At 48.8% G+C, this 71,298-nt stretch overlaps 1 protein-coding gene across 2 annotated transcripts; it reads right to left on the bottom strand.

Annotated features, from left to right (window-relative positions):
* Positions 1 to 27,438: 27,438 nt before the first annotated feature.
* Srl (sarcalumenin) lies at positions 27,439 to 70,882 on the bottom strand. Of its 2 annotated transcripts, XM_051167566.1 has the most exons (7): positions 70,821 to 70,881; positions 42,340 to 43,662; positions 39,729 to 39,830; positions 38,863 to 38,958; positions 33,913 to 34,029; positions 32,112 to 32,345; positions 27,439 to 29,132 (listed from the first exon to the last, which is right to left on the bottom strand). In XM_051167566.1, exons 1-7 carry the CDS (start codon positions 70,879 to 70,881, stop codon positions 28,321 to 28,323), a joined length of 2,745 nt encoding a protein of 914 aa, XP_051023523.1. In that variant the 3' UTR covers positions 27,439 to 28,320. The 2 variants fall into 2 exon arrangements, with proteins under 2 accessions (XP_051023523.1, XP_051023524.1); XM_051167567.1 differs by lacking the exon at positions 42,340 to 43,662 and having other exon boundaries at positions 70,821 to 70,882.
* Positions 70,883 to 71,298: the final 416 nt, after the last annotated feature.

Here is a 71,298-nt window from a genome sequence, read left to right as displayed (position 1 = left end):
AAATGCATCAGGTTTTTACATTATATTTGACTATTCTGTGTATGAATGCTTTGCTTGCTTATATGTGTGCGTACCACATACATGTCTGATGCCCTCAGGACTTAGAAGAGGGTGTCATATCCCCTGGGGCTGGAGTTACAGATGGTTGTGAGCTTCCATGTGGGTGATGAGCACTCGGGCCTTCTGCAGGAACAGCATGTGCTGCTCTTAACCACAGACCCCTCTCTCCAGCGATTTTTAGAACATTCAGTTATACAGTTATCGTCACTATTTAATTCCAGAAAAATTAGTCCCCTTAGCACTCAGCTTGCATTGAAGAATGCTCAAGCAGTTGTTGCAATTAGAGGGAAGACACTAGTCTACTTTGTTCTGTTTGCTGAGTCTAGACTTCCATATAAGTGGAGCCACACAATGGGCTGCCTTTTATGACTGCCTTTCTCCTCCTAAGGCGTTCTCTAGGCCCGTCTACGTGTCAGAACACCCCTCCTCAGGGCTGAGTGATGCTCTGTTGTATAGGTGAACCACCTTTTGCTTGTTCATTTATCATTCCAGTTGCTATACATGTGGGGAGGGAGGGAGGGGCTTGGCTGGGAAGGGTACAAGAGAACTTTCTGAAGTAATGCAACTGTTCTTGGCTATACATTTATTAAAACTTACCCAGCCACATAAAGCAATCCACAGGAAAAAAAAAGAGAGAGAGAAAGAAAGGACAGATAGATGGAAGAAAGGAAGGAAAGAAAATACATTGCAAGAAGTAACGCATCCTTCCCCTTCCTTTGGCGTGCTGCCGTTGAATATCAAACACGGGTGGTGGCCTAGTGGAGACTGAGCCATGTGTAGGGCCGCCCCGCGATGCCCAGGTTAGGTGGGTACACTTCACCAGCTCCACTCACCTGCATCAGGATGCCCTGTCCTACAGAGGCAGCCAAATAAGTACGTTTTGGGAGGCAGAGAATGTCCTAAGTAAATATGTAAAGATAGGAGTCGTCCTGAGTGAGTGTGCATTGTTGACATGACCACAGCCATGAACCAGGCCTGGGTCGAGGATCCCAGCGCCTCAGGTCCGTGGAAAAGGCAGCGTTTTCCCTTGGTCAGGCTTATGGGAAGGGCAAAGCCTTCTGTTGGTGCCCTGTGAATGTTACTAACGTGTGCAAAAACTAGCAACCACAGCTTCCTCCTCCAGGACGACTGTGACCCGAGACTTCCTATCCAGATGGGTTAGCTCCTCCTCCTCGTGCTGCCCACAATCAAAGCACTGATTTTCTGGGTACGGTAGGGGTCCTCCATCAAAGCTAGCATAACCCAACTGATCCTAGTTTTCCTGTTGTCTCTTCATTCACACAGTTTTCCAGAACCCGGTGGAGCGGGATACAAGGCCCTACGTGCTGAAGAAGGGCTGTGGTCTGTCTGCTTTGGCCAGGACCGTCTCTTTTTGTACCCTGGAGCTGAGTGATCTCCATCTTCCCTTGGAGATCACCTGTGCCCTTTGCTGCCTAGGCAGCTCCGACGGGCCAAGCTGTCCTTCAGGAGAGATTTTCCTGCTGCACGAGAGACAGAATCTAGTCTGCCTGGCAGCTCTTGCTCTTAATATAAATAAATCAATACATTGATATCTGACTACACATTTAAAAAGCAAGTCGCCAGAGGGAAGCCACTTTAAGGAGTGGTGGGAAATGTAGGTGAGGGCATAACAAAGAGCCACCAGAACTGGGAGGGAAGATGTAGTGATCAGTGGGTCAGAAATCAGTGAGCAATGAGCCCTCCATCTCCTTGTCAAAAGACACTTATTAGTATGCAGGTTGGAAATGGTCATGTCACGTTCAATGGCACGGTCATTTGGTTTGACCCTGGGGAACACTGTGTGCTGCACTGGAGACCTTGGTCCTGATGTGTTTAGGGGTGGGGACCAACAACAGGACATATGCAGAAAGTAGCAGCTGACACCAACTGCTGTACCAAGGAGAGCTATAGGTCATGCATGCCATAGAAGCTCAAACAGTAGACAGACTTTCACACTGCCCCGTCCACATGTGCTGTGGGCTTGCTCCGTACCAACACCTGGGTAAGATGGACTGCCTGAAGGCAGTGGTGTTCAGAGGCTCACTCACTGGCCAGCCCTGTAGGCTTGGCTGCAAGCAAAGAGTTGCGGTACACTGTAGTGACTGTTTTTTTGTTTTTTGTTTTTTTATTTTATGTACATTGGTGTGGGGGTGTCAGATCCCTTCAAACTGGAATTACAGACAGTTGTGAGCTGCCAGGTGGGTGCTAGGAATTAAACCCAGGTCCTTTGGAAGAGTGGACAGTGCTCTTAACCACTGAGCCATCTCTCCAGCCCCCACTGTGGTAACTGTTAACATGTAGAAATGCCCTATTCCTGCCAATCTAGAACCTCTGCCTGAGAGTAAGTGTGCCGAGAAGGCATGCTTTGTGGGAAGAGCAAAGACAAGCTGGGGTCAGGCTGGGACTTTGCTGAGAAAACAATGACTCCTGGAGTGAAAATACAGAGGTAGAAACATGCGTCCCCCACAGAAGCTTGATTCAACCAGAGAGGGGCTCAGGCCTAAGGGGCAGCAGCAAGAACCAAGGCTGAAGAGTATCCAGCTGGTGGGGGCAGGTGCCGTGCACAGAAGATCTCTGGAGGAGACAGCACAGGTCTCTCACAGCAGGAAGAATAACACAGACAGATGAGAAGACACAGACGTCACTGTGCATAGGACAGACTGGACATCAGCCTCCTCCGAGGTGCTTAGGGTCTAATTCTCAGAGCCTGTGGACATGTCACCTTGCAGATATAATTATGAAAATGAGAGGTTATCCTTATTGTTTGTATGGGCCCAGGAAATTCATAAGAGCTCTTATCAGAGGGAAGCAGGATATGATGGTACTGGGAGTCAGGCTGGCAGCAAGAGGTTGGAGTGATGTGAAACAGACAGCTTCCAGATGCTTCAATGGCAAGGGATTCTCTCCTGGGGCCTTCGGAAAGAAGAGGGGCACAGTGATTTAGTCCCATGGTACGGACTGCAAACTTCTGGTCTTCAGAACCTCCAGCTGCTAACTGTGTGCCTTGACCCACTAAATCTGTGGTTGTTCCTTATAGCAACAACCAGAAACTAGTGCAGCAGTAAGTCAGCAGAATGCACAGCTGCGCGTGGTCCCTTCTATAAAACCCCGCTTCGCGCTCCGGATGGAGACGTTCTACTCCGAAGACTTCATTCCAACAAAAACAAGGAGCTGGAGCTCACACAGTCCTTGCAAACGTGGACACATGTTAGCTGCTGCTTCACTCATTCACCCACAAGGCAACCAAAATGGAGCTAGAATGAACTATGTCCTTTGTAAGCCCGGAATCTGGTATGGGAAACGAACGTACAACATTGTAGTTGTAGCACGGCACCTAAACGTTTGGATGGAGGTGGGGCAGGGGAGAACACAGGAGCAGAGAGGAGAAAACGGTAATACGGCTTCTCCCAGGAAGCAGGTCCCAGCACCGGAGACCTTAGCCTGGTCAAGCAGTCAGAGGAAGGGGAGCCCACACAAACAAATGAACCACACTAACCAAGCGGGGGGCAGGGGAACATATGGGAAACCACAGATTAACTAGGTATGGACCGACCAGAGACCAAGCTGAGATAGGAGGTTCCTGACAGATAACACGTAGGCAAACTGTTTCCTGGCCGCTCTCTAGCTCCTTCTTAGTTCCTTCCAGCTGCTGCCGGAAGGCTCATCAGGCAGAGAAAGAGGCAGAGATAATAAAAATCCGCAACACAGACAAAAGCCTAGACACGTGCCCTCCGCTGCAGAACTCTGACCCCCGTTCCTGCCTGGGTATGTCCTGCCCTCCCTGCTACACCTGCACAAAGAGGCGACACATTTACCCCCAGAGGCAGAGTCCTGTACTGGGGTGGCCAACTTCTCTAGCTAGCTTATGGCTTCAGACATTCCTGGGTTGCTGACGGGCCAAAGGACAGTGACGAGCCTCAGGGTTATGTCCTGTCTGTATACAGACCATGGCTGTGTCTTTGACAAAGCATTACACATGTGTAGTAAGTGGATGGTATCAGCTTGACCACAGGGGTGTGTAAATCTCTTGTAAATAAAAAATAAATAAAAATAAATTTAGAAGAAGAAGAAGAAGAAGAGGAGGAGGAGGAGGAGGAGGAGGAGGAGGAGGAGGAGGAGGAGGAGAAGAAGAAGAAGAAGAAGAAGAAGAAGAAGAAGAAGAAGAAGAAGAAGAAGAAGAAGAAGAAGAAGAAGAAGAAGAAGAAGAAGAAGAAGGAATGAGAAAGAAAGGAAAGATGCTAGGCGGAAGCCCAAAGAGGAAGACACAGCTAGAGGGGACGGTGCGGCAGCTCCCTGTGCATAAGGATCTGCCTGTGCCGGTTTCTCCAGCACCTGAGGGCTCTCTAGGACTCCTGACCTCGGAGAGCAAGATCAGGGTATGAGTGGCAGTGACCAGGGGACAGACCTTTTGAACCTGCTGATCCTAAGCCAGACTTCATGCCTCAAACCAATAATCCTGACACTCAGGCTGGACCAGGAGGATTGCCATGAGTCTGGGGACAGCCTGACCGATGAGACTTTGTCTCAAAACAAGTCAACAAATGTAACAAACCACTGATCTTGTTTGCAGTGCAGATCCAGGCCAGGAACCAGTGATCACAGAGGGAGGACCCTGGAGGAACTACGTAAATAACAGGGGGGAAGATTTGGAGAATAATTTTTTAACTTGCCGCTGCTCAAGGACTAGGGCTCTGAAGTCTGGAAGCAACTTCTTTTTCCTTTCTAAGCAATCAGCGATGAATCAAAGGAGAACTCTGTGTCTTAGTAAGTCTGCGTTGGTGTGGGCCCACACTCGGCAGATCATGGTGGAGGGGGTAGGCAGAGTGATCATCCCAGATGGTGCAGGCATGGAGACGGGGGCTGCAGCAGGGAGGGCAGTGTGCCAACCGGGAGAGAAGACTGATCTAAGGAAAGCCAGAGGAGCAACATGTGGGGGAGCTGGTCACGGCATAGACACAGGCTCTCTAGAGAGGTCCCAGCAGAATCCAGGATCCTGGCTGCTCTTCAGCCAGGGATGCAACAGCTGCTGGCCTCACTCCACTAGGCATGTGGAACTTAAAGGAAACATGTAAGACTTCAGGAGTTCTGCCTCAACTGCTCGTTGTTTGTACGGTCTTGGGCCAGCCATTTCCTCTTCTGGAACCATTTTCTCATGTGGAAGGGTGGGCAGAGGGTCTGTACTGTCTTTGGTAAAGATCTAACACCTTCAGAGGAATTGTTGGATTATAAGAATTTGAGTCGGATGCATGGTATATACTCACTTGTAAGTAGATATCAGCCACATAGCACAGGATAACCACACTACAATCCACAGACCTAAAGAAGCTACATAACAAGGAGGACCTGAAAGCAGTTGAAGAGCAGGAACAGGACAGGAGCCTACCACAGCAGTCCTCTGAAAGACTCCACCCGGCAGGGGATCCAAAGCAGATGCTGCCACTCACAGCCAAGCTTTCGGGTGGAGGACAGGGAGGCTTTCGGAAGAGCTGGGGAATAGAAGGACCAGGAGGGGACAGGAATTACACAAGGAGACCAATGGAGCCAACAAATCCAGGGGAGGGGCTGCCGAGATGGATGCACCAACCAAGGACCATGCATGGTGAAGACTTAGACCTCCCGCTCAGATGTAGTCGGTAGGCAGCACAGTCTCCTTTTGGGTCCCCTAAGATGGGGAGTAGGGGCTGCCTCTAACATGGACTCTGGTCCCCACTTATTGATCCCTTTCCCCTGGTGGAGCGGCCTTGCCAGGCCACAGAGGAAGAGGATGCAGGCAGTCCAGATAGGACCTGATAGGCTGAGGTCGGATGACAGTGGAGGAGGCCTTCCCTTTTCTAAAGACTAGTGGAGGGGGAAGCGATGATGAGGAAGGGAGGGTGGGACTGGGAAGAGATGAGGGAGGGGGCTACAACTGGGATGTAAAGTGAATAAATTAAAAATAAAATAATTTAAACTTTTAAAAAAGAATTTGAGTTGGGCATGATGACGCACGCCTTTAATCCCAGCACTTGGGAGGCAGAGATAGGCGGATCTCTGTGAGTTCAAGACCAGACTGGTCACAAAGTGAGTTTCAGGGCACAGAGAAACCCTGTCTAGAAAAACAGAACAAACAACAAAGAATTTGACAACTCTACCTCAAACTCTACCAAAACCTGCTTCTAACACCCATCACCTGAAGCTCCCTAGTCACTTTCTTACTGTGTCAGGGAGGCAGCCTGCAAGGAGCCACTCCTCCCGGCTTTCCAAGGAATCTGCTATAGGAGACATTCAGGCTAAGACTTCAAGAAAGTGCCTGGCACTCATACAAGTCTATTGTTGATGCCCATTGCCTGAGTCTGTGAAAGCCCAGGGGCTTGGTGGCTTTGTCTGGTATTGTGTCCAGGGCTGCCCCACCATGGAAGAAGGACCCTTCTCCAACTCACCAAGCTTACTTAACTCAAGGACCTTCCAAGGCTTCCTCCAGTTAGACTCTTATCACAACTGAGGACCACGAGGCCAACAGCAGTGCATCACCAGCCCACGGGAGGTACCACTGACAATGGATGGGAAACCCCTTAGGCGTGGTCATCGCAAAGGCAATGTGTAGGGGCCCGTGTAACAGCTTAGGCAGTGGCTCGCTCTGCTCCCTCTGTCCCTGGCCACCACCACTGTCCAGCGTGTCCTCCCTCTGAGAGACTCAGACTCCACAAGCTGGTTTGCTCTCCTTACCCACCTTTCCACATGTAAGTGCACGAGGAGGCCTGTTCGCTTCCTCAGATGAAGGCAATATGTTTCCTAGAGTGGTGAAAACTGAGCAATCCTGATGACAGAAACAGATGAGACAAGTCAGGATTGATGGGGGACACGGGGAAAGAAAGGGTTTAAACTTCTGGGAACAGATGTAAATTCATCCGAATGATGCAGCCTTCACTCCTATGGTGGGGGGAGGGGGCAGGCGGATAAATGAGCAGCAACACTCTGCTGTTATTGCAGATTCTGCGCTGGCTCTCCTGGCAAAAATAGCACCACAGCAAGTAATTTTTTGAGACATGTCTCACTATGTGGCTCTGGCTGTCCTGGAGCTCATTACGTAGCCCAGGCTGACCTCGAACTCACAGAGATCTGCCTGGCTCTCTCTTCTGAATTCCGAGATGAAAGGTGTATGCACCATGCCTGGCTAGCAAGTAATTTTAAGATCATTCATTCAAAGTGTAGAAATCATTGGCTGCCAGTGTGTTCACAGTTGTGTGCCTATCACGATTCAATACTATGGTATTTTGTTAGCCCCTAAAGAAACCTCTACCCACCAAGTCACTTCCTAACCTACTCCTGCCCCAGGTGACCTCTAACCTCCTCTGTCTCTGTGGATTTAAGAAATAACATTTTTCCCGCTTTAGGTCATTTTTCTACTATTAGAATATTCCAGTATCATGTAGCCTTGCAGTTTAATCCAGATCTCAGGACCCATGCATGGAGGATCAGCAAGCACTTGAAGATGCACAGCAGCCCTAACCAATAGGAAAAAGCAACCGAAACTGCAATGAAATGCCACCCAACACTCTGGGAAATGGCTGTTTCTCATCAAAACCACAAACAAGTGTGTGCTAGGATGTGGAGAGATGGGAATCTTTCTTCACTGTTGGTGGGAGTATGAAATGGCGAGGCCATTGTGAAAAGCATTATGGGGTTCCTTAAAATTTCTAAAATAGAACCATTCTTATGATCCTGTAATTTCACTGTGGGCTGTGTGCTCGAAAGAACTGAAGGCAGGTCGGTAAGCCGCACTGGTACAATCACTGCACAGCCGTTCCGCTCTGAGCAGGCTCCCTCCCAACTTTCAAAGGTGAAGGCAACTCAAGCATCCACATCCAAGGATGGATGGATAAACAAAATTGGGGTGGGGTGCAAAGGAATGCCACTTAACCACAAAAAAAGGAAACATAATATGAATTAATCCTGAGGACATTAAGTGGAATTACAGCTCACAAAATGACAAATATTGTGCTTGCTACGTTCATCTCACAAGATGGCAGACTGTACGATCCCACTCTCATGAGCCATGTCTAAAGCAGCCAGATTCACAGAGCCAGGAAGCCGAGTGGTGGAGCCTGGGAGCTGGGAGAGGGGCAACGGGAGTGGGAGCTTAGTGGGAGCAGACTTTCAGCTGTGCAACAGAGTCTGGTGGATGGACAGTGATGGTTTCCAATGGCATGAGAGAACTTAATACCACCAAACCATACACTTCTAATGTGCTGGGTAGAGCACTTGCCTAGCACTGCATAAGGGCCTACTTTCAAGTCCCAGTTTCACTATAAATAAATCAATAAATATTTTTAGCCTGGACTTTCAGGGCTTAGTGAAGGGATTCAATCCCAAACAACGACCTCCTGTAACATCTTTGCTCTGGTGACTCCACGCTTGAAGTCTGTCGTCTTTCCTGTCAGCTAGAGAAGGACATGGGTTTCTGTTTGCTTGTTTTATTTCTTACCATTGCAACACACTACAGAGCAGTCGCTCCATTCTGAAGAAAGAAAATGTGAGAATCTGAGTTGGGGCAGTGGTGGCGCACGCCTTTGATGCCAGCACTCGGAAGGCAGAGGCAGGTGGAGCTCTGTGAGTTCCAGGCCAGCCTTGTCTAGAGCGTGAGTTCCAGGACAGCCATGGCTAAAACAGAGAGCCTCTGTCTCAAAAAACCAACAGAGAGAGAGACTGAGGAGGGCTGACCCGTTGGAGCCTCACTAGAACATCAGTTATTTGCCAGAACATGTTTTTATTTTTAATGTGTGTGTGCACACATGTACATATGCAGGTACAAATGCATGTGTGCACACATACATGTGCATGCCAGAGGACAACTTTAGGTACACTATTAAACATCCTTCCTTCCTTCCTTCTTTCCTTCTTCATTTGTTATTTCTGGGTTTTTTTTGTTTTGTGTAGGCTTTGACCTTTTCCAAACCTACTTTATTTGGGGTTCTTTAATGCTTACACCTCCCTTCTAACCCACCTACCCTAGATAGGAGAGAAAAGAGGTTAATGGGAACAGGAGTAGACCTTTTTGGACTCAGTTCCTGGGAGCGATTCCCTCGGTGTAGTTGGCAGGATTTCAGCAGACCAGCAATTTCACCAAAGCTGCTGCTGGAACCTGGAACAACACCTGGAACCCGGAACTCCAAAGCGTTCTCTGGAGTGGTTCTCTCTAGGAGCATCTCGAAGTGCAGCGATGAACAGCCAAACAATACCAAGACCCAAAAAGCCCTGCCTCCTGTTTTGGGTATATATATCTCCTCTCAGAGTCTGTACTAAGATGTGTTTCAGCTGGCAAAAACCAAGCCCCCACACGAGGTGGTTCGTCTTCTAGTGGATAAACATCACCTGATCTCTCACAAGTCTGTTCCCCATCCCACAATGGGGATCAAAACAGAAACACGTTTATATCCACTACAGTTTTGTTTTGTTTTTTTGCTTCCTTGCTTTTTTTGTTTTGTAGACCTGGCTGTCCACTCTGTTGTAGATCAGGCTGGCTTAGAACTCACAGAGATCCCCCCGCCTCTGCCTCCCAAGTGCTGGGATTAAAGATACGTGCCACCAAGCCTTGTTTGTTTGTTTTAATTTTATTTTATGTATCTGAGTGTTTTGCCTACGTGTATGTGTAAACACCATGTATGGGCTTGAGGGCCAGAAGAGAATTTCGGGTGCCCTAGAGGTGGAGGTTGTGAGCCACCTGATGTTGACGCTGGGAGCCCAACTGGAGTTCTCTGCAAGAGCAGTACATGTTTTTAACCCCGGCACCTCCTCTCTAACCTCTCCATCTAGCACCTTGAAGTAGGTTTTAGAGATTGGATGCAGGCCCTTAGGCTTGCAAGGAAAGGGCCTTACCACCTGGGCCATTTCCCAGTCCACTACCAGAGCATTTATTTAGTGGATTTGGTGTCCCCTGACTCTGAGGGGCAGCTCTTCTCAAACGTGGGCCCCAGGCAGCCAGGGCTATAACACAGACAAACCCTGTCTGGGGGGAGGGGTGAACCCGAAACAACAAAAGGAAACAGGGCTAGACAGAAGGTTCAGCAGAGATGGCTTGGGGAGTTCAGAGCACTTGCTGCTCTTGCAGAGGACCTGGGCTCAGCACTTGATGCCCACACGGTGGCTCACAAGCACCTGTAACTCCAGTTCCAGGGGATTCGATCTCTTCTTCTAGCCCCGAAATGCACCGGCATATATGTAGTGCAAACACAGATGATCAGGCCCACACACACACATAGATATAAATGAAAATAAATAAATACAAGACAGAAACACAGGAGCACTGTTATCACATCAGTTAGGGACCCGTTTAAACCAATCTAACTCAAACAAACAGCAACTTTTCCTCGACCTTCTTTACCAAACCATTCTCCAAGAAGAATTTTAAGTTGAATTGATTTTTCTCAAAGTCAGAGTCCCTTTAAAAACATAAAACCAGCCCAGACACCCAGCGCTGCCTGTAACACTTGGCACAGAGGTTTCCATATTCCACTGTGGAGGCTGCCGCTGGCTGGCATCGGCTCCCCAGCCCTTGCCCTGCCTGGATCTGAGGGGGTCCTCAGCTCTTCCCTTGCTCTTGAATCAGCGATCAGGCATTTCTGGCCCTGACCTCCGTGCTGTGAAAGCCAGACTTTCTGGAGGTAAAAGGCAGAATTTGTGGAGCCTGGGGGTGCTGAGTCCTTGAATCCACATGAAAAGTGGGTGCTCTTTCCATCAACAGAACTGGGAATACTTCTGCTAGTGACCTCAACTGTCTGCTGCCCCTCTTCTGAACCCATATTGGGCTCCTTACCTTTGCTTTATGGGAGAGGGCGTTCACACAGGAATGTCACTGCGTAGCTGTGTTCTTCTTGTCTTTTGAGTCAAAGGAGGCCATCCAAACAGATTGTCTAATCAGACGAGACTTCCAATGCAGAAAATAGGAGAGGAAGTGAGGGGTCCAAGCATGGGAAAGTTTTACATGCTATTGCTAGATTGTAGGTGGAGGGGAAGCACCAAAAAAGGGTAGGTGAGTGGCCTCTGGGAGCTGAGAACAACCCCAGGTGACAGTTATCAGGAAAAGGGGGATCTCGAGTCCTCCACTGCAAGGACACGGCCCCCACCACCACTTCAGTGAGCTCAGAAGCAGGACTAAGGCTGTTTCCAAGAGCTTCTAGGCATCTACCCAGACTGCACACAAGTTTGTTCAGTTGTGTGATGCCCAAAGCAGGGGACCCAAGTACAAGCCAACTATGGCTGGCTAAAGGCTTCTTTTTCATTCTTGGTGGTGATGGTGGTTGGTTTGTCTGTGTAGCCCAGGTCAGCCCTGAACTCTCTGTGTCTCTGAGGATGACTTTCAATTTATAACCCTCCTGCCTGGGCAGACAAGTCTCCACAGTGCCTATCTGTCCCTCACACTTCCACCTCCAGTAGACAGACTACCCCCCACCCTACAGCTTCTGAGGATCGTCCCGCCTCTGCCCGTCTTCCAAGTCAGTGATTCTCTGCCACACCCTTGGCCCACTACCAAAAAAAAAAAAAACCTGCCTGCAACCAGGAATTCCCTGAGCCTCCACAGTCGTTATCTTAACCATACTGTTAAGAATGGCCAACTCAGAAGCCTTAACATCCTTTATCTTGTTCCCCAAAGCACCCAGAACAGAGCCAGACACACGATAAACGCAAGTCTTTGTTAACAAAGCCATTTTCTTTCTGCGCCGGTGACCCCCAGGACCAATGAAGGGTGTTCAAAAACAACTGGGTTACAGGCAGACAGAGCCTGGCCTCAGGGCCACCTGGAATCAACAAAGCTAATGACACTCAGGTGCTGAAGCTGGGCAGTCATTCTTACGCACAGCTGGGCCTCCATTTCTTTAAACCATGTCCTGGCTTTCCATGCCAATTTACAAGGTGGATTTGCAAACAGAGGAAATGAGAACAGGAGTGAGGAGGAGCTCTCACAAAGTACACTACCTGTATTTTGTTGAACACAGTTCTTTTCTTGAATACCCATCATGTACAGACAGACAAATAAATCATCGTGGCCCTTATATTTGAACAGTAATCTTGAGTTTGCCCCAGCACATAAGTCGGGCCATCTTTGACTGTTTAAGAGACAGAAAAAGGAAGGACAACACAATCAGGTCTTCTACAGGCAGGCAGTGGGTGGTGTTCCCTTTAGCATCCTAGCCTGCCCCCATGGCTCCGGGTCTGACTTCTGTGCCCCACCCTGGACTCCAATAGCATGCATGTGATGTCACTGTCCAGATGCGCAACAGACCGGGCAAAGCCCTCAAGCAGAGATTAAGAACTAGACCTATAGCATTTATGTACAGACTCTCACAGTCTATAGGCTGAGTCCCATGTCTCATTGGATTCCCCCCCCCCCCCCCACCCAGTAGCCCTATGGGTGGGCAGGATACCATTATCTCCTGAGGCTCAGAGTGGAATGCCACCAAAGTAAAATGTGGCAACCAATCCGTGTTCTTTGGCCAGAAAGATGGCTCAGGGGATAAAGGCATTTACCACAAGCTTGTTGGTCTGAGTCTAACCCCTGCCTCCTACAAGCTGCCTGCTCGCTTCCCCACCTTGTCATGTGTTCTACAGTACGTACATACCTGTGTGAGCGGACACCCAGCACACACACACACACACACACACACACACACACACACACACACAATCAGTCGAGAGGCTGGGATGATAACTCAGTGACTCAGAACACATGCTGCTCTTCCTCCAGAGAACCGTCCCCAGCACCCAAACCAGGCAGCTTACAAGCACCTGTAACTCCAGCTCCAGGGAGAACTCAGCAGCTCTGGCCTCTTAGGGCACCTGCTCCAAGCTATACCCTAGAGATAGATGAGGAAGTTGGTGTGATCTTCTGCTTGAGCTGCACGAATGTACATGAAATCAAACATAAGCCTTAAAGAACAATTGAGAGGTGGGAGGCAAAGGCAGGAGTTCAAGGCCAGCCTGGTCTACATGATGAGTTTGAGGACAGCCAAGACTACATGGAGAGATCCTGTCTAAAAAAAAAAAAAACAAATAAAACAAACAAACAAAAAAAGATGTAATTGTAAGAAAATTAAAAACAAGCCAGGTGCAGTGGAAAAGCCTATAATCCCAGCATTTGGGGAGGCAGAAGCAAGTGGATCACTGTGAGGTTGAGGCCAGCCTGGTTTACAGAGCAAGTCCAGGACAGCCCAGCACACACAGAAAAACCCTGTCTGGGGGGTGGGGGGGAGCATAAATAAATAAATAGTTTAAAAACAAACATGTTATTCTGATTACTATTTTGGATCTAGTCTTTGGGCATAGGTGGAGAATCAATCATACTAGGTAGGTACTAGTGACTAGTGGGAGAGAGCTTTCTCTACAGAAAGGAAGGGCTGAGGATGTAGGGCCACAGTGACCCAGAGCTTGCTTAGCAGGAGGCATGAAGAATCTTTGCCTAATTATAAAGGTAGCACTTTGTATCCTAAAGGATTTACTTTTCTTCTCATTCGTCTACACACCATCAGATTAGGGAGCAGTGATAATTTCACTAAAGAGCCAGTTCTCTGACTCCATGCTCTAGGGAAAATCTTCTGTCCTCTCATGCCCCATTATTATCCCTTCAGTCCTAAGAGGTCAAGACCAAGATGAGGCTAGACAGAACACTTACCTTGTGTGTATATACAAACCCTACTTTATTTATTTATTTTTGGTTTCTCGAGACAGGGTTTCTCTGTGTAGCCCTGGCTGTCCAGGACTAGCTTTGTGGACCAGGCTGGCCTCAAACTCACAGCGATCCTCCTGCCTCTGCCTCCCAAGGACTGGGATTAAAGGCCTGCTCCACCACACCCAGCTTTAAATCCACCAAACCCTACTTTAAATCATTTTATCTCTCCCTTTCTTGGGTTTCGTTGTCGCTTGGGGAACTGGGAATCTACCATCAAACTAACCCCCCAAACCACTCACAATGTCTCCATCCAGAAACAGGACCCAGGAAGCAGGACCATTCCATTCTGATTTTAGTATTATTTTTACAGAACCAATTTTACATAGCTGAAGTGCCAGGGAGAATGAAATCTGCTGAACTATTTTCATCCATTGAGCAAAACAATTTTCTGAGTGAGGAGCCGCTCTAGTCTAGCCACTGGGGGTAGAGAGGTGAGTCACACATGTGCTCTGCTGACAAGTACCTCATGATCCAACGGAAACAGTGCAAACCCAAATCCATGGATCAGCAAAGGGCTGTGGAGAAGCAGAGGAGACTACCCCAATCCTGACTGAGAAGAGCAAAGGATTTTCACGAAAAAAGAGGCATCTGAGCTGGGCCTTGCAGGATGGATGAAAACTAATGATTTGTAGGGAATGCATCCGAAGGACCCAGGATGGACATTTGTGTAGCAACAGGGCCACAGCCCCCACGAAGGCCACATAGAGGGCGTGAAAAAGAGCTGGAGCCAGCTTGGACCTCTGAGGTAGATTTAAGTAGATCCAACCTGCAACCTAAGACCAACAGGCCTAACCCATTTCCTTTTCTTTCTCAGAGTCTGTGGTATTTCATGCCAAGCTTGCTGCTTTTCTGTTCTTTAATCGGTTCTCATGGTTTTGTTGTTTCCAACTAGAATAAAATAAAATAATGATAGTGTCACCTGACTCCTTATGAACATAGCCAGGGGGGCATCTATATCCTACCTCAGCTGTGTACTACAGTGTCAATTATTAAATTAGCCATGGATTCTACTTTCCTCTCTGCTGCTCTGATAAAACATTCCAACCAAAAGCAACTCAGAGAAAATATTTATTTCATCTTATGCTTCCAGTCATGGTCTGTCTATGAGAGAAGTCAGAATAGGAATTTGAAGTAGAAATCATGGAGAAATGCTGCTTGCTGGCTTTGGCTTAATTAGCTTTTTTTTTTTTTTTTTTTTTTCCTTCCTCCAAGACACAGTTTCTTTATGTAGCCTTGGCTGTCCTGGACTCACTTTTGTAGACCAGGCTGGCCTTGAACTCGCAGAGATCCACAGGACTCTAGCCTCCCTGAGTTTTGGGATTATAGGCGTGCACCACCATACCATCCATGGGTTTAACCAGCCTTTTTATATAACCTAGGACCACCTCCCTAGGCATGGTACCGCCCTCAGTGGGCTTGACCTTCTACATCAACAAGACGGTCCCGACACATGCCCGCAGGCCATCTAATCTAGGCAAATTCCCAATCAAAACTTTCCTCTCAGATAACTCTAGGCTGTGTCAATTGACAAGGCTAAGTAGGACACCATAGATACCCATAACCTATTCGTTGATTGACTGCTAAAGTCAGTTGGCCCAAGAATCATTAGATGACAGCTTTATGAACAAACAGAACAAGAAAGGGCAGCTTGTGGATCCCCAGCCAAGATAGCAACAGGGAAATAATTAGAAGGCTTGTACCTTCAGTTTTCAGATTACATTTTATATGGCCAATCTAAATTTAAACCAAAATGCTCAGACGTGTCTGGTCACCGTATAGGACTGCCCTGAATTTCACCTTCTGATCTCTCTTAAGACTGAGATCCTAAACTTGGTTATTAGTGCAATGTTTTCTAGTTCCTGCTTGTCAGTGTCTTACATGAGCCCAGTGCCTCATCCTTCCTTCTAGAAAGAATAACAAGGACAGCAGAAATCTCGTGACCAACCCAGTGCCAGAGAACAGAGTCAGTGCTGAAGACAGATGTGAGAAGCACTCCGATGCAAACAGCCGTTTCCTGGCTGCTCTCCAAGAAGCAGATTCTCCTTTGGGAAATGGAATAGGGCTCAAAACCCAAACAGGTCACAGACACCTACGAAGCTGCATTAGGGAGAGGACTACACAAAAAAGTACCAGAACACAGTTGAGTTCAGGAGCACAGAGCATTGGTTTTCAGTGTCCTTCCTATGCCCTCAGGAAAAGGCTCACATCCCATAGGCCATGGAAGCCTTTTCCTACTAGACTCTGATAGGTCTAATCTCTTGGCCCTCTCAGCTCCTCCACGTGCCGTTGGCACTATAGTACACAGTATCCCCAGAGGCAAAGAGTTCTAACCTTAAGGCCTAACTCCAGTGCCCTCTCTTTAATCTAATTACTCTCACTTGCTCAGCTCCACCCCCAGGAAGGTGGAGTTAGTCTCTTTTGCTCAGCTCCACCCCCAGGAAGGTGGAGTTAGTCTCTTTTGCTCAGCTCCACCCCCAGGAAGGTGGAGTTAGTCTCTTTTGCTCAGCTCCACCCCCAGGAAGGTGGAGTTAGTCTCTTTTGCTCAGCTCCACCCCCAGGAAGGTGGAGTTAGTCTCTTTTGCTCAGCTCCACCCCCAGGAAGGTGGAGTTAGTCTCTTTTGCTCAGCTCCACCCCCAGGAAGGTGGAGTTAGTCTCTTCTATGCTACAAAAAGCACCTTAGTGTGTCATGTTACTATAACATACTTGGAGACTTGGGGTGGGGAGAGGTTTTTTGTTTTCTTGTAACCCTTCTACCCGTAGCCCAATGGGACTGTAGGTGATTTTTTTAAAGGGGGGGCGAGGGTCAAGACAGGCTGTCTTGGGCTGTCCTGGGCTCACTTTGTAGACCAGGCTGGCTTCAAACTCACAGAGATCCGCCTGCCTCTGCTGGGATTAAAAGGCGTGCGCCACCACGCCCGGCTTGAAGGTGATTTTAAGAAAGAAAAGAAAGCTGATGTCCTTCCACAAGGAAACAGTAAGGTCCTGGCAGAGCCCAAGTAAAAAATCTAAGTTGTCTGATGCCCAGAACGGGAGCTACTTTCTATGGTAGGTCTAACTCTGTGACTGCTCACCCACCTGGACTTTGACCCACTGGGACAGGACTATTTGCTGTCTTGCAGGAGCCCAAGCTACTATCTCTAAGGAGAGTCTTCTGTGCCTCTCCTGGAGAAGTGTTTTGATTCCCAAGGGCTCTGAGCCGAGATGTAGGCGATGACAAAGTAGGTGAGTCATCTCAGCCCACACCCGTTCTCTGTGGAAGAGGGCCCGGCATCTGTCTGTCTTGGGTGACGTGGGAAATGAATTTTCTGAACCAACTCTGGCCCCACAGAAGGAGGTATGCAGTTATGGGCAAGGCCTACCTCATCCCACAGGGATAAGATCAGGAGTGATGCTTTTGGTATCTGGACAAACATAAAGGAAATAGGATCAGAAAAGCTACAGTGTATGGTTAAGGTGAAAGGCCACACCTACCACGCTGTTGGGCCATATCTGGAGAGGAAACAAACAGTGTGTTCTCTCCTGCCAACCAGCTGGTATATTTTCCTTCCTCCAAATTTAAAGCGTTCAATAAAAGCACAAGGAATTTCTCCTTCCCCTCTTCAACCCCAGTCTCTACCAAGACATTTATTTCACAGTTGAACTTTATTCTAAGCAGTTATCCCATTAAGGGAAAAAATCTTCACTTTGTCAATTCTCTCTGAATGAAAACAAGTAAATAAAAAGGAAAGAACATGACTTCTCCTAGGTATGGTGAAGGAGGGAGTTTATTATAGATATGTGAGCGAGCATGGCCAGAGGCAGAGACAGCTGAGAGAGCCTAGAGTGGACATGACCAGACTGAGATGAGGAGGGGAGGGAGAGAGGAGAACCAGGGGCAGCAGCCAGGAGGCCCAAGGTACAAAAGGGGGCAGGTAAACCAAAATGGCTGGATTGCATAGGGAAGGGCAGCCCAGTCCCCTGGGCTGGAGAGTTCAGGTTAGGGGGCTGGGTATACCAGCCACATCCTGTAGAAGTAAGGACTGAAGGATGCAGGGACGGATGCCAGGTCTGCTGTGACATGTTGACACCTCAGCACTTTCTCCCAGGTTTGAGATGTAAGACTCTCCACCATAGAAAGCTCACTTAGTGCATTTGTTCTCTGGGGCCTTACAACATGCAAGGTCCTCTACTACACCGTGTGGCAGGCCTCATCTGTGCTGAGTTTTGAGGAGTGGGTTGGATGTCAGCATTATAAACAGGTGGAGAGGCCTGTAGGTGAAGGAGATGCTATTAAAAAAAAAAAAAGGAGTTATAGTAGGATAGAGTCAAATGTTAGGCAAATCCACAAATAAGTTAAAACAGTACCTGGGCTATGCTGGAGACTCGGGAGCACAGGCAATGGCACGAGGCAAAGGTTCTGAATAGCAAGCGTACAAAGTGAACCCAAACACTCAAGCAACAGGTTTATTCTGAATGACAAGTGTGTCAGGGTGAGCCTTGAAATAGAATGAGATCAATGGCGCCTCTACTCTTACTGTCTGTGGTTTTCCGGTTTTTCTGTTATGGACTTTGTAGGGTGCGTCCAAGAGGAAGACTTAAAAGGAGGAAGGGGCCGGGGGATAGAAATGATGTAAACACAGTGTACTTATGAATGAAAGTCTCGAAATCATAAATAATTAAAATTTAAAAGCCTGAAATGTAAAAAAAAAAAGTTCTATACGCATGAGTTGAGGAGATAGGTGGCTTGGCAGTTAAGAGCAATTACTGCTCTTGTTGAGCAGCTCAGAACTCCTTGTGATTCCACATCTGAGGGATCCAACACCCTCTTCTGGCCTCTCTGGGGGCACACACACACACACACACACACACACACACACTCACACACTCACACACTCACACACTCACACAGACACGTACAAAGAAATAGATACACATGTCAATAAAAATCGTAAATATCATTTTTAAAGCTTTCTAGGTGAGGTCCCTACTTTCTACATACTGGACTGCTGTGGAATTAAATAAATAGTGGGTATGGAGCGTCTAGCACAGTGCCAGGGTTATAGCACACACTGTTATTTCCTTTGATGAGGGGCTTAGATTAGGACCCAAAAAAATTTTTTTTCAAAGGTTACTGAACCATCTAGGAAAGAAGAGGTCAATCAAGATTCTGAAGAGGGAGCACGGAAGAAGGAGCACAGTGAATTTTAAGTGTTTGACTCTACAACACACCATCTTAGGGGTGCTGGTAAAACTCACCACCAAATTGGTTGTTGCTTATCCATGAAGAACTCTGTGTTCCTCCAGAAGCATCCGCAATGCAATTAGCAGAACTGAGCTTGTGGGTGGACCGACAACAAGTAGGAGTTGAGCAGAGGCGAAGCAGCACCCTGGTCCCCTGCCCAGACTGTAGGGGGATCTCGGGAATCAGGAGGTGGAGGAAGATGGCTCCAAACAGACATTCGTAATTCCAAAAGCTCTCTTACACTCGGAAAACCAAACAGAAATCCAAGATACATTTTCAGATTTCCACACTTGCTTTTAACCTACAGAAGATGGTCTATTAAAACCAGCAGGGGAAGACGCCAGCGACACCGTGCTGACGTCCTGTAGCTGTCCCTACATAAGTCCCACAGGTAGATAAAAAGAAAAGAAAAAGCCCTGTAGTGAGCCCTGCCACTTACTGTGACTGCTTTGTTCTGCTGACAGACCTGCACAGGGAAGCCACACTTGCCCCTGTGCTGGGGAAATCCCTGACTTCCCAAACAGAATGACCTTATCCTATACCCTGACGGAAGACACAAAGTGCTCTGAATTCTGGTTCCTGTCACTGGATTTGTTCCAGAAAGAGTCTAAAAATTGTATTTTATGAGGAGGAGGGGGTTTGTAGGGGAGGGTGCTGGGCGTAGAATCCAGGGCCTCACACGCATTAGTCAAGTCCTCTGCCTATCCCAAAGCAATGCCTTCTTTGTTTTGTTTTTGGTTTGTTTACTTACTTACTTATTTTGAAACAAGGTCTCTGTGCACTCTGGCTGTCTTAGAACTCGTTATGTAGAGTAGGCTGGCCTCAAACTCACAGGTAGCTGCCTGATTCTGCCCCGTTTTGAGGTTTGTTTGTTTGTTTGGCTTGGTTTTGGTTTTTTGGTTTTTTGAGATGGGGTTTCTCTTGTAGTCCTGACTGTCCTTCCTGGACTCGCTTTGTAGACCAGGCTGGCTTCGAACTCACAGAGATCCTCCTGTCTCAGCCTGCCTGCTCTTTCTTTGGTGCTGCAACTAAAGGCATGGGCTACCACAGCCAGCTCTGGCTTCTTAAGTAAACTACTACAGGGCCTCTTAAATCTTTTCAGCTCCTAAAGTTGCTGATTTGGGGAACAACAACCCAAAGAATTCCAATCCAAGCACAATAGTACCCCTGGTAACCTCAAGCTGCCGCTTTCATCAGTGTCACTCCTGAGCTATTCCCTCATTAGGGCAGGAGGTCAGATTAAATTCAACCTCCCTTCGCCCCCCCCCCACTCCCCATTTCCTGTAATCCCAGCCCTCAGGGAGACAGAGGCAGGCCTATCTCTGTGAGTTTGAGGCTACCCTGGCCTACAAAGCGAGTCCAGGACAGCTAAGGCTACACAGAGAAACCCTGTTGTGACAAAACAAACAAACAGAACAAAACACAAAACAATGTCAAACTCCTGGGATCCTCTCTTAAAATCCTCACTTACGGTTTCACCTAGGGGCTGGCCCAAGAGAAAATAGCCCTCTGAAAACTGGCAAGCACCAAATTCTCTCTGATGTTCTTTCCTCACCACGTTATTTACTCTCAGCAAGTTCAAGGCCTCTGTGGATCCTAAATCAGAACTTTAGGGATGCCCTCCGGGCTTCAAAGTCGTCAGTACCACAGCCTCCGAAGGCCAGGCAGAGCCTCAGCAACACGGGCCTTCAGGACACAGTCTTGTCCCCTGGGTAACTCCGCTGGCTTCATGTCCTCTGGCTGGGGGCTGCAAGGACCAGATGCACCTCATGGGTAGGTCCGCGGACACTGAGGTGATGATGGCGTGCAAGCACCTCGTGCCTACCTAGGTCTGTGACACAAAGGAGCTAAAGGGACTTGGAGTCTCAAAACCATCTAGCATGAGGATACCCAGTCACTGCCAGCTCGCCAGAGCCTCAAGGAAGTATCTCAATGCACTTCCACACCTGCACTTGTGCTGTGCCACGGGCAGCATGAGGTGAAGGCTGCCAGGGCCAAGAGCAGCCTTGATTGTTGCCATGCGTGTGCACAACTAGGCTACCATACTGTGAGCCTGGCTGCCTGCTTGCAACATGCTCTGTGGTTGATGCCTGTAGGACCCGGGCCTCGTGACTGCAGCATGGATGGTGATTCCCGCTTCCGGAAGACCTATTTGTGTGAAAGAAGCCTGGCTTGAGAGACTGGCCACGTTCAGTCAGGAGCCCCGCTTCCCCCACCTTGGGGACCCTGGTTCAGAAGTGGCCTCACTTTCCTTATGAAGAGTAGGAGGCATACTGAGGAAGAAGGCCAAGGGCAGGTGCAGCCACAAAGTTTCCCGCAGTCTTATTAAGAGGAACCAGATTTGGCCCCAGAGAGGATGCCAGCTGCAACCCGTGAGTTCCAGATGTGCATCCTCCCCATGCCCTGTCCACCTGTGTCTGTGCAGAGGTAGAGGACCAACAGTAAGTAGTCCTGTGTCCTCACAGGGCCCCAGGGGCACGAACACATCACCATGTCATATCCTTGCCTCCGCAAGCACGGCCACCTGTTAACTGGCTTCATGAGATAAAATATCCCAAGATGTCATGGGGAACCAGAGAAGGGACGTGGACTGGGTCTCCTTAGTGCCTGTGAGGGGGCAAGGTACAACTGGGGCTGCCAGACAGCACTAGGCTGATGGACTGAGGTTCTCCTTCAGGGTCCTAGCTCTTGGAGTGGAATAGAGACCCCAGTACGTGCCACGCGGCAGGTCCAGGGGCAGGCAGGAGACTCCTGGGTCCCAGCAGTGTGCTGCCAGTGGCGGCTTCTGTTTCTTCATACTGTTCCCTGCCCAGAAACTTGACGTAGTATAGACTCCCTGGACTTTTACTTTTAAAGCTCCGTGTTCCCACCACGATTGATCTGTCCTTTTCATCCTCTCTGCCACACAAGGGTCCGCTTTCCTGTGAGTGTAAACCCTCATCTTCCCCAGGACCCACCATCATGTCCAGCCATCAAAGAGTAGCAAAACTCGCACTCCCTCCCTCCCAAACTTGATCACCCTTGCTGGTGTCCTGGTGTTTTAGTGGTCTCTGAAGAGGCTGGTGTTATGGAAATGCCTTTTCCAACCAAGGTAATACATTCCTGTTCAAATAAATATAACAATTTCAATTCACAGGTGCTATACAAATGGGAAAAAGACTTGAAGACTGAAGCAGGAAAATTACTTTAATCCCAAGCATTCCAGACCAGCCTGGCAACATAGCAAGACCTCATCTCAAAACAAATGGGTAAAAAACAAACAAACAAAAAACCCTTTGTCAGACTGTCCGGATAATATGATTTGGGAAATGTCATCTTATTCCTGGGGACTTCTCTGATCACTGCCGCTCCTATGCCTTGGATCCCCACTAGGTAGTTACTTCCCAAGGTTAGAAAGTATACCTTACAAGCCCGAAAAACTTCCCAGTCTTTTAAGTACTACTGAGAAAATCACTAGCCCTAACACAAGTGGGAATATAACAAATATTTTCAGACTCTTCACAAAGTCATCTTTGTTTGCTTGGGTTTTTGTTTGTTTGTAGTGGGATTTTTGTTGTTTTGTTTTTCTTATGAGATATTTTGTTTGTCTGCTTGTTTTTGAGACAGTCTCACACTGTGGCCTCTTGAGTGCTTACAGGACTTACAAGCACTTGGGGAGCTGGGGCAGGAGGACCACAAGTTTGAGGACAGATGACTACATAGCAAGTTCAAGGTCATCCTGGGCTCCATAGTGAGACTCTATCTCAAAAAGGCTTTCTTCTAACATATGTGTTTCTTGTAATTTTTCTTTGGCTCTTTTTTCCTGTTTGTTTCCTCCTATTCTGGTTTGCTTTTATTTCTATATTACTATTATTATTGTTGTTGTTGTTGTTGTTATTATTATTATTATTATTATTATTATTCAGATGCCTGTTTGTGTTCTAATGAGAGAGAAAGAAAAGGAATGTATTTGGGTAGGCAGGGAAGATCTGGGAAGAGTTAGGGGAGGGAAAACATAATCAGAATATATTGTGTTTTTTAAAAATCTATTTTCAATAATAATAAAAAGAAGTAAAGAATATAGTAGGGCCGGGCGTGGTGGCGCACGCCTTTAATCCCAGCACTCGGGAGGCAGAGGCAGGCGGATCGCTGTGAGTTCGAGGCCAGCCTGGTCTACAAAGTGAGTCCAGGATGGCCAAGGCTACACAGAGAAACCCTGTCTCGAAAAACCAAAAAAAAAAAAAAAAAAAAGAATATAGTAGTGATGTCAAGCTGTTTCAGCTGGGTACAGATACTTGTATTTTGGCCTGATGACCTGAGTTCAATCTCTAGAACCCACACAATGGAAGGAGAGAACAGACTCTCAAAAGTTGTCCTCTGACCTCCACATGCATGCATGAACATGCACATGCACACAAGTGCACATGCGCGCACACACACACACATACACACACACACCAAATAATAAATAAATCATAAACAAACTTAAAAATAAAAAACTAAAAACTCAAGCAAATCTCCAGTTTGAGAAAAAGGTCTAGGGTCAGAAAGGCAGGGTTATCTAATGTGGCAAATAGCTTGGCAGGGGCCGTATAGCGAGCTGAGTAGAATATTCCAGCTCTCTCATTTACACACCCTGGCCACCCTGACCATCAGATGCATTTGGTAAAATATGATTAACAATAGCAACAACGACTGAAACTCACTGGATACTGTCTGTGGATTGCATGTACCGAGCTGCTTACTCCCTACCACAGCCCCTTAAGGGAGGAACCGTCAGTGTCTCCGTTTCATGAGTAAGGAAACTGAAACACAGTTTAGTCATTTACCCAAGGCCGCTTGTAACAAGCCCAGGATTGGTTCCAAGCAGGGTGACTCTACAGTCTGCGTTTGGAACTCTGCTCGCCAGCTACCTCCCTACAGCGTTGTGAAGACTAGACAGTGCTCAGAAGGCCTCAGTGTAGCACCTGGCACACGGTGTGATCATCCCACCTCTGTTAGGTGTAAGTATTGTTCTGCTTACAGGGCAGAAGCCCAGTTCCCGGCACAAAAGGAAATACTTTAGAAACGTTCTTTTCCTAATGGTCAGTCCACACTTTCCATCCTATACACATTGTAGGCAGACAGACCACGCCCCAGAGTGCAAGCAGGTGTGGGAAAAGTTCCTTTTTATGCTTGAGAGTTTAACCTTAGGACAGAAGGTGGGCACGGCCTGGTCAGTGTATTTTTTCTGTTACCTCCTCCTCCTCACCTTTACGCTCGTCTAGAGAACAATTTCTTTGTATTAGGAAAAGCCCAAGCTCTACGTTGCTCAGGGGAAACTGGCATTAAATATTGCTAGTACCTGTGCAGTTTCTAAGGCTAAGACATACCTGCAAAGCCAGGAGCTGATAGGGCGTTGTTCCTTAAATGCCTCTTCCTGGGTCTCCATCCTGGGTGGGCCATCCAGGTACACACACACACACACACACACACACACACACACACACACACACACACGGTCACCTTCCCCTACAACATCTATGTATTCGTTCCAGTAACATACAGATGAAGGGTACTGGGTGTCCAACACTGTACTAGACACTTAGACATCTTTTGGCCACAAATGCCCACATCTCCACCTGCTTCCCTATTCCGTCATATGAATAGCCCCTTACATGTACAACCACATTAGACGCCACGTGCATATAGCCTTACAGATACTCTTTCCACGCCCATCCCTCACACTTCCTGACTATGTTTAGAATGGCTTTTGCTTCTGCCTTCTCTGCTTCCTGTTTCTTTCTCAATTCCCACAATGGCAGCCCTGAGCTGTGGAAAAGAACAAACTGGAGACAGAACTTGGCCTCTTACTTGCATTTCTCTTTGAAAAAAAAAAAAAAAAAAAAAGACTTGCTGCCTGCCTTCTCTCTTCCAGGGCAAAGGTCTGTATTTCTGGCCTAGGCAAGAGGGAGTCCAGGCTGCAGCAGGTGAGCAGGTCAGCTTGCTGAGTTGTTCAAAGACAGACCTAGATATGGTGAGCATGGGAGAATGTGGCCCACTGTTCAGCCCTCAGATCAGCCCCTCCCCAGCCAGAGAACCCAGAAACATTGGCCTCAGCCACTGACTGGCACCCATGCTGATATAATTATATGGGTGGGGCCTAGGTTTATGGGCCCTGATGCCCCTTTGGGGTTCTTTCCTACCTTCCACCTCTTCCCCAGGGCCCACACTAGCTCTTAATCCAGGGTATGAACTCTCTTAGGAAGGCCGGCATGGTGGTACACCCGCCTTTAATCCCACTGCTCCAGAGGCAGAGGTGGGTGGATCTGTGAGAGTTTGAGGCTAGCCAGGACTACAAGAGAAACCGTGTCTCGGAAAAAAAAAAAAAAAAAGAAAAGAAAAGAAAGAAAGAAAGAAAGAAAGCTCTTAGGATCTCAGAACAGAAAGCATCCAAATTAAGGAAGCCCTGGTCTGATCAGGACACCAGAACTGTCATGGCTCAGGGAGCTGGAATATGTTCAAGATACACACACCCATACCTGCAGAGAGATGGTCGCTTTCTGGGATAGCTAAAGGAAGGTGACCACCCTTACCATTTAGACAGACGTTGCTCCGTCAAAGCCACAGGGATTGAGAGGTAGCTGTGTAACAGAAGGCACTTGGTACCGCTACCTGAGCTGTTTCTGTGAGGGTTCTGGGGATGGAAATGTCACGTGATCCCTATTCCAAAGGGATAGTGCCCTGGATGTTGGACATGAGGAACTAAGGTGCTGCAGAGGGAAAGTTCTTTGGCTTTCCCATCATATAAGTGTGGGGAACTGAGGTATCTCCCACACCCAAGAGGCTAGGTGCTGGAAAGAGCTACCAAAAGAAGCTCCGGAAAACATGCAAACCACCGGCAAATGTTTGTTAAGTGTCCAAGCTGTTCCCCCAGAAACTTGAAAATGAGTATACTCTACTAGATAAAAGGAAAGTACAACGTCCACCTGGCTGGAGACGATCAAGGACAAGGTATTGAGGAGACATTGGAACTTTATTGAGACGTTCTCCCTGATGAGACCAGAATGGCAGGGACGCTGGAAAGGTCAGCCACCGTGCAGGCACAGACATGGATATTCCACTCAGGAAATCTCGGGATCCCGTGTTTCTCCTGCAATGAAACCTCCTCCCCCTAGAGTCAGAATCCTGCTCAAGACCCATCTCTGCAGAGCTGGGCAACAAGTGGGCGCTGAAGCCTGTGCCGACCCACCAGCAGCCTGTGGGCAGGAGAGGGAGCGAATCAGAAGGTGAGAAGAGGATCAGAGTGGAGACAGGGAAGGAAAAAATGGAGAAAATTCCAAAAGGAAGGTACCACCACTGGGGTACCTTTCCCTCCACACACAAATACTGTAAAAATGTATTGGCCTTATTTCACCTGCTTCCTTCCAAGCATGCAGGCACTGACAAGCTGGAACAGGGTCCGTACAGCTCAGCTTCCCCCACCCTACAGATGTGCCACACAGAGCCCACAGGCATGAGGAGCATCAAAGAGAAAGGTGGGAGGGACAGTCTCCCTAGAGGACAAGTGATGAGGAGAGGAGGAGAGGGGTTTGGGGGGTTAGATGTGTATTTTGATGGGAAGAAAAATCCAAGACAGACTGCAGCTCATCCACCAGGCCCTTATGGGAGGAATGCACTCCTTGGAAACAGTGTCCTGGCAGCTCTGGAGTTTTTGACTCATGGGAAGTTCAGGGCCTTCCACAAAGCTAAAGCAGCACCCTTCCTTACGGCAGGGACCAGACTGCTAATTATTCAGAGAAACACAAACTCCTAAACTGAAGTTCTCTATGAGGCCCCCGCTGATTACCAGTCTGCTTATGCTACCTACCTGGTCCTCAGAAGGTATAGCTTCGGCCCAGCCTCCACTCCCACTTTCCTTCCGCTCCAGATAACTTCCTGGTGCTGGTAGATCCCAACCCATGCCTCACAATCAAGGCTCCCAGGACCGCTTGCTCCAAAAAAAAAAAAAAAGCAGCGGTGCTCAGAGGAAGCCTTCAACACTGTCTGAACTGTCTTGCCTGCTCCATCAGAACTCTTCTCCTCCCAGGGCTTCTTGCTCCCATGCACTCCAAGGTGGCAGCGTATGTCTTCCATGCAAGATGCACTCTCTGGAGTCCTCTCTCTGTGCCCTTCAGCCTGTCATCCTCCTAGCCATCTCTTGTACAGTGGACACAAATGCACACTCACTGGTGTCTGAAGGTCCTGACCGTCCTGACTGCACTCAGTGGGCATGCGCAGAAGCTCGGGTTGAACCCGAACCTCGGCCTTGTCTAGCACCAGTACCAAGGGGCTGGGGCTGGGGCTGGGGCTGACTCTGGGGGATTTCTCTCAGTTGGAAGCACTGATGCATCAGGGAATGGAGAAGAAGGGAAGGGAGAAGCTTCGGTTCTGGAAACTAAAAGAAACATGTCCTCTGTTAAGTGCTCCCACAAAGAAGTTGTAAAACAGCTTCCCCACCTCCCCCCGGCCCCAAACTTGGGAGAAGTGCCTGTCCAGAGAAGCCGCCAAGGACAGGGAGCGAGGTCTCCACTGTCCTCTCTGAAAGCCAACATCTTTGGGATCTGAGTTTTCCAAGACATGCAACAGACAAAGACGCACTGCAAACCACCTAAGCCCCTGAGCCCTTCTGGTACTTTAAGTAAACCATGTAAGAGGAAAAGCCCTTGAGTACACCACCCCCTCACCCTCCTTTTAGGGACAACTAAGTGTCTGAGCTCTCCAATGGGGACATCGGTCAAATGATACTCGGGGTGGCAGGTCAACACTATTCTGAAAACCCCTGTTTTAGTTTTCTGGACGCCCCATCCCTTGGAAAGACAGGGACAAGATTCCAAGGTTGGCTCAAAATTCATGAAAACAAGACTCAAGGGACTGTCCATTTCTGAAAATCAACCCAAGCTTAGGAGGGAACCAAGGAGGGGTAGGGATTGAACAAAGAGGTGTGTGAAAGGAGTTAGCACACCTGAGAACACTCTGACTCGGGAAATGTCAACGGAGTTAAGCTTACTTGACCCTTGCTGTCTTACAATTCACTAGAACTCAGCTGCTCTCTGTGCCTCCAAGACAGGACCCAGGAGAAGCAGGGGAGGCCTGACTTGCCTGTGTCAGGCCTTCTAAGTGAAGCAACAAGACAAGCACACTGCCATTCACAGTTTCCACTCTCCTCCCCAGAACCCTTGTGCCTTCCCTGCTTCGCCGGCCTCAATGAACTCCCAAATCTCCAATGCAGACTGATTGTCGCCAGTGTGGCTCAAAGGGTTAACAATTCAGGACTTCTCAGACAGTTAGGACACAAGCTTAATCACCAATGGGGACCCAAGAACGGCTACACACAAACTAATGCTTCTTGTAGCGATTCTTCGGGGTCTCGCCACAGCCTGTTTTGTCACAGTTAGGGGCACCTGGATTCTTCCCAAGCCCAATGCTCCCCAGAAGGCTGGGGAGCTCCTGGGTGATGGCCCGTTCAATCTTCTCCAGGAAGCAGCCCCCCATGTACGAGCACTGCTGAGAGAGAAGTTTGAAATTGGAAATGGGGTTAATGCCAAAGAAGTCCTTATAGGCCTCGCGGTTGGGGAGGTCAAACTTGCTGACATTGGTCTTTGCCAGGATGGTCTTGAAAATGTAGAATTTATCAGGATCTTCCACAATGTCCTTAAAGACCAGTTCCCCATCACTGAAGAAGGTCATTTTGTCCTTGTAAGTCTGCAGATACCGGTCAACAAGAAGGGCGTGAATTCGGACTCTGATGGCGTGTTGGCGGATAAAGGCGATCTTGTTCTCTAACCTGTTCTCAATCACCTGGTTCAGGTCTTCCAGGAGGGAGATCTCTTCCTTGAGGAACAGCTCGCGGTGGGTGTCGGGCTTATAGTCCTGCGGCCAGAAGGAGCTGACATAAACCCGTGGAGGCTCCGTGACATTGATGAGAGGGGCCAAGCTCCAGAAGAGAGCCCCGTACACCCGCATGAGCATTTGCGTGGCCAGGTTGTCAGCCTTGTTCAAAATGATCCTGATCTGGGACTCACGTCCCTTGAGTTGGCGGAAAAGCATCTCCAACTCCAGACCCACGTCCAGCTTGGTGGGATCAAAGACAACAAAGATGAGGTCGGCTCTGTCGATGAACCACTGACACACGTCGTTGAAGGGGTAGCCTTGGAGAGACATGAAGGAGAAGTCAAGCTGAGTGGGGCACACACAAAGCCTTTTGCACCTCCCTTCCATACTAGGCCATTGCGTGAGCCGAACAAGTCACAGCACTGGAAATTTCCTGGGTTCCTAATGATCGGTGAGCACTGTCCCTTGTTCTTTGTCAACCTTCAGTCACGAACAGGCTGACCCATGCTTTAATATACAGTAGCCTGGAAGTTTTGTCCAGAGTAGAGCTTGTTATGCACTGTATGGCACTGTAATCCCAGCACTCAGGGATGCAGAGGCAGGAAGATCTTCAGTTTAAGGCCAGGCGGAGCCACATACGGGACTAGAGAAATGTCTTGTTGGCTAAGAACACTGACTACCCTGTGCGATGACCCAGGTTCAGTCCCTAGCAGCCATATGCCACTCACAATTGTCTGTAACTTGAGTCTCAGAGGAGCTAGCTCTCTCTTCTGGCGTCTGTGGGCACCAGGCATGCCCACAGACATACATGTAGGCAAAACACCCGTACACATAAATAATAATTATTTTATTTTATGTTTGTTTTGTGAGACAGGGTTTCTCTGTGCAGCCCTGGTTGTCCTGGAATTTGCTCTGTAGGCCAGGTTGGCCTTGAATTCAGAGATCCATCTGCCTCTGCCTCCCAAGTGCTGGGATTAAAGGTGTGTGCCACCACTATCCAGCTAAGAAATAATAAATTTTTTTAATGAAAAAAGCAAGTGGTTTCCCAAAGGTCTAAAAGATCCAGGGCAACGGCTAAGATGTTGAAAGCTACCAGGAAGCCGGAAGGAGAGAGGCTGTGTGGGTTAAAAGAAAGAAATATATGTCGAGTGCCTGCCAAGACCTGGGCCAGCCCAGCGTTTGGGCTCTGCTTTGGCCAGCCGGATCATAACTGCTCTTAAGTTCTTGCTCATCAGCTATAAAATCACAAAAAGAACAATAACACCAAAGCTGACGCAAAGACCACTATGTTAGGCTGGGTGTGGTGGCCTACTACTTTAGTCGAAGCACTCAGGATAATCTCAGCACTGAGGAGATAGAGGCAAGAGGATCTCTGTGAGTTCGAGGCCAGCCTGGCAATCACGGCAATTTCCAGAATAACCAGAGCTGTCTCAAAAATAATAATAATAATAATAATAATAATGTTGAGAGAGAGAGATTACTGTGTTGCTGTGAAACAGTAAAGCAGCCAGCTGCAGGTGCTCATTACATTTAAGTCTTCTCACTTGTTTCCTTGATTTTGTTTATAAAGCAGTAAGATGAAGAACACCACTGTGGTGGCCACTCTTGGTTGTCAACTTGACTACATATGGAATGAACCAAAACCCAGGCAGCTGGGTTCACCTGTGAGGGACTTTTGTTAATTAAATTATTTGAGGTGGGAAGAACCACTTTTAATCTGTGTCACAGCTTGGGCAGCCTGCATAAAGAACATGGAGGAAGGGTGCGTGCTGCATAACAGACATGGAGGAAGGGGGTGTGCTCTCTTTGCCTGCTTGCCCTCCATCTCACTGCCAATTCCATTCGTTTACTAGCATTCAGGATCCCAGCATATAACAAAGACCAGCGGAGCCGCCCAGCCTTGTGGACTAAACAACTACTGGATTCTTGGACTTTCTGTTGACAGACAGCCATTGCCTGTAATCCACTCTAATAATCCCCTTTAGACAGACAGACAATGATACATAGATAGATAGATTCTATAAGTTCTGTTTATCTAGAAAACCCTGATCAATACAGCTCTGAAAACACTATCTTTTATAATGGCCAATCAATCTATTAAGTTATCTGATTCATAATATGGACTAATATGGCTATCATTAACTATAAATTATATTATCGCTAATAAATCAGGATCTAGCTATAACCCAAATACCCAAATGTAGGTCCTAACCATAACTGAGGTTTGCCATTTCATCACATGTCACTATGACTGCCTGTTTAAGACCATCAGTGCAGATAGCCCTGTGCCATGGCAGTGTTCAGTGCTTACCAGGGCCAGAACAGCAATCCTCTGCTGTCTGAAGGCAAGCAGGGCTCTAGGCAACCTAGTGAACGTTTAGGCTAAAGCAGATACTGGCAATAAGAAAAGATGGAGACCATGTTCAATGGAAAAGAAGCCTAAGACCCAGGTTAACCAGAATTCAAATACAATTCACCAGGATCCAGTTAGGCCAGGCCCTTTAATAACCAGGACAGACTGAGCACTCAGAGACGACTTGTCCCCAGCTTGGACATCTCTGAGACATTGCAGAGAAGACCAGTACTCCTAGAACAATATTGGCTATCTCCAAACTCAGTCAGCCCTTGAGGGGGCAAAGAACAAGACACCAAACCCCAAGTGTCACCACAGCAACAGTAAAAGGGGTAGAAGTAAAGAGTGCATCTCTTGGTCTTGAATATTGACCATCCTTTCTTCCCGGCTGGTCTCCCACCCTCTGCCGATCACAGTGTCCTAAAACATAGCTCTTGGTATTCAGAAATAGATCCCCCCTCTCTGTGTTGTATGTATGTCTGCATGTATGCATGTGAGGGTGCGTGTGCACATAAGCGGGCATATATTGGCCAGATAAAGATGGCAGATGTCTTCCTTTAGTACTTTCTGCCTTATTCTTTTAAGACAGGGTCTCTTGACAGTCAGATGTGGTGCACACCCTTAATCTTAGCATTCTAGAGACAGAAGTAGGTGGATCTCTGTGAATTTGAGGTCTACAGAGTGAGTTCCAGGACAGTCAGGGTTCCATGGAGAAACCCTGTCTCAAAAATGTGAACATAAAAATAAAAAGACAGGGTCTCTCATTTCGGCTAGGCTGGCTTGGCCACAGAGCTCCAAGGACCCACCCTGCAACACTGGAGTCATAGTCACGGGCAACCATGCCTGGCTTTTTACATGGGTGCTCAGGATTTGAACTCGGGTCCTCATCCTTGCAGAACAAGTACTCTTACCCCCTGAGCACCTCCCCAGCCCCCTAAATTACCTCTTTCTTGTTGCTTGCGGTTCTCAATGATGCCTGGGGTATCCACAAAAGTGACGCGTTCTAGGAGTTTGTGGGGAACCTCAATGCCAATCAGCTTCTCCAGAAAATTCTGCCCAAACTTTTCCAGGGGCGAGAAGGACCGGGCACTGTCAGCAGCCATGACGATGCCCTCGATGGTTTTCAGTTTGGGCCCGTGCATAAGGACAGTGAACTCAGAGGTGGTAGGTTCAGCACCTGCAGGCATGGGATGGGTGAGAGGTGGGAAACAGGAAGCACTGAGAAACAGGCTCCCGGAAGGGGTGTGAACAAGCAAGGAATCTTGGGAAGGGCTTCCACAGGGGCAGGGCAGGTTTGCTAGGTCCCCTCCATCTTCTCACTTTGTTTGTTTGTTTGGTTTTGGTTTTTGGTTTTTGAGACAGGGTCTCTCTGTGTAGCCTTGGCTGTGCTGGACTCACTTTGTAGACCAGGCTGGCCTCGAACTCACAGAGATCCACCTGCCTCTGTTTCCCGATTAAAGGCGTGCGCCACCATGCCCGGCTCACCTTCTCACTTTTAAGTGTGCTGAAATATACACAGAACATAATACTTAACCATCTTAATCATCTTCAACCCTATTGTTCAATAGCATTAAACATACTTACATTATCGTGCACCCAGTTATTTTCACTCTCCATTTCCAGAACTTTACCATCTTCTCACACTGAAACTCTGCCTCCATTAGGTAGTAACTCCCCATCCCCCTTCCCTGGCAGCCTGAACTCTTTTTCTGTCTCTGAACTTTTTTCTATTGTGGCACCTTATAAGAGTAGAATCATAGCGGGGCATGGTGGCCCACGCCTTTAATCCCAGCACTCGGGAGGCAGAGGCAGGCGGATTGCTGTGAGTTCGAGGCCAGCCTGGTCTACAAAGGGAGTCCAGGACAGCCAAGGCCACACAGAAAAACCCTGTCTCGAAAAATCAAAAACCAAAAACAAGACAACAAAAAAGTAGAATCATACAGGAATCGTGCAGTAGTTGTGCTTTATTGCCTGCCATGTTTTACTTAGCATGTTGTTTTCAAGGTTTATCCATGTGTGGCAAGAATATGTTCTGACAGCATACATGTTTCATTCCTTTCTATCTGTCCTAGCAGATGTGTGTGTGTATGTGTGCATGTGTGTGTGTGCATGTGTATTTATACATGTGTGTGCGTATGCACATGTGTGCGTGCGTGTGTGTGTGTGTGTGTGTGTGTGTGCGTGTGTGTGTGTGTGGCTGTGTTGCATGCAGCTGCTGTGGCACAAGGGTGGTGGTCGGAGGAGAGACAACCGTGGGTCTCCTCATCTTCTACCTTATGTGATGCAGGTGTCTCTTTCACATTGCTCCCTAGGCTAAGTCAGCTGGCCTCTGTGCTTTGAGGGATTCTCCTTTCTCCTGCCCCCATCTCCCTATAGAAGTTCTGCCATCACACACACATGGGCTACCATGCCTGGCTTCTCTATGGGCATTAGGGGTCTGACTTCAAATCATCAGGCCTGCACAGCAAGCACTTTTCTAACTAAGATGCTGCCTCAGCCCTGCACGCTCCTTTCTAAAGCTAAGTTTCCGTTGTACACTCAGACTGCATTTTTGTTATCCCTTCATCCAGCAGTGGACAGTTGAGCTGTTTCTACTTTGCGGCTTTCACAAATAATGCTGCCATAGACGTAGTGGAGCTGCCGGTTCTTGAATGAAATTCTCATTAATATTATTAAAAGCATACAAGTGCTTTAATTTTTTTCACCTTTTTTCACAATCTATACACCCTTCTCCAAATCCTCACCTGTATAAAGCTGGTAGCGAGTGTCTTCCAACCCAAGGAGGTAGTTTATCATGGTGGACTTGCCAACACTCCACGGTCCCAGGAACAGCACCATCGGCTTGGAAGTAATCTCCCCATCTGCAGACCACAAGCATTAGAAACAGATGTGAACTAGTCAGTTCTTGCTATAGGAGCAGAACTGCTCTCTAAAACACTCTGCATCCCCTGTCATCCAGCCGCTGTGGGGGCTATATGGTTCACACCGGGCCGAGGTCAGTGGTGCTTTTGTCCCTTTATAAGAGCATTCACTCAAAAGACACTGGGGGGTCATTGTTTTGACCTTTTCCAGATCCCTGCTCCAGACAGAGGAGCTGAGTGAGTTGATACACACAGGCTCAGTGCTCATGCTGGGTGCGGTCTCCTCGCTTAATCTAGAGAATGGTTCACAGAGAGGACAGAACTTCTACGATGAGGAAGGCTGAATGTTGCTACCCAGACCAACAAGAGAAGAAAGGACATGGAAGAGACATATACAGTGTTGAGCTGTCTGAACTCCAGGCTCTGCAGCTTTCCTCTCCTCTTCACTGTGGCTTCCAAATCCTCACCTCACACTAGTCTCCAAAGTCCATGAAAGGTCTTCCAGGGTCTAAAGGTGAACACCGAAAACTGCAAATGCTTAGCTGGGCCCTGAGGCCAAGGTCCTCTCAGGCGCCATGCTTGGGCTGCCAAGTCTACTAAGCTGCGGGGGCTGGGGGGGCCAAATTCTGAGGTGTTTTCAAATGTAGGGATGGGGGGACTTAGGAGGGTGTTCAGTGGAGAAGCATTCCCACAGTGTGTGTGAGGACCTGGATTCAGTGCCCAGGCCTGCAAACATATAGACTCGAAACAAATATGGGCAAAGAAGAGGGTGAGAGCCTTTGCACAGAGCCATGGTTTGCCTTACTGTTGCTTTCTCCGTTCTTTTCTGAACTAGCTACACTGAGCACCTATGTTCTCCACACACTCTCTTCCTGAGCCTTGCAGATGGTCCTCAAAATGTAGTCCTCCTTTTTAAACGTTTTCATTTATTTCTTATAAGTTTGTATAATGTCTTGACTCAAAAGTCTGAAACACAAAAAGACCCACTCTGTCTAAGCCATAACACCCTCTGTAGTAGGTAACTAATGCTGGGTTGTTAGGTGTTTTTTCATTTTTTGATATTTTGTTTGTTTGTTTGTTTTCTATCAGACAGGGTTTCTCTGTGTAGCCCTGGCTGTACTGGACTCACTTTGTAGACCAGGCTGGCCTCGAACTCACAACGATCCACCTGTCTCTGCCTCTCGAGTGCTGGGATTAAAGGCGTGCACCACCATGCCCGGCTTCTATCTATTTTCTTTTGATACAAGGTTATGTTATATTTCCCAGGATGTTCTCAAAGTCCTAGGCTCAAGAATCAAATGATCCCCCTGCCTCAGCCTCCAGAGTAGCTGGGGCTGTATTTGTGTGTCATTGCACTGGACACCAGTGCTAACTTCTGGTGTTTTTCAGCTGCCTTAATATGTATGGGCGGTGTTGTAGATACCACAGTCCCATCTTTTCTGTGCAGTGGCACCTGGCTTTTGGATATACTGGTTTTGTTTCTCTGGAGTAAAGCAAAGTCCTGGAAGATGGTGTCTTTGACATGGTGAGCACACATCTATGTCCTGGCCCCTTTCCTCCTGTGTGCAAATACACAGGGGAGGCACTCGGCCTTGAGACAGGATAGATAAGCACCTCAAGAGGGTTATGCCCAGTTACAAAAAGCCAGCGCTGGTTCTGTGAGTTCTGAGACCAACAACCTGCCGGTGTTGCTGTTCCAACTCCTCACAGCAGGGGGCATTGTGGACATATGTGGGAGACCAGTAAAAAGCTTGAGGGATAGGGGTCATGCAGGAAACTGGCGAGACATTAGGGTAGAAAGGCCAAATCCAGAAAGGGAAGCCAGAAAAGAGCCAATTGGCCTTTGCTGAGAGCCAATCTGGGGGCAGCTGGCAGCCTCTTAGCCACCGAGGCTTTAAGTCTGGAGTTTCCACGGGAGGGCCATGCCACACTTGGTGTCAGAGTAGCGAGAGAAGGCAAGTACAGAGGACAAAAAAAGGCAGCCATTGGGAGGTTCTGTAAGCCCACACCAGGGTGCACACATCCTCTAAGAAGCAGAAAAGGACACTGGCTCTTAACGCTTGTAGGAACAGTATGGAAACTGACAGAACCAGGTATTTATTCCCTGGAGAAAGAGGTAGAATCACTGCTCTGACAGCAGCTATGCGGCCAAGGCAACCAGCACCGCCTGGGCACTCAGTTCCCTTCTGTAGAGTAGGATTACACATATGCCCTCGGATACCACAGCTACTCAATAGGCATCAGGATCATTACACGGGGAGAGACCTGTGGTATCACTCACAATTAAACCAAGGGCTGGGGTTATAGCTCAGTGGAAGGGCACTTGCCTAGGATGCTCAAGGCCCTGGGTTCCATCCCCAGAACTGAAAAGGAAAAAAATAACAATTATGAGAGCTTTAAAACAGAAATAAGAGTAGCTGTGGGTATAGCTCAGGAACAGGGCACCTTCTTAGCTTGTCTGTAGTCCGGGATTCTAGCCCCAGCATGGAAAAAAACGAGTTAACACTTCTACGAGCAGCAAACCATGGCGGGGCAGGAGTTCTCTGGTTCGTTCTTGAGAGTACAGACTGGAGTATTTCAAATCAGATTCACAACAATGGTGAAAACACTCGATTCTAGTGTCCTGTATTGGTTCTTAAACATTTATGTGTGGGGCGTGGGTGTGCGAGAGGTAAGATTACAGGAGTTGGTTCTCTCTCCTCACACCGTGTAGGTCCAGGGATTGAATTACGGCAGTGTAGGCTGCAGGGTGCTTGTACTGCACCCGAGGCCATCTTGTCTGCCCCTTCACTGCACTATTTTAAAGACAAACAAGCAAACAAACAAAGCGTGTCCTACAAATATCTATACACAGAACATATAGTGATTCTGCTCATGTTTGGAATGTTTTGATTTCATTTTGTTCAGAAAGTGTCTTGTTCTAAAGCCTAAGGTGGCCTGAAAGTCATTTTGTAGCCCAGGCTAGCTTTAACTTCTTAGTGATCCTATTGACTCGGGCTCCCAAGTGGTGGGACTGTAGGCATAGCCACCATGCCCACGTTTGGAACATTAAATATTATTATTTATTTTGTATGTATATACATGATATGTTTGTGCGTGTATGGATGTGCACAGCCCCAGAGGCCAGAAAGCAACTTGATTTTCTCCTCCTCCCATGTGGAGTCCAGGAACTGAACTCCAGCCATCACGCTTGGAAGTACACACCTTTATCTACTAAGCCATCTTACCAGTTTGTTTGTTTTGTTTTTCAAGATAGGGTTTCTCAGTGTAGCTCTGGCTGTCCTGGAATTCTATGTGAAGACAAGGCTGTTCTCAAACTCATAGAGATCCACCTGCCTCTGCCTCCCCGGTGCTGGGATTAAAGGCGTGTGCCACCACACCTGGCTCCTGTCTGTGTCTTTTTAAAGATAGAAAATGGAAGCACCTGCTGTCCCTCGGGAACCAGATACTGGTTGTACAGAACCTAATGTTTTCTTGGAAGACAGGACCAAGCAGACTCAATAAAACATACAGGGGAGGCATGCATTCATGCACATACATGGTATGCACAGCCGGCATAATATGAGCCCATGTATGTAAGAAGAAAAAGAAATTTCTGTGCTCATAGGTAGAGAGGAAATGTCTGGAAGAACCTATTACATCCTGTAGTTTTGAGCACTATAACAAGACTGTGATAGTAGGTATCTCTGGGAGTGGACTTAGATTGGAGCTCAAGAAAGAAACTATGTGTGTTTGCACGCACGCAAGTGTATGTGTGTGCTGTAGTGTGGGGTTTTGGGGACAGAGTCTTGCCATATAGTAGCCCAGAACTCACTGTGTGGCCTACTCTGTCCTCAAAATTACAATTCTCCTGCCTCTGCTTCTCAAAACCCAGGCTTAGGTTTACGCCATCATGCCTGGCTTTGTTTTTCAACTTATATTATTTTACATTACTGGATGCAAGGGAAACAAGTAAGTCTTACTTTTATTATTTTGAAAACCCAGTTTTAAAAGAATCCAGACCCTATCTGGATGTAGCAGCACATACGTGTAAACCCAGCTCTCAGGAAGCTAAGGCAGGAGGTTCTCACGTTCAATAAGTTCAAGGCCAGCGTGAGCTACATGGTGAGTCCTTGTCTCAAAAATAACCATCCTATCATCACCGTCACCAGTCACCATCATCATCATCACCCTCACCATCATCATCATCATCTCATCATCACCACCATCATCACCATCACCATCATCACCACCACCATCACCATCATCACCACCACCATCACCACCACCATCATCATCATCATCATCTCATCATCACCACCATCACCATCACCACCATCATCACCATCACCATCATCACCACCACCATCACCATCATCACCATCATCACCATCACCATCGTCACCACCACCACCATCACCATCATCACCACCACCATCATCACCATCACCATCATCACCACCACCATCACCATCATCATTGTCCATGCCCACTGGAGGCCTTCCAGAAGAGACAAAAAGGAGGCAAGGAGAAATCTAGGTCATATGGAGGCCCATGCGAACAGGGGCCTTGGAGGCTCTTGAGCTCAGGAGGGACCACACAGGCCTTATTACACTGGAAATCAAAACTCCTGCTGCTGAGACAAAGTGCTTAACAATGAAATCTCTGTCAGACTCTTACAGCACTCACTCCTGTAGGAGAGGCACTTCTGGGCCTAAGCTTCCGTCCTCCCCTCCTCAGGCAGGCTCAGCTCCTAGAGTCCTAGCACACATGGATCCTGTGAGCCTCTGTGGCCACCAGGGCTGCGTGAGTGCAGAGGAGGTAAGCGCCCAGGCCTGGGCCATGGTGCTGTACCTGTGATCTCGTGCTGTCGAAGTTCATTGTACTTGTAAGACTGCTCCAGGGGCTTGATGGACGTGTGATAGATCTTGCGAAGCCGCTGCAGCACCGCTGGGAGAGAGGAGCAAGGAGCGAGCATCAGGCAGGGCGGATTTAACTGAAAGCCTCATACTCTGTTCCTCACCTCAGTAGTGTTTCCAGAAAAACTAGGTTGCCTTCAACCTGACTGAAGCTCTTCCCTTGGGAGAAGAGAATCTTAGGATCTTTGCCTCTGTTGACGCTGCCACGTTCTAGAGGGTAAGGAGGCCAGGTGCCCAGCAGGCCCGTGGCACAAGGCTCCTGGGAGAATTCAGACTTGCCCCGTGGTCTGTGGGAGCAGAAGCCCAGGGTGCAACCGAGAGCTGCGGGGTGTGCGCAGCACAAGAGGACAGTGTGGCGAATGAGAACCAGGCTAGTAAGGTTCCGGTCCTCGCACTGCTATTCTCTGGCTGTGTGCCAAGAGCAGATTGCTGTATTAATCTGAGCTGCTTGGCTAGTTAATCAGCTAAGAGAGAATAACAAGCCCCCTCTGAAACCCTTGGTCCATTATAGAGGCAAAATAAAACAGGCGACAGGAAAGAGCTTTGTAAACCAAAGCAGACAGGATGAATTCTTATTGGCCATCCTCCCTGCCTGAGGACGGTGGTGGGGCACATCCCACAGGTGGTGGCTCTGGAATTCACCCTCTGCTCGGTTATCTTCTTCCTCCCAAGCCTTGGCCCTTTTCGGAGTCCTCTCGTGCAGCCCCCTACCTCTCGGGTTCTCCTCTTCTCTGTGGTCCCCTCTGGCCTCAGAAGTGCAGAGTTCTGGTGCCCTGGATCCCAGCCCATCTCCCCAGTTACCTGAATAGTCATCAGCTGGCTTGTCCTCGTTCAGCATCAGAGTTCTCTCAATGTGGGAGCGGTCCCTCATGGGGGCTTCTTCACTCACATCCTCGGTCTCTTCTGAGAAGAGAAGCAGACAGTATGGGGTCAGAGCAAAGCTAAGCAGCAGAGACTAAGCCTCACAGAGAGGGAGCAGGGCTGGGAGTGGATTTTAAGTGTCTATACAACTTTTAAGACCCATGAGATGTGTGTGTTGTGTTCATATACGTGCTAATGCACATGGGTTTCCATGAGCACATGTGTGTGGGCATGTGTAGAGGCCAGACGTCAACCTCTGATGTCATTCTTCCAGATCTGTCCACCTCATTTGTTTATCTTTTACTTTTGACCAGGTCTGTCATTGGCACCTAGGGCTGGCTCACCAATTAAGCTTGGCTGGCCAGTGAGCTCCAAGGGATCTGTGTGTCTGTACTCTCCAGTGCTGGACCTATGAGCGCACAGCACCACAACTGGCTTTTTCTGTGGGAACTGGAGATCAAACGCAGGTCCTCACAGTTGTGAAGTAAGCATTTTACAGACTGTGATGCTTGGTTTTCACGTCAACTTGACACACAATGGTGTCACCTGAGCCTCATTTGAAGAGTTATCTTGATTGCCTTAATATAGGAGGGCCCACACACTGTGGGTGGTATAGTTCCTAGGCAGGTGGGCCTGGGCTATGTTAGAAAGCAGGCTGAGCAAACCAGTAAGCCAAACAAGCCCCTTTCCCTTCCAAGTTTTGGGTTAGTGTTTTATCACAACAACAACAAAAACAAAAAAACAAAAAAAAACAAAAACCTAGGGCACTAATGAAGCCATCACCCCACTCCATTTACCGAGTTTCTTTCTTTTTAACTATATTGAGCACAGAATGTGGTGGCACACACCTATCATCCTAGCACTCAGGATACAAGACAAGAGGATTTCAAGTTGTTCCAGGCCAGCCCAGGCTGGATAATAATAAAACAAACTGAACACCTATCACACGGTAAGTACCAAATGTCACGCTGGCAATATGGTGACACCCACACAAGCACAGCTTCTGCCCTTAGGTAGTCGTCCTGCAGTCTAGTGGGGAAGGGCTGATGAACTGCCTTTAAAATATGAGGTAATTTTGAGCAGCAAGAAGGCTATGGTGGCTCTGAGGGCCTAAGAAGAGTGTCTGCAGGGTTAGTAGGGGAGCCAGAGAAACCTTCCCTGATATCTGCTGGTAAGCCAGAATTAGCAAAGAAAGAACAGTAGCTTTTCGTGAGGAGCTAACTGGATATCCTTAAAGACCACCACAGGGGTTTGCGTTTTATTCCATGACAAAGATAGCCACTGGGAGACTCGACTTACACACAAGACCAGCTGAATGGGCATGCTATCAGGAGCACACTGACGGGAAAGGAGTGGAAGGAACCGTGCGGGGGTGTGAGTGCGTGTATGTGCTGGCAGCCACAAGCATGTCGGCTGTCACACTGACCAAGCAAATGCCCATCCCTGATGAGCCCTGGAAGAATGCTGTCCACTGGCCTCTAAGATCTCTCATTTCTAGCAAAGCTGCCTCCTCAGGGATTGTGGATGAGGGGGATGTAGTTTTGGCTTGTGGGATAAATAAAGGGAGGCCAGTACCTACATGCCTTCTTGTAGCATTTCAGGCAGTCCCTGATCCCACTGCCAGATTAGGAAAACTAAGCAAAGGGGAGGAGCATACTGCTTGCAGCTCTACCTCCTAACAGAAAGCATAAGTGGATAATACGTGGTGCATTAACAGCATTCTACAGGCTGAGGCAAGAAGACTGGCACCTCAAGGCCGCTGGAATACAGAAGCTCCTGTCTCAAAACAGGAGAAAATGGCTTCGTTTTAAGGAAATCTGTCAGGAGGCCCTCTGGAAAAGCGATCACATGACCCAGCCTCTGGCCTGAAGGCCCCCTTCTGATCTACACACACACACACACACACACACACACACACACACACACACACACACACACACACATCGCTCTGCAGGCCCTAAGCACATCATCCCTAATGTGAGCTGCCCCTAGCTCAGCCCCTCTCCTCCTCCGCCCCCTCTGTAGAAGTGAGGGAGAGCTGCTGGTGGTGCAGCCAGCCTTAGTTCTCACATGCTGAGCCTGACCCCTTGATTCCTGACTTTCACACCTCCAGTAGGAGGTCTTTGAGAGCTGACTTGGGTTCTGGCACACAGAAAGAGTGCCCATGGTTCCTAACCTGCCCTACCAACTCCCTACACTTCCTTCCACGAGCCAATCTCAGGACTGGAAACCTGCCGTCAATCCCCTATCCCTTAAGACTGATCTGTATCTAGCAGCCCTAAAGAGGGGCCTCTGTGGTTCTAACACAGAAATGGCCAGATCTCTCTGGAGCCTCTTGCTAGATCCCTCTACACTGAAGGTAAGTGGCTAAGGAACTGCTCACGAGGACTCTCTGGACTGACCCAGGGCCAGGGCCCTCCCTGCCTAACCAACCCAGAACTAGCCGGGGGTTCTCCCACCCACCCTGTTTGTCCCCACAAAATACAAGATTCCCATAATTAAGGTATCTGCTGCGGAGGTTCTGGGATTTCCCTAAGGAATTAACTCCTACCCCGGTGAGTAGGAGTCCCTCTCCCCTGCTGTCTCTCTTCAGATGCCTCTGCTTCCGTGTCCTGGGTCTTGCCGCCTTCAGACCCTGTGTTCAAATCTTCCACGTCAAGCTGGGCCCCTTCCTCCTCGTGTCCTGTGGTTCCTGGTGCTTCCTGGGGCTCTCCAGCCTCCCCAGGGATGCCCCCCTCTTCTTCTGAGCTAGCTCCATCTCCACTGTCTTCTCCAGACTCTTCTTGGGATGGAACTCCTCCTTCCTCACTTCCACTTTCTCTATCATCCTCTTCTTCAGGGGAGGCCTCAGCCAGGTCCTCCTCTGGCATCCCTGACACTGTCTCCCTGGCCTCAGAGCTCTGGGTATCCTCAGACTTTTCAGTCGCCTCTGTAGCTGAGCCAGATGTCTGGCTAGGTCTAGGCTCCCCCTGGTCCTCAGCCTTCTTCTCCCCGGCTTCTGAATCAACCTCAGCCTTTAATTCTTCTGCAGCATCTTCTGCCTCTACTCCAGAAGACTCAGTGTCAGAGATGGCATGTAGGTCCGTGGACTGGTGATCAGGCCCTGAGATGGCTTCATCCACTGAGTGCAGGGAATGGTCCTCTGCCCCCTCCCTGGCTTCTGCAGCCTTGTCAGCCTCTGAATCATCTCCAGCGGGTGTGGCATCCTGGGCTCCATCTAACTCTGTGGATTGGCGATCAGACCCTATGTTTCCCTCACCCTCTGCCTCCGCTGCATGGACCTCTTCACCCTCTGTGCTAGGAGGGACCTGGGTGTCTTCAGACTCTGGTGTCCCTGCTGCTGCATGTTTCATAGGGCTATGTCCTAAGATTCCCTCAGGGAATTCCTCAGAGACCTCACTACCCCCCTCTGGTACTTCTGCCTCCACACTGGCAGCCCCCGCCTCTGTGGGGAGCCCTGGCCCAGTAGCCTCCTGTCCTGGCTCCCCTCCAGAACTGAAGTCTGGCCTCTCTTCTTCTGGTCCCTCAACCCCTGCTGGAGGAAGGGTGCCTGCTGCTGGCGGGACCTCCTCTTCCTCCCCAGGCCCTTCAGCATCCCCAGGCGGAGCTGACTCTGCAGCTGAGGCATTGGATAGGCTAGCTTCAGATTCGGAGCCCTGGCCGTTGGCAGTGGAAGGGGCCCCTGCGGGGGTCTGCTCCAAGCTCTCAGCCTCCCTGCCGTCTGGGTAGTGAAGGAGCAGGTTCTTGTCTCCAGGGGCTGCATCTGTATAAAGCGCCCTTTCTTTCTCCTCTAGACTTGCGTCTCCGGCAGAGAAATGATTCTCCAACAAATTGCCAACATCTTCTGTGCCACCCGAAGCAGAGACTTGCAGTTCTAAATGATTAGAACATGATTGGTCAGTTCATAGGGTTGGCACCACCCTGCTTCTCAAGAGTCTCTATCAACCTAGCTCCAATTGCAGGGAGTGCCATAAGTGCCTGGTGTCCAGTGTTATGCCTCCCAAACTGGGCCCTCTGGGTCGCCTACCTCCCTCCATGCCTGAGGGGGCTTACAGATTGGGGGGTTAAGGATGTAGTAACCCAAGAGTCCCCAAAGCCTGACCCTGACCTTCAAGTCTTCACCCTGGGTCCTAATGACTATATATGGATAGAAACTCGAGAGTGAGCCTTTCCAGTCCTTCCTCAACCTTGGAACGGGTGTGGCACGTGCCACCTGGATCCCGAGGAGATATTCCAAGATAGGACAAATGCTAGTGCATTCCATTCCTGGTTCCTAGAGTCATTAACCAGCATGCTTTTTATACTACTATCAGCAAAGGAGTGAAAACAGGTGTTTGCAGGCCAGATAATCTTAGGTTACAAGGCAGAGTACTTAGGGGATTACTTGTGGCTCTCGGCTTTATTAAGTCACACATCTAACTCTGTCCCCTTAAGGGCAGGCATTTGCTGGCCTCCCCACCTCAGATTAGAGGGAACAGGGCCTGAGGAGGCCACATCCAAAATAGGCGGGGCCTGGGCTTCCCAGTGGCCTCAGCCAACCCCTTCTGAGGGGATCCCCTTCTAAGGTCCTGCAGCTGTACCCACAGAGCAGAGGGCACAGGGAGAACGGAACAAGCAGGGGCCCAGTATGTGCCAGAGACTGCCACCAAGGCTCAAGTTGAGTATTTTTGGAAAACGGGATGGGAAGCAAAGCTTGGACCTACCCCTTCTGACCTTCCCTCCCAAACTGGGATCCGCTTACGTAGGAGGCCTGCCCAGAAAACTGCAAGCCCACGGGGAAGGAATGGGACTCAGGCTCCCCACTTCAGTGTGGCTAAGGCCTCTTTCTCCACCTCTGTGCTGGATAAGGACAACCCCTCTTAGACAAAGCCTGGTGCTTGCATCTCCTACAGCCTTTCTTCTCCTGAAACCCCCCCCCCCTCCTCCTGCTAGTTCTCAAAAGGCAGGGGCGGTCTCTGGGCATTGGGAATGGGTGTTTTCTCATTAGCTCCCACAATAGTCAGCCTGTGTCCCCTCCTAAAGGGGGAAGGCTCAGGGGCACTTATTATAGAGGAGCCCTATGTACAAATGTATAAAACTTCATGCCAAGCATATTAGAATGCACAACTATTTGTAAGCTCACTCATCCTGTCAGGCAGATATTAGACCCAAATTACTGATGGTCTTTGGTTTGCCACAGACATGGCCACCATATGACCAAGAGGTGACTAGAACACAGAATTGCCAACTCTTAGCCCACAACATATTCAGAGGACACAGGGGAACCTTCTGATGAGGACCCAGCCCCTGACTACAATGCACCCTCTTTCCAGGAACATGTTTCTGGCTCCTGGGTAGCAGCCTTTGTGTTTAATTGTCTGTTCCCAGCTCTTAAGACCCTTGTCTGCCCTACAGAAAGTTCTAGAAGTTTGCATTTACATGCAGGTAGTAAGAATTCCCAGCCCCTTGGTCTCAGCAGGATATGGGGGAGGAAGGGAAGATAAATATTACTTGCCCCAATTCCTTCCATTGCATTTCTAGCTCCCGGAGAAGAATCTGTGGTCTGTGGCAAGAATTTAGTTTAACCTAAGGAGACCGGCAGTCCTGTGGGCAGCGAGATGTATAAATATATATGAGATACATTCATATAATTATTTACTGTGCCAGGCAATAGAAAACTTCTCAGTCAAGACTTAGGCTTACTTGCTTCTCTTACAGGTGAAAATTCAGTGCCCTATACATGTCACGTAGTTAGTAATGGAAAGGACATTGCCTGAGCAGGGTTATCATTGCTCAAAGTGTGGTCCAGGGACCAACTTCCTCCTCGGCATCACCTCAGAGCTCTCTGAAGACAGGGATGTCAGGGGCCAGCCGGGATGCAGGCACGCACCCACGAAACAGTGCACTTATTTAACAAGATGCCCAGGTGACCGGTGTTCACCTTACTGTGGATTGAGAGGCCCTGCTGTCCACCTCTTCCTCTCCGCTCCTTCCCTGTGCTTCTCAGCATTCTCAGCAGCGTGGAATCACCTTGTTTGTGACTCTTTTATTCCCCCCCCCCCATCCCTTAGTGGTTCAGATTTAAACTATCCAGGACGCAGCCCCAGCAACAACAAAAGTATCTTCAGTAACCCCAGCATGCAAAGTTACAACCTGCTGCAGCTTCAAAGAAAGAGAGTTTTGACCCCAAGGCTTCTGCTTCCTGCTCTTCTGCATTGGGAGGATCCCCACACTGGGAGTTCCCAATGTGGGGGTGGGCCTCCAAAACCTGGCATCTTTCCTTGGAACCAAGTTTTCCTCTGATGTATTTAGCCCTGTGCAGAGGCTCCTGTTGTTCTATGATGACAAAGACAGTGATGGGGATGACGATGATGGTGACGACTGAGGTGATGATGAAGATGGTAGCAGTGATGATACTGAGCTGAACAGATTCTCGGTTTGGCTTCTTGTTATGTTTCTGATATTCTCAAAAGAATCTCTGACTCCAGTGAGAGTGAGAAGCTGGCATTATCCAAAAGAGCATGAGGAATGAGGTGTTGAGGAGTTACCTGTCCTGCTGGGTTTCCACCTTTGGTTACTGGGCTGTGTGTGTGTGTGTGTGTGTGTGTGTGTGTGTGTGTACACATTAACATCTCCCATCTTTGGTTCTTACATCTTAGAGCCAACCTGACCCTGAATGTCTGCTTAACAGTTTGGACTGATAAAGACAGGTGCCCCCACAGCCTTCCTTCCCAGGCTAACACTAGCTGCTCTGGCAGAGAGTGCTAGAGTGAAACCAGCTATCCTGCTGGGCTCCCAGAGCTCAGCCTCAGGAACACTGGACCCAAGTCTGTTGTGGGAGGTACATCTGACGCTAGGCTCCCTGAGATCCAACGCCACTGTCCTTCCCTCCCTCCCTCCCTGGCTTCTTGCCGGAGCCCTTGCTGGTGCCCAGAGCAGGAGGGATAAGAGGACACAAAGGAACCCGGCTGGGCTGAGTTCTGGTGGAATGAGTATAGGTCCACATCAGGACATGAAGTGTCATACTGTATGAAGTGTGGCCAACACAGCCAACCTCGGCTCTGCCCAAGCCTAGGCACTGATGTCAAGGCACATGAATAGCAGGCCCCCAGCTCATCCCCAGAGGTCCGTGGAAGGCCCAAGCACCTGACAGGCTGGGTTCCAGCCTCACTCACACTCAGGCACAGCCTAGCACCCCCTCTACCATCAGCCTTCTTGAGGAACTGTAGTGACAATTTTGGTTTCTTTTTAAAAAAAAACACAGCAAAAGGAGCTGGAGAGGTGCGTCAGTGGTTAAGAGCACTGGCTGTTCTTCCAGAGGATCTAGGATCAGTTCTTGGCACCCACATGGCAGCTCATAGCTGTCTGTAACCCCAGTTCCAGGGAATCTGAACTCTCACACAGGCATACATGCAGGCAAAACACCAACACCCATGAAATAAAAATAAATAAAAATTTAAAACAGCAATATCATAAGAATCTGTTTTCGTTTTAATCCCAGATGTGGGGATATGAGGCTGCTTCGCAGCAGCTGACAATAATTTGCCTTGTGCTCTAGTGGAGGCGTGATTTTGCCAGCTATAAATTTTTTTTTTTTTTTTTTTTTTTTTACTGTGATTGGGTGACATTTGGAACTCTGGAGACTTTTCAGAGGGAATATAAATGCTAGTGCCTGGAGAGGCATGATGGGTTGTTGGTTGATTGTTGGTTGCTGTTGGTGGCGGTTTGTTAAGTAGTCATGCACAAAGAAGAAAGTAGATATCCTGACAACAATGAATATCAAACTTGCCCCAAGAAACTCAATGCCCCTAACCAGCAGGAAGCATTCCAGCGATAGCATCACTCGCTCTCCAACCTCTGACTTTATTCAGGGATCTCTTTCCTTCCTTTTATCCTTTTTTCCTCTCTTATCTAGTGTTAGGGGGTTGAAAAGGCGGGAAAAAGGAGAACCTACAAAATAGCTAAGGCCAGCTACAGGGAAACTAGGCTTTTTGCTTCTTTACCAACCCCACACTGGATATAGCTCCCACATACTGCTGGGTTCTCCTCTTTTCTCCCCAGAGTCAAGCACCCTGACTTTGTTTCCTCTACTCCTCCCTTGCTCCACAGCACTTTCTGTGGACTCAGAGAATTGATGAGTTTCCAAGGGCCTGTGAGTCCAACTGGAGAGGAGAAAGCTCTGGCCAGGGAGGAGCTTAAAGGCTGGCCAGGGGACAAGGTCAGGCTGGGACAGAGCTCTCATCTGTGGCCTCCAGTTCAGTGCTCTCACTGCACCTCAGTGGCTCACCTGCTTGGGTTCCAGGAAGTACCTAAGGAGAGAGGGGAGGTGAAACAGCCTAGAGATAAGGCTCCTTCATATTCCTCGCCTCCCTAAATCTATCTGCCCCAGGGCTTAAAGGATCAGAGCGGAAGAAGACTGACAAACATGACTTCTTTCCTTTCCGGTCCTGGATGGCATTTTTTCTCTTTGCTGATCCACAGGTGCAAAGTTCTGAGCTAGATCCTATCCTTCCCCCGTGGCTCTGAGGCACTGTGGGGTCCTTATTCTTTGATCCTCCCCACAGCCCTCTCAGGCAGAAAAGGCAAGGTTTATCAGTCTCTCCTGAAGTGAAATAGAAGAAATTTGTTCCACAAGCCATCCATGCAGAGTTCCTCCTGGGAGTGGTGTGACCACTCTGGCAAAGCTTTTCTAGCGCTGCATCTGGGATCTGGAGTCAGGCCAGTGTGTTGTGTTTTATACGACAACTCTAAATAACACCAGGGCTGAAACCTTCAGAACTAAGTCTTCCTCAGCACCAAGTCCCAGGGAGCTCTGTCCCAAGGTTGATAGTGGAAGTCTAAAGAACAGCTCTCAGAAGCCAAGAGCTTTTGTTTATTGGTCTGTTTGAGCTCACCGCAATGCAAATCCCATTGCAGGTTTTCTCTTTGGGCCTTTTTTATTGGGGGAGGGGGAGGGGTCTTACTAAGTACCCCTGGTCAGCCTGAACTTGCAATATAAACAGCAGACTGACTTCAGACTCAGATTCACTTGCCCTGCCTCCCTGAGTGCTGTGATTAAAGGCCGAGCTGGCTCCTTAGCAAGCTTTAATAAGGATGGCTGAAGTTATTCTCCTACATGCTATCTCACCCATTTGCTCTGGAACCATGAAGCTCAAGGTCATGTCTAAAGTGCAATACCTTTTCACCGTGACTCATACACACTTATGCAAATGAGCCATCAATAGTAATAAAGATGCCAGGGAAAAAAATCATTTCCTGGTTCTACAGGAAAGACTTATCAGGAGTGTGCTGGCCTTGGAGCACACAGGAGTTCCAAGCCCCACCAGTTGCCTTTGGCCCACACGTCAGCGCCTCACGGGCGCTGTGTCTCCAAAGTGACTGGGAAAACATCAGAACCCATGCTGCTGCTGCTCTCCTTACACTTTCAGAAGTCTTCCGCTGCCCCTTCCTTCTAGGTCTGGTCTCTGGTCACTGCTGGGCTGGACAGACATGTGCCGGCAGCCTCTTCCACTCTCTTCATTTGTTTATTCGTTTTACTTATTTGTTTATTTATTTTACCTTATTACGGAGTGACTGTTCACCATTCCAGGTAAAGACTTCATCAATGTGGCTGACAGCTGACGCCATTTAGGGTTTCAACAGAGAAGTGTCTGTCACAGCAACGGTTGTCTCCATCCTCCCAGGACCCAGGAACACTCTCTAACCGTTCTTTGGCCTTTATCCCTTCCTCCAGACAAGGGTGACAGGGTCCAGTAGAAGAAGCAGTGGAGGTTTTCTTTGGCTTCATGGCCAAGTCTCTGAAGTCAAGACTAATCCCACCAGTACAGCTCGTCCATAGACGGACTCTAGCCCTCAAATAATTCAGCGAGGGAATGGGACACAGCAGCAAAGGCAGCAATCACAGAGAACCATCTCAGTGAGCAACTACTCTAATTTCAGTAAGAAAACTTTAAAAAGTGCCTGCCTTGAGGCCACAGCGCCTGCTTCTAGAACCCAGCTGTCCCTGCGCCAAGCCAAACCTTCCCCCCCCCTCCACTTAGCCAATGATTACAGCAGCTATGTTTAGCTTAGAACACCTTCCACCATCATCTCCTCCTCTTCCTCTTCCTCCTTTCCTTCTCTTCTTCTTCCTCCTCCTCCTTCTTTTTGATTTTTTGAGACAAGGTTTCTCTGTATAGCCCTGGCTGTCCTGTAATTCACTCTGCAGACCAGGCTGGCCTCGAACTTGGAGATCTGCCTGCCTCTGCCTCAGAACAGGTACTTCTTAGCCCACCTAAACTTCTTTTTCCTTTGAAAAGGGTCAAAGACTTCAGTGCGCTTGTTTTTAATTTATAAGGTGTACAAAATTGACAGAATGACTTTATTTTCTACTCCACCCCTAATTTGGATGAATACTTGGCTTGAGAGGTATACAGAGAAATTGCTAAAAAAAAACCCATGACCATTGGTAGATACATAAGGGCTTGTGCTTGTGATAGGTGCCAGGGGACTCATGAGTGTAGATAGCATTTGTTCATCTTTTTCTTGCTTGTTTGGCTGCCTAGTTGGCTGGTTGGGGTTTTTTGTTGTTTTGTTTTGCTTGGTTAGTTTTGTTTTGTTTTATTTTGCTTGAAATAAGCTCTCAGATACCCTGGTCTGGCTTCAAACTCATTATGTAGCCAAGGCTGGTCCTAAGCACCTTTTGTCTCCACCTCCCAAGTGCTAAGATCACCAGGCACAGATAACTGGTGGGTTGGTTTTTTGTTTTGTTTTTGGAGACAGGGTTTCTCTGCATAGCCCTGGCTGTCCTGGAACTCAATCTGTAGACCAGGCTGGCCTTGAACTTACAGAAATCTGCCTGCCTCTGCCTCTTGAGTGCTGGGATCAAAGGTGTGTGCCACCACTCTTTAGCTAATTGTTTTGTTTGTTTAAGCCAAGGTCCTGCATACAGTTGAGGCTGGCTTGGTACTGTATAGCCCAGCCTGGCCTCAACCACAGCAGTCTTTCTGAATTAGCCTGAGTAATGTATTACGAGCCTGTGCTGCTATGCCTGATTTGCTCACTCATTTTGAAAGGTGAATACCTATCTCTAGGAGAAGCACAACATTAAGTCCTGAACTGGAGTGTAGCTCAGATGGTAGAGTGCTCGCCCAGCATGCACAAAGCCCTGGGTTCAATCCCCAGGACTGCATAGCCTGGGCTACACGAGACCCTGTCTCAAAAAAAAAAAAAGTTAAGTCCTGCAGCCTAGAGTGGACTGATAGAAGGGATGCTCTATTGAAAGCTGTTTTTCCAGAGACCAGCATAAAAATCCTCACAAGATCCAACACTAGGGAGGCAAGAGGCAGGCGGATCACCATGAGTTCAAGGCCAACCTGGAAATCTTGTCTCAAAAGACAAAAACAAAAAACAAAAATCCTCACAAAAGCCACTGGGTAACAATGTCCTCATTTTGGAATGACTAAGCTGGTAGGCCAGGGCAAGGAAGCAGAAACGCAGAGTCTGAGAAAGACTGAGGCAGGAGTCTGATTCCCCTATTTCCCCACCTCCCAGCCTGGAGAAATTGGATCTCCCTGGGATCTGTAGAGAGATGCTGGGAGAGCTGACGGTTTAACTTTTGGGTGCCAGCAGGGACATAGCCAGTGGGAGAGAGTGCAAGTCCCTGTAGATGCCACAGGTTAGAGGACTGGGCCTTAGCAACTAAAGGAACAACGAGACCAGACCCCCACGTCTTTCCCAGCCGAAGGAGGCGGAAGGGAGTCTGCTGGGTTCCGAAGCTTGGGAAGTAGACCCAACACCTTCCCCAGTCTGGGCCTGAACCAAAGTGTTCCCTTGCCACACCTCACAGGCTGAGAAGGCTTCTGAGCCTTAAGCCAAAAGAGCAATCTCTCTGGGTGCCCTTGGGAATCTAGAGCACTGGGCTCTGGACTTGGCTGTTTCATCATCTGCATGACCTTGGGCTGTCCCTTTGCACACTCACCAAATGCAGAGCGTAATACCCCGCTTTGGCAACCCCCCCCCACCCGGGAGCATTTTAATGATGCTTATAAACATCCAACAAATGTTAGCTATGCCAATTATTACTTCCTAGAAGAGCAATGACACCTGGCCAAATCCCAAACGCACTGCATGGCTAGAAGAGAGCCAGCTTTGGACAAGAGGTGCATAGGCTCGCCCCTCACCTTACACCTTCAGACCCTCCGGGTCTGGGAGCTCAGCCAGGAAGCTAAAGAAGGTCTTTCTACTCACAGCCCCTCTCTCCATCTTGAGATGATCTTGCCCATCACTGTTCAGAGAGTCTGGTGACTGGAACAAAGGGATAAGCCTAACCTTGATGCTGTGTGGACAGTAGAAACTCCCAGCACCTCTAAATCAGCGGTTCTCAGCCTTCCTACGGCTGTGACCTTTAATGCAGCTCCCCAACCATATTATTTTTGTTGCTACTTCATAGCTCCGTTTTGCTATGGTTATGAGTCATAATGTAAATATCTGTGTTTTCTGATGGTCTTGGGTGACCCCTGCGAGGGTCGTTTAACCTCCCACAGGGTCTCAACCTGCCTGCTGAGAACTGCTGCTCTAGAGCAAATCCAAGCATTGCCCTGCATCCTCCCTCCAGGGCCTGGAATGCCGCTGGCAAACATGTCTAACATACTCAGGCTACCTGAGGCAGACCATTCCAGAAACCTGAGATTTTCCCCAAGTGGCCTGCTTACCCAGCACCTCAGACACATGGGACATGCCCCTAGGAAAATGCCCCACAGAAAATGCCCCTCAGGCCAGCTTTCCACAAGACTCCCTCTCTGGACATCTAACCTTTAGTAGTCATTACAGGCACATCAATCTGAAAATAGCCTTCTTCTCTGGTGGCTTTAAGGGCCACTAAGCACCTGAGCTCTGCATGCTCCCATCTCACCTATTCAAATACTGAAGCCAGATGAGGCTCTTGTCACCAGGGCACCCTTAAGCTGTTACTTTGTCTTTGGCAGCTCTAAGGCCAGCCAGAGAGCCACAGAAGGCCATATATTCCTTAGTTACCATGGGGCTTACTCCAGAGGAAGGGCAAAGCCAAGGGCAGGGCTAGAGAAAGTGCACATTCTACACTCCCTGACCCAGGCTGACCCTCCCCAGTCAGCGCTGAGGGCCACATGGCTGGATTTGAGGGGCTCAACAACAGGCCATGACAGCAGTTTATAGCTCAACCTGCTATAAGGGTCTCCTCAGTCCGTTCTGGACATCAGCCAAATCCCTGCACTAAAGCCTGAATAAAGTCCTGCATTGATTGGTTCCTATGGTCACCAAAACAAAGTACCACAAACTTAGCTGCTTCAAAGGGTAGAAATTCAGGGTGTGTGTGTGTGTGTGTGTGTGTGTGTGTTGCAATTCAGTTAAGAGTGTGCTTGTTTAGAATGCATGAAGGTCTGGATTTACTCCACAGGAGTAGTGGCACATGTCTGTTTTCCCAGCAGAGGCAGGAGGGTCAGAAGTTCAAGGTCATCTTCAGCTATTTAGTGAGTTTCAAACTCATAAGGGCTACATAAGACTATCGAAAAAGGGGTGGGGGGGTTGGGCTGGAGAGATGGCTCAGTGGTAAAGAGTACTAGATGTTCTTCCAAAGCACCAGGGTTCAATTTCCAGCATCCGCATGGCAGCTTACACATGCTGGTAACTCCAGTTCCAGGGGATCCAACACCGTCACACAGACATTATGCAATGAAAATACCAATGCACATAAAATAAAAATAAACATTGAAACACGTTTTAAAAGCCAGGCATGGTGGCACACGCCGTTAATCCCAGCACTCGGGAGGCAGAGGCAGGCGGACCTTTGTGAATTCAAGGCCAGCCTGGTCTACAAAGAGTCCAGGACACCCAAGGCTACACAGAGAAACCTTGGCTCAGAAAACCAAAACAAAACAAAACAAAAAAAAAAAAAATTTAAAAGAGAGAGAGAGAGAGAAGAAAAGGAAGACTATAGGGATGGCTGTGTGGGAAAGAGTGCTTGCTACACTGGGCACAGTAGTGCACGCCTTTAATCCCAGCATTCAGGAGGCAGAGGCAGGTGGGTCTCTCTAAGTTTGAGGCCAGCCTGGTGCAGGACAGCCAGTGCTGCACAAAGAAGCTCTGTCTGGGAAAATCAAAAGATAAAAAAAATGTCAAAAAATAAAATAAAATAAAATAAAGAGTGGTTGCAGCTGTTCCAGAGAGAACCTGTATTCAGTTCCCAGCACCCGTACTTGGCAGCTTACACCTGCCTACAACTATAGTTCCAACACCTTCTCCTGGTTCTTTAGGTACCCACCCGCATGTAGAATACAAACACACACACACACACACACACACACACACACACACACACACACAAATCTTTTTTAAAAAAAGAAAGAAAAAGCCAGGCGGTAATTAATGGTGCATGCCTTTAATTCCAGCACTCGGGAGGCAGAGGCAGGCAGATCACTGTGAGGTCTACAAAGTGAGTCCAGGACACCCAAGGCTACACAGAGAAACCCTGTCTCGAAAAACAAGAAAGAAAGAAAGAAAGAAAGAAAGAAAGAAAGAAAGAAAGAAAGAAAGAAAGAAAAAAAATGAATACGAATTCACTCTCTCACTGTTCCAAAGGCCAGGGTTTGAACACAGGCATCAGCTGGGCCATGCTTCCTCAGAGCCTGTCTTGCCTCCCTGGCCCCTGTGATCTGCAGGCAATCCCTGGCCTACAGCTGCCTCTTTTAGTTTCTGTCTCCGTCTTCACTGGACCTTTTCCTCCTCCTCTTCTTCCCAGAGGGAAACCACCATAATGGACATAGAGCAGTGGGAACTCAGCTAGCAATGGCCACAACAGCCCCACTTCCAAAACACGGGCACTTGGGTTGGGACCTACTCATGTTGCTGGGGTCACAGCCCGTCTCATAACAGGTGCCAGGATGGCTCTCATGCCTGGAAACCCCCTCTGCTTTTCTACAGCTTCCAGCCTTACCTGCTCCTCCTGCCACGCCCCTTACCGTGTCTTTTTTGTCCATATCATTTCAAGCTACATGAATCTCTGTCGCTAGCCCCAATTCACTCATGTCCAGACTTCACTGGGTGACATGACAAGGCGCAAAGCCTGCTCCCTACGGTAGTGACCTGTCTTCCAGGCGGACATCTCCTGGAAAAGTGCCATGCCCAGTACTTCTTTAGATTTATGTCATCTGTGCCTGAAGAGCTATTATTCAAATCACCTTCACTTCTAACCCATCTCCAAGATGCCCATCTCACTGTCCATCCCTGACCCAGGCCCAACTTCTGGTCATACTCCCGAGCTCGGCTTTGAGGGTCATGCCCTTGGAGTTTCCTCCCTGATCTCATGCTTACTCAGATGTGTCTGTTCTATGTTCCTGAAGTGTCTGTCACCTTGTCCCCAGGGACATGCAGAGAGCTGAGACTTAGCAGCTATGCCTGCACTATGAGCACCCGATGAACGAACGTACTGAGAGTATGTGGCAGCAATAGGCCTCTTTTCCCAGTCAGCATTCCTGAGGGGCCAGCTAAAAAGGCCACCCAGCCCTTCCCATGCCCTGTGTGTTCCACATGGCCAGAGAAATGAGTGGTGTCCCACCTCAGTGCACCCTTCCAGTTGTTCCTATCTATCTCATGCGAATGAAAAGCCAAGCCCTACAGTGACCTAGAGACACACACCCTCTGGCCTGCTTCCCCTGTGACCTTGTCTCCTACAGCATGTTGTCCACTCTGTCCAGACACTCGGGAACTCTTGCTCTTCTTGGGCCACCCTAGCGCCCCTCCTGGCTCACGTGCTTCATGTGCCCTCTTCTGAGTTATGCTCTTCCTGAAAATCTTGTCCTGATGTCCCAGCTCTGTCAGGCTTACTGCAGCTCCCCTGCTGAAGATCTTCACCCACATAGCCTTCCCTTTTTCCTCTCCCCAGTTTTATTTTTCTTCACTTCATCTAGTGTTTTCTAATGCACCGCATAATTTATGTGGTTTCTCGTTGGTTAGGAGCTGTTTCCTTAGCACCTAGAATTTGTGGGGATGGGCACAAAATGGGTGGGTAGAAAACAGATAGTTGGATGGAAAATGGGATAAATGGCAGCAAAACGAAAGACCTTTCTTCAGCTCAGTAGCAAAATAGTTCGTGAGACAAGAGAAGTGCCACTGGGCTGTGTCCTGATGCCAGTACTTAACCTCCACAAGCCTAGTTCTCATGTGATGACAGGGCCTTAGGAGAGCTGCCTTCCTAGCTTACCATGTAATAACCAAGTGAAGTGAATTGCTGAGCAAAATCTCCTCCCCTTGAAGGCATTAAGATTTGAGTAGAGGGTGAGATGAGTAGGCAGAAAGCCAGAGCTGACCACCCAGCATCAGTGTCCATTCCTGAGAAGGGACTGTGGACAACACAGGCTCTTAGTAGCTGCTCATGAGATGTGAGGTTATTCAGGGTCAGGCACCGCCGGAGACAAGCCAAGTGTGTGAGGGGAGCTGTGATGTGGTTAAGAGGGTAGGAGAGAGCTGGACAGAGCGGAGCACACAATGCCAGCTAGCAGTGGAGACCTGTGGGTTCCTTGAACTAGACCTCTGTGGGCACTGATGAACACCTCTTGTTCTTGTTCTTTTACAAAAGAAATAGATTAAAGATGGGAGACATGGCTCAGTGGTTAAGGGCACTGACTGTTATTCCAGAAGACCCAGGTTCAAGTCCCAGCACCTACATGACAGCTCAAATTTGTCTGTAACTCCAAGATCTGACACTCTCACATAGACATACATGCAGGCAAAACACCAATACACATAAAATAAAGGTAAATAAAATTTAAAAACAGCTAGGCGCCTGTAATCCCAGCACTCAGGGAGGCAGAGGCAGGCAGATCTCTGTGAGTTCGAGGCCAGCCTGATCTACAAAGTGAGTCCAAGACAGCCAAGGCTCGAAAACCCAACAAACAAACAAACAACAAAGATTGACCTGGCCCACCCCAAAATCTACATCATCTGTGAACTATTAGAGTGTGGTAAAGGGCTGGTCCAGCTGATCCAAAATCTGCAGGATCTCCTTGTCACAGGACAACAACAGGGTAACAGAGAGGAGTCCCTGTGAGGATCCAGTACTGATGATGTCACAGAAGCCAGAGACCTTGAGCCAAACCAAAGACTCAGTGCAAGTGAAGATGTATGGACGGGGCTATACTGTGGGACACACTGTGACACACTACAACTTCCACAATAAGATGTTTTCTATATTTTGTTTTATTTATTTTTTTGTTTGTGTGTTTTTTTATTTTCTTTTGTCCAGGAAGTTGCAATGGTGGAGGGCAGAAAAAGGGGATGGGGAGATGAGTGAAACTGGGGTGTATGGTGTGAAATTCACAAAGAATCAATAAAAAGGTTTTTTTGGCTGGGCGTGGTGGCGCACGCCTGTAATCCCAGCACTTGGGAGGCAGAGGCAGGCGGATCTCTGTGAGTTCAAGGCCAGCCTGGTCTACAAAGAGAGTCCAGCACATCCAAGGCTACACAGAGAAACCTGTCTCAAAAAAAAAAACAAAAAAAAAAAAAAAGGTTTTTTTTAAGAACAAAAAAGAAAAAGAAAAATATTTGGGGTTTTTTTATGAGTATGTTTGTGTATATGTGCTATGTATGTGTGGGCACATGAATAGACCAGAAAAGGACATCAGATAGCCTGTGGACCCAGGTCCTCTGAAAGAGCAGCAGGTGATCTTAACCATGGAGCAATCTCCCCAGAACTCACTGATGAACATTTCTGAAATGGTCTAAAGACCTAGACTGGGCAAAGGCTGAAAGTGCGCTCCTTACCCAGCTTCCTCCAGAACCACAACGCGCCACGGTGCCCAGCATCTAGACCTGCCTAGATACCCTAGACTCTGACTTGGGCATCTCTGCTGGCCACTGTGGAGTCCCAGCTACTCTGCTCTTCAAGTAGGGAACCTCTGTGCCTGGCAGGGGGTCTGTGAGAACGGGGACCTCACAGGGTGGTCATTCAGAAGTTTATTCTGAGCAACTTCAGCAACAGATCAGGAGGGCTTCCATATTCCACAACACCAGAGGCTTAGCTCAAGGGCACAGATACAGGGTCTCACAAAGAGAGCAAGCTGTGCATCATTTCCAACTTCTGGGCCTTCTCTTTCTATCACTAACCCCAGAAGCCAGCTCTCCCTCAGGGTCTTCTGCTTCTCACTTGCTCCACAGCTGAGGCACATTCAGGCGTCACCCTCCCCACAGCACCTTCCAGGCTGGGCAGCTGCTCCTGGAATTCTCCACTCCAGCCAGCTGTCCATACATTCATTATACATGTTCCCCTGGGTGTGTCAGCAGAGCTCCAAATTAGCCATGGGGTCATTGCGGGGGCCGCAGGAGCAGGAGGGCCAAGGCAACAGGTGCCCCTCTGGCCAGCAGATTATTGCCCAAGACACACAAGAGCTAAACATTCGAAGGTTGCAACCACTAAACATCTTGAGGTTCACAGATAAGAAACTACAGGGAGCTAAATGGTGTTCTCTCAACATTCCTGTACGCCAGGACCTGAGAATGTGACTCTATTTGGGAATATAGTCTTTGTGGCTGTAATTAGTTAAGATGAGGACATGCTAATTAGGGTGAGCCCTAAACCCAATGTCTTTAATATCCTGATATGGTGAGGAAAAACCGTCCAGGCAGGAGAAAAGGCTGTCAGAAAGCAGAGGTGAGATTGGAGCCGAGAGGCTAGAAGCCAGGAACACCAAGGATTGGAAGTTACAAGAAGCTGAGAGGGCACAGAGCATCCTCCACCGGAGCCTTTAGAAGAATAGCCCTGCCCATGCCTTGACTGGGGACTTCTAGCCTCTAGAACTGAGCAAGAATACTTTTGTGGGAGTTTGTTTTGCATTGTCTGATATGGGTTCTCACTATGTAGACTAGGGTGGCCTTGAACTCACAGACATCCTAAGTGCCAGGTTTAAAGGTGTGCACTACCACTCGCAGCCATTTTTAATGTTTTAAGCCATCAACTTTGGAGTAACTTGTTATGGCAACTACAGGAAAATGGCACAAGAACCAACACCTAAGCCTGACCCTCTGAAACCTGCCAAGCATTCATTCTCGCACACTAAGCCAGATGTGATTTCACTAGTCTCAAACCCCAGACCCCACCCCTCCAGTCCTAGTGCCCACATGCCCCAAAGCCTAGTTTGAGTACCCCTCCCAAGCCATGAAGCCGTGTGACAGATGCTCCCCCTTCGCTGCTCTCTCTGGCTACTTATTTTTAGCCCCTGATTCCATCTACCTTATATGGTTCTCTGTTCATCGCATGAGAGTATGGACTAACCCCTCTCCTGGTTTGTAAGCTCTTTGAGGACAGAGAATCCCAAAGATATTAACAGCCCTGGCAGGAGGGAGACGCTGATAGGCTCCCTTTGCTGTTCTTGTCTTGTGATGGTTGAGGAAACTGGCAGCACACATCAAGTGACAGCACATGCTCAGCAGTGAGAGCGGTCCACTAACGTCAAAAAAATCCAGTATCACACTGGGTGTGGTGGCGCACGCCTTTAATCCCAGCACTCAGGAGGCAGAGGCAGGCGGATCGCTGTGAGTTCAAGGCCAGCCTGGTCTACAAAGCAAGTCCAGGACAGCCAAGGCTACACAAAGAAACCCTGTCTCGAAAAAAAAAAAAATCCAGTATCAAAGAACTTATTTTTGAGACAAGGTCTCAACTATGTAGCTCTGGCTGTCCTGGAACTCATAGAGATGCTCCTGCCTCTGCCTCATGAGTGCTGAGTTTAAAGGCATGGGCCAACATGTCTGGATTTTTTTTCTTCTTCTTCTTTTTCTTTTGAGGCAAGCTCTTGTGTATCCCAGCCTGCCCTAAAACTCACTATGTATCCCAGGATACTGGGATGACCTTGAACTTCTCATCCCAGTGTCTACCTCCCAAGTGCTAGGATTACAGCATGTACCACCATGGCCAGTTTACGGGGTGTTAGGGGTGAAGCTGAGGGCTTTGTATGTGTTAGACAAACACTTTTTTGGAGGGTTTTGTTTTCGTTTGCTTTTCCAAGAAGCCTTGGCTGTCCTGGACTCGCTTTGTAGACCAGGCTGGCCTTTGCCTCCCTGAGTACTGGAATTAAAGGCGTGCATCACCACACCTGGCTTAGACAAGCACTTTACCAACTGAGTGCCAGCTCCCTTACTCTTACTTTAATCATCTAATCCCCACGTTGTCAATAGTTTAAGAATTATAATCTCAAATTAATCGGTAAAGAAATGGGTACAAAATGAGTATCGTGACAAATGTTTATAATCCCAGTATTTAGGGTATTAAGGAAGGCGGACTGGGAGCAAGAGGAGGAGGGAAGAAGAGGAGCCAAACTTTGACAGGCTTTGACAAACTTTTACCTGTTGCCATCTAGGGAAAATTCTATTGGAGACAACTGGGCAGCTAGGTTCTAACCCAATGGCCACTTGGAGGAGGCCCAGGGGCTGCAGTTTGGCAGTGGCCTGCTGGAGGGAGGAGGGAAGGAAGGCGGGGACTCCCAGGCCCCAGGGCTCTCCTCTGGCTTGGTTTTGGGCTGAGCTCCCAACACAACCCACTTCCTGTAAGCACCAAACTCCAGGCCAGGCTTTGCCTGCACCTGTTTGAACTCAGAGTTGTCCCTACTCTAGAAGGATCCAAAAATATCTGAGAGAGAGAGGATAAGGGGGTGGGTCCAGTCAAAAGAAGAGCAGGCTAGGGAGACAGCCGCTCAGTGTGGCATCCGAGGCCCTTCCCAACTGGCTGCAACCCATCAGGGTGGCCTTGTCTCCCCAGAACATGAGCTTGCCATTTCAACAGTGTGGCTCTCGTGCTGTTCCTGCCAGTGTGAAACTCTGAGCCTCCCCCATGCCTGTGGAGAACGCTGCTCACACAGACCATCTGCTCATTCATTAGACATTATTAAATGCCTTCAGTGAGCCAAGCTCCATGCTAAGCACTGGTCACACAGTACAATGGTCTTACAGGCGATATTTTCCCAAGTCCCCTGTGGGCACCTGAAACCACACAGTCCTGGTTCTAACTTAATGGCCACTTGGAGGCAGCCCAGGGCCTGCAGTGTGTTCTATGTAGGCTGTGGCTTTTTTTTTTTTTTTTTTTTTTTCTGTACATACATACCTATGATGATACTTTTCCATCTGTATTTATGTGTTGGTTAGGACACAGCACACGTGCCATGGCACACGTGTGGAGGTCAGAATGCAGTCTGCAGGAGTTAGTTCTCCCCTTCTACCACGTGAGCTCTGGGGACGGGACTTCTCAAGCTTGACCTTCCTTGCTGAACCAAACCAATGGCCCATGCAGTCTTCATTTACAACTTAAGTGCAGTGACAGCTTGGAGATGCAGCCCACTTAACAAAGTGCTTGCCTAGCATGGGCAAAGCCCTGATCTTCATCCTCAGTATCATCCCTGCAATCCCAGCACCTGGGAGTCAGAGGCAGGAAGAGCAGGAGGTAAAGATCATCCTGGGCTATGTAGAGAGTTTTGCCAGGCTGAGCTACCTGAGAGCCTGCATCAAGAAGGAGGAGGTGGCATGGCAACCAGACGGCTCAGCAGGAAAGGATGCTTGCTGTCAAACCTGGATAACCTGAGTTTGACGCCTCAGAGCTCTACGTAGTGACACCTGCAAGTTGTCCTCTGACTTCTACACATGCACCAAGGCATGTATGTACATGTGTGCACACACAGAGAGATAAATAAATAAATGCAATAAAATTTTAAATTAGGCACAGTGAGCTGGGAATCTAGCTCTGTGGCAGAGTACGTATCCAGAATGCATGAGACCCAAGGCTCAATCCCCAGGTCTGTGAGGCATAGTAAAAGAATAACAATAAAACTAATAATTAACTTAGAACAATTATAAAGTGTTGCACAGTGCCTTTAATCCTGACTCTTGGGAGACAGAATCAGGTGGATCTCTGTGATCTCAGAGCCAGTGTACTCTACACGGTGAGTTCCAGGCCAACAGTGCCAAAGCTATATAGTGAGACTCTGTTAAAAAAAAAAGTTATTTAAAATTTATGAATTGTTTATTTCTGGGATCCTTTTAATCTTTTTGGATCATGGTTGATCATAGTAACTGAAGACAAAGCTATGAATTTTTTAAAAGCCTATATAAGAGAAATAATAAAAGTGCAGCTTCCTGCCCTCCAGAAGCAGATGGCCTGATGACTGTCCCCTTCCTACAAGCCTGGCTGACTCCCTCCGTAGAGCCGACCTTCCTAACTATCCTCTGTATCCAACCAGAGTGTAGGCTGCAAGGGGTGTTAGTTACATTTTTCTACAGTGCAAGTCATCTCTCCAAATAGAAGGTCAGCTCTTCAGGGCAGAGGCACCGTCCATTCCTGCCTGTACCATGTGGCTCTGCCAGGACCTTGAAAGTCTGAGAAGGGTCTGTGAGAGCTAGAGACCCCACATCTGCCTCAGCTCTCCCTCCTAGGGAGTAAAATAACTCCCACTCCTAGTACTCACTCAAGCTCCCAGAGAATTCGGTCATTTTGTTGCTTATTTACATTGCTTCCTGATTCCATCCTGACTAAGGGGCAGGCGGGGGGGGGGGGGTGTCCCCAACCTGCTGGTCTCTGAGGAGCCCTCTCGTCCCAAAGGTTCACACATAGCCCACACTCACACAGTACCTAGCATTCTCCAAGCCAGGAGAGGGGGGTGCCGGGGGGGAAGGAGGGGAGCATGAATCCTCAAGGAGTCTGTGCAGAGAAGAAACTGGGAAAGCCGTGGGTGGAGAAAAGCCCTGTCCTGTTCCTAAAACCCTTAAGAGAGCCAGGAACCCTACCTTTGCTAAGCGGTATCTCATAGACTCCTTCTGCCTCATTGATGGCCATCCTGTTTTCCTGAACCCCACACTGTACCACCTCAGGAAAGACAGACTTCCAGGGTGACTCCCACTGGCTCCAGTGTCTTCTTAGTGTCCTCAGACTCTGGCTGCACCCCAGGGCAACTGAAAGCAACCCCCACCTCTCACTAGCTGAGGAAGAACTGGTAAGCTGGGGTGAAAAGCTCACTACAGGGCAGAGCCTTGGAGGCATGAATGGTTGAGCTCTCAGCCCTTTAATTCTGATTAAATGCTGGCTAGATTCTACATGTTAACTAATCATAACTAACTATATTCAGCTTATGAATAAAATGTAATACACGGTTACTTGCACTTCTTGTCTAAATCTGACACTAGATTCATGATTCTGCATCCAAGTTTTGTATCTTGCAGCTGAGCCTCTCAGGAACGGCTGCTCTGGGAGGGAGGGTGAATACATAAGTTGACAAGTGACAGGCATGTCCCCCTGAGGTGGAAAGGACCCGAACCTTGATTGTAAGTAAAAGCGCCTTCAGGAATGGAGAAGAAAGAAGCTGAAACCAGATAGGCTAAGGCTCCTTGCCAGCCATGGCAGCACACAACTTTAACCACAGCACTTAGGAGGCAAGGGGAGCTCTGAGTCTGAGGCCAGCCTGGTCTACAGAGCAAGTTCCAGGACAGCCAGGGCTACACAGAGAAGCCTTGTAGTAGGGATGGGGGTGGAGGACTCCTCAATGCTTTAAAAACACAACAGTCAGGCCAAAGTAGACAGGAAAGAGACCAGTCTCCAAAACTCAGCTGAATCTGACAGTCCCATTTGTCCCCTGAATTACACTTGTCATAATTCTCCTGCTGAGCACACCAGGCTGGGGTGGACTCAGGGCACTGAGGCCTCTGGAGCACTGAGCAAATCCACCTTGGCAGCCCTGCCGCTGAGCTCACGGTGGCTCCAATTCTTCTTGCTCAGCACCAGACAGAAGGTGGCCCCCTCTCCAGCTCTGACACCTTTGTACTCAGAGCTTATGGACTACCTGGTGCCCCAGTATTGTAAGTAAGGGCTTCCACAGGCCTTGCTCACCAAAACAATGGGAAATCCCACCTTAGAAATGTATTTTTGAAAAAAAAAAAAAAAAGAAAGAAAGAAAGAAATGCATTTTTGAGCCGGGCAGCGGTGGCGCATGCCTTTAGTCCCAGCACTCAAGAGGCAGAGGCAGGCGGATCTCCGTGAGTTCGGGGCCAGTCTGGTCTACAAAGTGAGTCTAGGATAGCCAAGGCTATACAGAGAAACCCTGTCTCAAAAAAACAAAACAAAACAAAAAGCATTTTAGGGGCTAAAAATGACAGTCCAAGCTGCTGAGGACTGGTCTTCCACCCACGTGAATATAGCTTTTTCTGGCTGCACAGTGGTAGGTAGTGGAAGTGAAGGACAGAGCAGGTGCTGGCATGGAGGCAGAGAGGTGAGGCAACAAGGGATGCAGGGGCCCGGCAGCGTGGCTGCACTCCGAACGCAGGCAGCCTCAACTGCAGACAGGCGAGGGCTGGGGATTCTGAGGAGCCTGGGCTCCCAAAGCAGAAATGCAGGACACAGCCTGACTCATCCACGCATGCTCCTCCTGCCCATCCCTTTCTTCATGAGGAGGATATAGGCCTCACAGCCAAGATGAAACCAGTGGGGAGACCGGGGCCTAGATGCCTGTCTTCATCCCACAACTGTGGCAAGATCATCATCCAGGTAACTCAGGCCACGTGCCTCCCTGTCAGGAGGGTCACTCTGACTGAAGGTGGCAGTCCCCGCCCCGCTCCCCCGCCACCCCGCAGTCACTCTGATGGAAATACTGGTCTCCGGCTTCCCCTTCAGCCTGCTCTTCCTTGCAGCCGGTTCACAGTTCTCCTTCAGTAGTGGAGACTGGCTTGGCCTCAACTCAAGCTCAGAGCAACGAGTCTCCCTAGCTACACAGAAGGTTTGTCTGGCCCTCCACTCTGTGGCCTTCCACAACCTGTGGGTCAAGACCTCTTTGGCAAACCTCTACCTCCAAAAATATTTACATTATAATTCACAACAGTAGCAAAACTACAGTTATGAAGTAGCAATGGAAACAATTTTAGGGTTGGGGGTCAACACATGAGGAACTGCATTAAAGGGTCGCAGCATCAAGACAGTTGAGAGCCACTGGTCTAGAGAAATCCCCAGTGCAGGCCAGGATCCTACAGGCATACTGCCCACTTCAGGCCCCTGGACAGCCTGGGCCGCGGGAGTCTAACACGGTCTCTACCCAAGGTCTCTCCCCGGCTTCCCATCAGAGCCACAGAACGCCCAGGCCTGTTGCGCTGTCGTGAGCACTCTGATATCTTAGGCACCCCATCTGTCATCTCATCTCGTCTTTTTTTTTTTTTTTTTAGTAGAGGCCTCGTGCAGTCCAGCCTGTCTCCCCAAAATGACCCTGAACCTCTGATTCTCTTGCCTTCACCCACCAAGTGCTGGGTTACTGGTGTGTGGCACCACGATCCTCAGTTTTGTGTGGTGCGGGGGACTGAACCCAGAGCCTTATGCGTGCTATGCAATCACTCTCCGAGCTGAAGGACAGCCCCAATCCTCGCCATGCTCCTCAGCCTTCTCCTTCCCTCAGGATCCTCCACTACTGGCTTAGAAACATGCTTGGTGTTAACGTTTCTCTCTCGGCAATGCCTTCTGGCCCCGAATTCTGTTACTGGCTTTTATCCACCCTACTTAGTCTTTAACTCCCCACATCTAAATATGTTGCCTCTATGTGATCACTAAATACTCTTAAATCCCTCATAATCTGCCACTGACCTCTGGGTTGTCAAAAGCAACACCTCCCCATGCCCCACGTCTCTGTGACATTTAATCCCCTTGACTGCCCCCTTCCTCTAGCAGACATCCTTTCCCTTGGCCACCAAGCCACTCTCTCTCTCCTAGTGTTCCTATCCACCTTTCTGAAACTTGCTTACTTATCTTCTTCCTCTTCCTGATCTTCAATTCCAGTGTTCGCTGAGGATTAGTTCTTGGTCTTATTTTCTCCCTCTGCAGTGGCTCCCTCCTTCCCAGCCCCGTTGGTCTTCTTATAGATGGGTTGTATCTCTGAATTTCTAGGCCTGATTTTCATCTAGTCCTAGGCTCCAATCTCATCTTTCTTCTGTTTTTGTTCCTTTGTTTAAAACAAAGACTCTATATAGCCCAGGATGACCTTGAACTCATGATCTTCTTACCTCTGCCTCCCAAGTGCTGGGATTATGAGCATGTGTCAACATCCCTAGTCCAATCTCATCTTTAATCCCCATCCAGATGTCCCATGGCTGGGCGTGGTGGTGCACGCCTTTAATCCCATCATTCACGAGGCAGAGGCAGGGGGATCGCTGTGAGTTAGAGGCCAGCCTGGTCTACAAGCAAGTCCAGGACAGCCAAGGCTACACAGAGTAACCCTGTCTGGGAAAAAAAAAAAAAAAGATGTCCCATGGTCTATGACACTCGAAATGACCCAAACTGAACTTTGTGTATGTGTAACAGGTCTCACTCCTACGTGGCCACCAGAGAGGCCAAACTGGTCTCAAACTCACAGAGATCCACCTGCCACTGTCCCCTGAGTGCTGGAATAAAGTCATATATCACCACATTCAGCCCAAAGGAACATTTAGGACGTGTTCCCTCTTACATAGCAGTGTCTTTTTCTGACAGTTCCTCCAGTGACCTAAAGGGAGCCTGTCAGCGCTTCCTGCAGCCTGCTCAGGTTGAGAAGTCGGGCTTTTTGGACCCTAACTCCATCAAAGTTGCCTCTCCTTCCTACTCACAAGTGTGCTGAGGTCTCCATTCTCTGGCTTACACTCCTGACACGGCTGACTGCTCAGTTCCCCCAGTCCTGCTCCTTCCTACCAACACCAGCAAGTACATCTTCCCAACGTCCTCCACGGCCTCCCACTGTCCCCCATCATTCACACCTCATGCTGATCCACGCTCCTTCTCCCCTTCCTTCTGTCTGAACCCTTCTTTCCTCAAGGTCCAGCTTCATCTTCCTCAATCTAAAAAGACTCCTCAGAGCCAGCAAATGGCTCAGCAGATAAGGGTGCTTGCTGCCACGCTTGACGACATTAATTAGATCGCCAAGACTCCCAAAAGTTAATCCTCTAACTCTACACACATGCTGTGGCACACGCATGCCTCTCCCAGTTAACAAATGTGAATATTATCTATTTCATAAAAAAGACATTCCTCTCCCAGCACTCGGGAGGCAGAGGCAGGTGGATCGCTGTGAGTTCGAGGCTAGCCTGGTCTACAAAGTGAGTCTAGGATAGTCAAGGCTACACAGAGAAACCCTGTCTTGAAAAACCAAAAAACAAAAACAAAAAACAAAAAAACAACAACAACAAAACAAAGACATTCCTTACTCCACTTAGCGCAGTAACCCTGCTCCTGTTGGGGGATGGTCTGCCCTACTTCAGCATCTCACTTTCTCAAATCTCCATTATGACAGTGTCTTATCAGCCCGGTACACCTGTAAGGAGGAAGCTATCTTTTTCCTTCCTTCTAGACCAAAGGTATGCAAAACGTCTTCCGAATTCTTCCAGGATCATACTTAAAAATCACCAGGCACAATAAATACAGGATGGCTATATAAAATGATGAAATACTGTAAGCAACATTCCGAGATAGGCTTAGGTTTGGGTCAAGTTCAAACAGTGTGCCCGTCCCCACAGCAACAGACCCTGTTCTGCATAGCATGCTCTCCCAGCTGTCACCTTCATCCCAGCCAGCACCCAGCCTCATTTCCCCTCAGGCCAAGCCCGCAACAGAAGCAGCCATCTTGTCTTCTTTTTGTGTCCACAGGAGTTAGGTTCTTCTCAGCCTACACTTGTAAGCAGACACCAAATGGCCAGCTGGTTGTAACTGGCCTTCATGTTACCTGCCTCAGGGGACACGTGAACAAAAGCACAGGGCAAGGATTAAAGAGACCTGAATTCTGGTTCTGAGCCACCACAAACTAGCTATGTGACCTTCACTGTAACACTCATTCATATGGGACAAAAACAGAATGTGGTTCCCCCATGCCACTAAGAAAGATGTTACTATTTCTTTCTTTGTTCTCTGTTTTGGTTTTCCAAGGCAGGGTTTCTCTCTGTAGTCTTGATGGTCTTGGAACTCACTCTGTAGATCAGGCTGGCCTCGAACTCACAGAGATCTACCTGCCTCTGGTGAGTGCTGGGATTAAAGGCATGTGCCACCACTGCCTGTTTAGGTGTCACTATATCAACGGGATGAATCCATAAGCATATCCTGGCATAGCATTTCACAGGCTCCATATGGAAAATGGGCTTGTCTAGCTTTCACAAACTATTGTCAGGGACATCCCTTTGGAAACTAGAAAGGCTTCTGAGTTTGGCTCTCTCCCCAGGAAGCCTGAATTCACTCTTCTTTTTCATTTTTTTTTTACTTTTTAATTTTTTGGTTTTTCAAGACAGGGTTTCTCTGTGTACCCTTGGCTGTCCTGGACTCACTTTGTAGAACAGGCTGGCCTCGAACTCACACAGATCTGCCTGCCTCTGCCTCCCGAGTGCTGGGACTAAAGGCGTGCACCACGACCACCCAGATGAATTCACTGCTCTTAAAGTCTCCCAACAGAAGACAGCTGTACTGTAGCAGCTGAACCACCCTGTGGAAGAGAGAGAACGAAGTTTCCTTCTGAATATACCAGCCTTACAGTAAAGAAGAACCTGTGCCCTCAAGGAGTGACATGGACACAGCACTGGAGGCTTGTAGACAGCCACCCCCAGCACACACCAACCCCTTACCATTGGGGTGGCAGGGTGGGGCCAGAGAAGAGTCAAAATTTGCAAACCAGGGCCGGGAGGGGTATAGAAGAGATGAATGAACACAAAAACCCAGATCCCTAATGAAGGAACAGGAAGCAAAAGCATTAGAATCAGCCTCTAGCAATGCACACCAATGACTCCATCCCTAACAACTGCTTTCTTAGCGTCACTGCTCACCCAGCCCTCCAGGGAGTCAGAGGAGCCAAGCAGCATTCTCAGAAACTTACTGGGTGGCCTCACCCCCTACCCCTTTTCACATTTGCCCATAGGATCTGTCAGGGGAAGGCAGGCAGGGGGAGGGACACGATCCCCCAGTGGAATGCTAACAGCACTGGCACGTGTGCTTCTGTCATTGACTGGAAAAGTTCCTTCACTTCTCTGAGTTGTCCTCTCCTTCGCTGTCCGATGAAAACATTGATTAAATCATCTCTAGCCTTCTTGATGAGACCTAGTTCCTGTCCAGGTCCTGAGACCATGGAGAGGAGTCAGGTAATTATAAAGAACTAGGGGCAGCAGGGCAAGGGTGGAGACCAGGGCAGCTGGTGACAGAAGCCCATGGCTGCTCCAGGTCCTGGTGTAGGTACTTGTGGCTAACGGCTAGAGGGACACGGGGTGCTGGGTCTCCTGATGGGAAGAAGAGGCAACAGGGGCTTCAGAGCCAACCACCCATCTAGAGAAATCATGGAAGCAATGTAGGGGAAGTAAAATAGGTCGTGGTCCAGGGGTGGAACCAGCGCAGGATAGAGCAAAAGAAAGGTGGTGACAGGAGGAAGTATGGGGATAGACAAGCCCTTTAACCAGGATGGCAAATTCTGGGGGGAAATCAACGGCTAGGAAGGATTGCTACTATAAGGGTACAGGGAAACCATCTGGTGTCTTGTAACCTCCCACTGAGTTCAAGCAGCAGCCATGCAGGGTACACGGTATACAACTGAGCAGAGAAGTGGTAACAGAGCCGGGACAAGCAGGCAGGAGAGTCTGTGCACTAAAGGGCAGGCAGGAGCAGGTCCCACTGGGTACAGAGAGCAGCAGCCTGGAGAAACCTTCACATGAAGCTCATGCCTCTCTCCCATGGCAAGAGCTCTGAGCGGAGCTTCTGGAATATTCTAGATATCCAGTTCCCTCTATACAAAGAAAGAAAATAAAAAATGCCCCTAAAAGGACAGAAATTCCTGGGGCTCTGTTGTGTAGAAACACTAAGGTGGCAGATGAGGCTGGACCCAGCAGAGGAGGGGTTGGACCCAGCAGAGGAGGGGCTGGACCCAGCAGAGGAGGGGCTGGGAAGAGGGGAGAGGGTGGCAGTGGCTTCGAGCTTGGGATCCAATTACAGGACTGTTTCCATACTTAGCCACCTGACAGCCGCTTGGAATACTCACAACTCCAGTCACCACGGCCTCAAAGAGACCAAATTAACTCAAGGGCAGACAAGGGCAGGGCCCAGCAGCAGGCTCGAAGACCCAGAGCCCCGCCCCCCGCTTCCTTCTTGCACACCCCTCCCCAGGGAATGGCTTTTGTCACTCATAATGCCTGCGCTCTTACTAGGCAGGACTGCACCTCTGTAGCTCCAGTCTCATGAGGCAGAACCTTAAAGATCTAAGATGCAGCCCCACAAATCTCACAAACACTAAATGCTTGTGCAGGAGACAAACCAGGGTGCCCTAGATCCCTAGGGGGAGTCTTAGAGAACCTCCCCCAGAGAATCCACAAGGGGAAGCCAGCCTTGGAAGCCTTAAGAACAAGAGAGGTGGCAAAATGATCCGGTGTCCCCTCTGAAGCCTATAAATAACCCCCATGCTGCAACCCAAGCCACCGCCTCTGCCATACAAAGTGCTGAGATGTCAAAGAAAAGCCATGGTGTGCAGAGCTGAACCCCCTTCTTGAGGGAAGACCCTGGCCCTCGTGGAGGCTTTGTCTCTGCATTCCGTTCAGTCACTTCCAACACAATCAACAGTTCTCAACTTTATGTTCAATTCTACACTATCCTGTCCTACTGTTCATAAAAGGACTCCCAACCTTGTCTATAGTGTCCCACTGTCCGTGGACATGCAAACCTAAGTCTGTAGCTAGAACAGAGTCTTCTGTCCTATCTCCCACCAAGAGGGTAATGCAGACAACCTCCAGTCCCAAGATGACGTTATTTTTATCCGTCTCAGAGGCTCCTCTAGGCTTGACTTTGGGGGTCCTCTCACCAGCATGTTCCAGCCAGACTCCTCCCTCTGAACCTGGTCTAGACCACATATGCATGCTCTCATTTCTTCTTGGAGCCCCTCACTGGCCCCTTCTCTCTAGCACCTCATTCTGTGTCCCAGGCCCCTGTGAGAAGGGCAGTGGTACCAGCAAGAAGCAAAGTTCTGCCATGAGCCCAGCCCCCTTCTCCACTAAGAACTTGGGAGCCTTGGGGGCACAGTGGGAGCCATTTGTGCAGGGGGACCGTACCTCCTTGTCCTGAAAGCAGCAGGGAGGCCAGGAAGCAGCCGAGCAGGAGCAGCGCCTTCATGGTGACTGCCAAGAGAGCCCAGCTGCTCCTCACCTCTATTTATATGGTGGGTGCAGGCGGCCACAGCAGGCAGTAGAGGGCGGGAGAGAAGGGTCACGCAGTCACTAGGGCAACTGGGCAAACATGATGGGGAAGAAGCCCAGACCCCCCAAGGGCTACTGCAGGTGTTGTCCTAGCCTCCGAGCACCAGAAGCAGAGCCCAGCAGTGGCCTCTCCCAACATGCCTAGGATTGTTTGGTCCAGAGTAGGGGGTACGGGCATAAAGATGGCCCCTGGGCTGAGGTCCAGGAGTTAGGAACTTGAGTCCTCCTAGAATATTCGCTACCTTACCCTAAAATCTGAGACAGCTCAAGGACCTGGAAATGCCCCCAAATGAAGGACTTATCAGCCAAATCAAAAATCAAACCTACTTGATAG

This window comes from Acomys russatus, chromosome 25 (assembly GCF_903995435.1).
Source record: "Acomys russatus chromosome 25, mAcoRus1.1, whole genome shotgun sequence".
Lineage (NCBI taxonomy): Eukaryota > Metazoa > Chordata > Mammalia > Rodentia > Muridae > Acomys > Acomys russatus.
Note: the sequence above shows the minus strand (reverse complement) of the source record. Positions and strands in the feature narration are given on the sequence as shown.

Excerpts from the sequence above, each read along its gene's own strand:
- Srl (XM_051167566.1), bottom strand. The coding sequence starts at position 70,881 with ATGAAGGCGCTGCTCCTGCTCGGCTGCTTCCTGGCCTCCCTGCTGCTT. Across the intron at positions 43,663-70,820 it reads GCTGCTTTCAGGACAAGGAG|AACTGCAAGTCTCTGCTTCG; the intron begins GTACGGTCCCCC and ends CTAATCATTTAG. Across the intron at positions 39,831-42,339 it reads AGGGACTCCTACTCACCGGG|AAGAGACCGAGGATGTGAGT; the intron begins GTAGGAGTTAAT and ends TTCTCTTCTCAG.